Source organism: Melopsittacus undulatus, chromosome 2 (genome assembly GCF_012275295.1).
Source record: "Melopsittacus undulatus isolate bMelUnd1 chromosome 2, bMelUnd1.mat.Z, whole genome shotgun sequence".
In the NCBI taxonomy this organism is placed as follows: Eukaryota; Metazoa; Chordata; class Aves; order Psittaciformes; family Psittaculidae; genus Melopsittacus; species Melopsittacus undulatus.
This window is the reverse complement of record NC_047528.1, coordinates 46,413,949-46,486,037: the sequence shown is the minus strand read 5'-3', so window position 1 is coordinate 46,486,037 and position 72,089 is coordinate 46,413,949.

Here is a 72,089-nt window from a genome sequence, read left to right as displayed (position 1 = left end):
TACTCAGAGATGGCTTAGAAAAATTACTTGCCCCATGCTGCAGAGTAATATTTTACATGTGATATTCTGGATCTATTCTAGGAAGTAAGGTTTTGTTTGTGAAATTTAGTAATTCCTGCAGAACAGAAAGAACTATGCAAAAATAGACACCTAAAGGCCTGTAGTCAAAAGGACAGATCTGTGAACTGTAAAACACTGGGGTCTTTCTAGAGACCCACTATAAGCAGATGGTTGACTTACCCTCTTTGGAAACTGAGAAACAGAGAAAGTGTGGATAATAAATCCCATTAGTCTCATTCAACAGTCTTAAGGAAGCTGGAAAGCCACAAAGTACAAAGTAAATCTCTTTAGTTGGAGCTCTGCATCAGACATAGTTTTTAGGAAAGAGTCTGAGGTCCTGCAATCACCAGCTACAAGAGATGTGTTCCCAGCATATTCTGGAGGAACTTGAGCATCACACTAATGACTCAAGATGAAGATTCTGTAATGACAAAAAAAAAAAAATTGAGGAGAGGTTTAACTAATATGTCAATTGCACATCACAGTTCTGACTCCTTGGAACATGAGAAAAGACAAAAAGTACTCTTCTGGTTCCTAGTTAAAGGATGTTTAAAGCTGCAATGTATGAATCAGAGTCAATGACAACAGTAGTGTTTTCAGTAATGACTTATGGGAAATAAAAATGGGTACTCTGGATGGTAGTGGTAGGTTTTCACTCTCCTTTTTGGCAGGCCACTTGTAATAACTGATTATAAATCTTTGAGGAACGGAAGGAAAATAGACAGATATGAGCTAAAATGAAGTATAAAAAGATAGAGATAAATTTTTGTAAATAGGAAATGAGGGTGGGTTCATACTTCTAGCTGGGAAGTGTTGAGGTTTTTTAGCTGTAGTTGCCTCTGTGCTATGCAATGTAGTTGAAAGGTCAATGGTCTTAGGAAAAAACCAAATTACCATTTTCTGTCCCCTCTTTCTTTTGCCCCTTTACTGTGTTTGCAATTTTCCATGTTGTAAAGAGTCCTTTTCCTGAATACTGCTCAGAAAGAGGTCTGCTATTTTATCAAGATTATTTTTAACATGTTAAAATGAAGGTCCTGTTTTGCAGGACAGATTTTTTTTCCAAGTTTCACAATGGCAAGGAAATTAGAAATTTCCATATTCCTGTTGAAAAAAAAAAAAAAAAACCCAACAAAAGTCTGTGCATCTCCTGCATGTTCTCTGGTTGAAAGTAACAGATTTAAACTAATTTAAAATGTTATAAAATAGCCTAATTTTCTAAGTTATTTTTACTTATGAATGATTCCAAAATAAAAACATGAAGATATGAATCACAAATCGTAACTCCTAAATCACAAACTACTGCAGTAGTGGGTAGCAATGACAAGAGTCAGAAAGTAATAGGAGCAGAAGGTGGGGGGTGGGGGTGGAGTCCCAGCTTGCAGAGCCCTTACAGGAGGACTTTCTACTTAGCCATTCCCATGTTCTCCACTTCCTGTCAGTTAGCTAATGCAGTTCAATGAAAAAAAAATAAAGTGTAGAAACAATTAGCTCATTTCTGATATCATTATATCATTTGCAATTCCACTATATTTTATTTGAATGAAGTGGGATTACTCATCAGGAAAAACATTCCTTAGCTTGAATAGTGGCAAAGTTCAACCATAATTGAAAGACTTGAAAAACCCATAAATACAAAATATGAAATAAGGAGAAGACACATGTCTATAAAACTGAACACAGACAGCATGTTCATTATCTAAGAGTAGCACAGAGCTTTTATCTTCACTATGTGAAGAACTGATTACAGAACTGTTTCTTTTTTCTTTAAGAAATTCCCCACTCCAAACACAGTATCCCTCCTGTGGCTACAATCTCAGTAATTTTAAAGAACTAGAGTTTCTGTGGGTACTGAAACTAACAGCCTATGGAAATGCTCTCTTCAGGATTGAATGAACACAATATATGTTTCATGCCAGTGTTTAGCCTAGGCAATATTTTTTAGCTTTAATATCTTATATCAAGATACACCCATTCAGTTGATGGAGTATATATCAATACCAGTGCTCTGGCATGCAGCAGTTCATAGTATTTATGCCTACAGAGTCCTATTTGCTTCCTTTGTGAAAAGAAACACAGTTTAGCGTGTACCATGAGAAAAGCCTGTCCCATACAGCAAAAAGTGAGCAAGTAGAACAGTACTTAAATAATACTACATTGCAAAACACTACTGGAATAGCAAAGATAAGACATATTCTGACCTTTGAAAACAGAAAGATAAGAGCTGGAAATTAACAGTGGCCTAGAAGACTAAAAGGAGCTGAAATGTCTCTCATTTTTAATAATAAATTTGTATTTTGAAACAAAAAAATATTCAGTGTTAGAAATGACATAAATATTGTCACATTTTTCAGAGATGAGCAGTAGACTTTGACATCTGAGTTTTGAAATTATATTATGCAATCATTTGCTACTTTGCCACTGGCAATCATTTGCTACTTCGCCCTTGGCAATCACTTGCCACTTGGAAAATGCACACTGTAGCATTGATCTAGGCAGTTACATTTAAAGTTTACATCAGTGAGAACAGCAAGTTCTGTTCCTGAAGAATGCAGGAAATCTGAAACCTACCAAAATGTACATTTGAGATTTATTTACATTACACACTCCATGCAATCACAGAATTTTATTTAAGGTTAATGTACATGGCATGTGTTAACTCAAAGATTTTTCCCAGTTCTCACTAGAAGCTCTTCCCCTTTCTCCCTTGCACTCATGTAATCCAGTTAGCCACGTAGAATCATAGAATACTTAGGGTTGGAAAAGACCTTAAGATCATCTAGTTCCAACCCCTCTGCCATGGGCAGGGACACCTCAGTAATCTGGTCCAAGAGGAGAAGATGTGCACAATGAAAATTCATACTGAAGATATAGAATTCACATTATCCTAATTTTCTGCATTTCAATAATATTTTAGACTACCTCTGATCTGGTATAGTTATCTGCATGCTTATGAGGACCTGGTGTGCAATAGGTACATTGATAGATATCATCTGCTTTAATTTCTTATTAAAAGAATTCATGAGACTACTCTGCATTAATCAGTAAAGAGGGTAGAAGGAAATGTTATAAAAAGTTCTGTAATCAAGAAAGTTTCTGATATGAAATTTTCCATTATTTACCCACAAACATATAATAAGAAAAAAAATCAAACCCTCCTGACTTTATATCAATGTACTATGATTAGTTTGTTCTATTTTAAGACTCATGGAAGAGGTGTCAGAAGAATGATGTGACCTCCTTCCATCATTACTATGCAATATTAAATTCTTATTCTAGTTTTGCTCAATGGCTTCAAAATCATAGTGTACAGCATCTGTAATCACCAGAATTAATTTAGAAGATATTTCCACTGAGATTGCTAATTCACAGTCTAATAAGTTTTTTTAAGGCTTTTTTTATTTTTAGCTTAAAAATCCTTTACATTTCACATTTTTTTGCTAGCAAGGGAGTTTATAAGTAGCTAAGGGATGTGAACATTTAATTAAGGCCAATTGTTAAAATTTCTCTTGTTCTCTGAAGGATTTATTTCACTTGTGGACTTAGGTGATTAATCTAAAGAAAAACTGCACAGAAATTCAAAATTACAAATCTACAAGAAACAAAAAAATAGTTTCATATGAATTACGCTATGAATCAAAGAATGAAAGTGGTTCTTTGTTTTTCACAAATCATGATCTGACACATCTTCAGTTTGAGGATGTACTAAGAGGAGGTATGTATCTATAAAACTCCAGTGAATCTAGACCATCATTACAGGAACAGAAACAAAAAAGATTCAGCTAATATGCCATTCTGTAAGATATTTTTCTCTTTGGAATTTAGGAAATGTAGCATACAGCAGGGAAGACAATATATCCAGAACATCAGTATGTGTCCCACTGTTGCTAACTGAATCTTTCTCTAAATGTTACATAAACATGTTAAAACTGCAGCTTGGGCAGAAGCACAAGAGCAGTATCTGTATGATTTGTAGCATCAATATGTGAGGAGATAGGGTATGAGATTTTTTTTGTTGTTAATTGTGCTACCTTTGCCTTCTGTGTGTTTTGCTGCCTGATCTCCCAGGTGAGATGACAGAGCTAAATTTAAGATGCATCTGAGATACATATTGATCAATACAGTTTCACCTATGACATGGGACATAATTTTACATTAAACACTCTATAATGCTTCGAGTTCACATGAAAGTTATGCAGAATTTTTAAAGATCGTTGCACAATTCCCTAATTTAGTCACTACCTGAAACTGGTGGGATTTACAAAACCTTTTCAATAGGTGTTCACACTGTTTCTAAAAGCACTTAGAGTCACCAGACCCTTAGCAGATAAAATACCAACATAGAAGGACAAGTCACATAGTTTCAGCAGGGTCATGATAAAACACCTAGATAAATAGATTCCAGCAAGTTTACAATGCATTATACAACTATAATCTAATTTAAGAAAACCCAGTCCACTGTAAGAAAAACAAGGGAGGGTATTTTAAGTGTGTGTAACAAAAAGGTTGGTTATGGAAGTAAGACTTTCCAATAGTAACAATTGTAATAGTGACATGAAAATTCTGATTTAACCTAGAATGCTTATAGATTTCTCTGCTTTAATAGAAAATCAAGATCATTCTTTCACTCAGACAGAGGAACTCTGAACTGAGGTCTCAATGTTTTTACTCATTTTTACCTTCAAAAAAACACAACCCATCTGCACCCTGAATGCAAATAGGAATCTAAAGAGGAATTACAAACCTGGGTGAAGATATCAAACATGCTAACTTGGATACTAAAGAAGTGTTGAAGCCTTTATTTAAAAAAGAAAGGCAAAAGACTGGAGGAAGAAACTACATGAGAAGCTGTTACTACTTTTAAGTACTTGTTTGTGAAGTTTTGCAAATACTGAAATAGGAATGCTGCTCAGCCTGTGGGGTGCAAGGAAATTCTCAAGCCAGGCAGAAAGAACACAAAACCATAAACAATGACTAATTGCTTTAAATACTATGTTGGGTTTTTTTTTTTTTTTTTTTTCTCTCCCTCCTTTCTTTCTCACTTTCTGAATGTTCTTCTGGCTATATCAGGTCCACTACAGGATTATGGCTTTGACATACTGACAGTTCTTGCTTCTTTGAAAGTTTTGTCAGTGTATAGATACCAACTACATGTGCTTTTTTCATGTCACAATGGGAAGAAACTTTCATCTAAAAAAAAAAAATCCCATCAACTGGAGAACATGGTGATGCCTAGAAAGGTACAGATAATACAAACTCTGAACTGAATTTTCTCACACAGTTTCTATTGTGTAAGACATTAATTTGGGGGAGGGGGGAGTTGTTTGATTTGACCTGTTTTGTGGGGTTTTTTTTCTTCTTCTTATACAGTCATTCTTCTGCTTTAATGATGATTATCTGCAATCAAAGAGGTATATATAAACCTAGTAAAGTACAATCAGGAGACTTTTTAATGCATCACAAAGTATGATACCACTTAATAAAAGACAAAGCCACTTCCAAGCATGCCCAAATTTTTACAAGAGAAATATGATCTTTCTTCCTTCAGTCAGTAACATTTTAGATTGTGTAGTTGAAGTTAATTAAATAATACACACAGACACACACATCACAAGAAACTAAGTCGTGACAAATCTGGAACATGATACTTGTATTTGTCTGAGATTTCTACTTGCTAACTAACAGAATCCAGGCACTGAGACAGCCTAATTCAGATGCAGTGTTTCCTCCATTCTTTCACTGGCATTGCTTGTTTTCAGTGGAATTGGATAAACTGTCTGTGTATTTTTGTTATTACTTTTTGGTTCGTTAGTTTCATTCTTTACAGTCTGTATGTGTGGACTATCTGTAACTGTATTTAATTTTATGCAACAAAATTTAGAGAATTAACTCCTTTCAACATTCTCAGTAGGCTGCAGTGGTCTGCAAGAAAGAATTAAATCATAAAGAAAATGAATCTGGAAAGGAAACAAGGAAGCTACTGGAGAAGGCAATAGCATTATCACCAATTTTGTGGTGGCAAAGTGGTGGTAAATATGGTGGTAAAGTGGCCTTGTTACAAACACACAGATGCACTATAAGTAATGTATAGCTTTGGGGGGAGGGGTAAAGGGGAAGGGAGGGAGAAGTAAAAGCTTACGTTACCTTAAAATTTTGCTTCAATTGGAAAATATATTTTAAATATATTACCATAAACATATACTGCAACTAATTTTCCATTTAGTGTGCCATGTATCTCCAAAGCCATAATATGACTAAAGGGTTAGGAAGGTTGTTTGCCAACATAAGATTCCACTGTAAGAATTCATACTTCAAATTGGTCAAATTCAGACCTAGGAACCAAAACATATTATATTGTGTTGGCAGGAATATCCTTCATATCACACATAGCTTCACTTACATCAGTAACTCCCCATACCAAAGTCAAAATAGCATCATCACAGCACCAACAAAGGAGGACAACTATCACACACTCCACACCTTGCCTCTTCATCACAGCAAAACTTCCCCAGTTATTTGGCCATGGATACTTAAGAGCTAATATTTCTGCAGGCTATTAAATCCTTCTTACCAACCCCACATCTCAATGAATTGAAGTAATATTTAAAGCAGGATTTCCCACTCTTACTGACTCAGACTGTTTCACCATGCATGTGGCTATCTCTGTGGCTATGTTGACAGAAGTATTGATAAAGCTATCAGTTTATTAATACAATGACAGGTGTAAGTCTCACATACAGGCAAAGCAAAAGATGATAATTGCTTACCATCCAGTCTTTACAAGATGTTCTTTAACATCGTGCTCAATGCATTTATTCCCCTTTGATAATACATGTATTCATCCCTGTGGCCTGTAGCTATACAGTGCTACTTATCTGATCTACTGAGAGACACAATGTAACTGTTGTAATTTAAGGTGCTATGGCAATTTGGAAGTACCAAATTAATTTTCTTGAAAATCTGAGTAACTATCTCTGCAATAACAGGTTGTCAATCTCAAACTAATTGATTAAAAACATACCTGTTGCAGCCTGGGATTACAAGTTTTTAAAATTTAGTAGGAACATGCTTCTAGATACTGGTTGTCATCTGTAATTTCAATGGTCTAAGTGTGAAAGAAAATGTATCCATCACTCACAGTCTTTCTCTCAGTGGAAATTCTTTCCACACTCTTTAGAATCACAAATTTCCATGTTAATATCTTGCTTGTGCAAGTACCTGGAGTTCTGCCCTAAAACCAAGGTTCTCTATAACAGCCATCTGTCATTAGAAAACATCAAATATACAAACAAAGCAACCAGCAAAACCAGAAACATTTAATTTCCTTCCTGTATGCCAGCATGGTCCTTCTATCTGCTTCTCAATAAACACTGAACACTAAACACTACCTGGTTCTGCTTCAATTGCAAAATTGTCACCAAGACCTCTGTAGCTACTGTGCCTATAAAAGTGGGTTTTTTTTTACACACAGTAATTAGGGACAGATAAATGCAAACCACTGGCTGAATGTTATATGAAAAATACATGGTAGCATTATACGCACTTTTCTCAAGAAATTAGTTTTTCATCCTAAGACCCGGTCTCAAGAATGTAACAATTAATCTAATTGTTCACAACCAAGCTAGAAATGCAATTCTATGTTATTGAGCCAGAAGCAGGATGCAGCCACAAGGCTATCACCACTTCTTATGGGCCACAAAACCCGTACTTTGTAACACTAAAATCTTAAGATTGATAGGGGGGTTGCATATTGGCAAAAGAGTCTGAATAATATATACTGGGTATATCTTAATAATGTATATATACCACTGATAATTACTAACGCTTGGTCATGACAGCAATTTAGGAATTAATTGGTAATTGAAAAGCTCCAAAAGAAGACCAGGAGATTTTAAAGTCAGATCTGTAATAACTTTAGTGAACTTTATTTTCTAACGAAAATATTAGCTCTTCTTATTGTGTTAAACAAGGAGCTTAGTACCTGACAGCCCACTTTTTTGTATGCATGAAAGTACCATAACTGAGATCTAAATCTCTTGCAAACTGTATTTTAGCATCTGCATTGATTATAAGCACATCAATGAATTTTGAAAAGGAATATCAAGTGAAAGATAAATAAGCATTAAACCCTTAAAACATTTATTTTATCAGAGAGAATGAACTGAAAAATTGTCTCAGCACTAGGAACAGGAAATGGTGAAATACATTTGCAGAAGTGGACAAAGCATTTGCAGAAACCCAGGTAGGGAGAAAAAGTGGTCCAAAACTATGCTTCAGCTGGATGTTGCACGAGAATATGGAAATCCCACAACCAGACTGAATAACTCAGAAGCCATTTTGGGCCTTGTAAGACAATCACAGTTGTCATGTAACCCTTGAATAACAATATATTGGCATTCTGATACCATGAGAGGAAAATGAGTATCCAAAAAAAGAGAGTTTCACAAATGAGCAGTATAAAACCTGCAGAGACTGAACCTTTGAATAGTGCATTGTAAAGCCATCCGCAGTCATTACTGGAAAACATAATTAAAGCAAGATTTTTCTGTGACTTCCAAATATTGCCTCTCAGTCATAGGTTTAGGTTCTCTAGAAAAATCTGTTTGCCCCATGCATGGAAAACCAAAGTTTTCAGTTTCTCATATTTGATCTTATTCTGGATAGATTTAATTAAGGAACACTACAATTTTTTTTGTACTAGAACATTCCAGCATTTCCTCTGAATTACCATTTGGAGCTTTCATTTCCCCAGGTTTCTATAGAAAAATCTGAAACCGATCATTTAATTTTGTTTAAAACGAACACAAATGTGTTAGTTAAGATTTTAGTTCCTTTTGTCTGCCAGTGGGTAGGCATTCATGTGTGTTTCAGAGAACAACAAAAGATACCTGCTGTGTCACTCACAGTGGAAGCGGTGAAGAAAATCCAAGAACTGCTATAGCAAGAAAAGTTTCTATTGCACCTGTAGACTTTGAAGACAATTGTTATTTCTTGTAGGATTTTAAAAGTTAATGTCTGTGAACAGGAGGGAGCCTCCAAACAAATTGTAGTTTTAGATATCTCAGAATAGCTCTTTTCTCTCCTGTTCTTTAGTGCTAATGTTGCATCTATACCATAGTAGGTATGAATTTAGGTGTTGGAATAAAGGTGGAGATCTGGGTATTTAGTAATTTTTTTCTGTTTGCTGTAGGTCTATTACATATTTTTGGGACACTGGAATGCCTAGTCCACCAGAAAAGACAATTCAGGACTCACTATGGTCTCAGTCTGAAAGCTTATCAAGGCCTCTCCAGCAGCTGCTTTTTGATGAAATTCCGTTTCCAGGAGGAAGGTAATAGAGGGAAGGTTTTTACTTGCTCTAACTATAGTTGTGATATGACAAGATAATCAGGCAGAAAACAGGAAGAGGGATTGCTCTGAACCAGTAGCAAGTGTTGAGGGCTGTGGCCTGATCAGAAGGTCTGGCAGGGAAGGGCTGGTTTGAACAGCAAGCCCAGGCTTGTCATATTAGTAATGCATGGAGGTATAATTTTGCAGATGGGATTCTGCAGAAGGAAAGCAGGCTGGAGAACTTTTTGTCTTGATACACTCTTTTAGGAGCACAGAGCCTAAGTTGGTCCCTCTGACACAAAGGCAAGGCTTGTCAGAACAACACTACTCTGCAAAAGATGGCTGTTACTTTCACACAGTGACCTAAGCTTGTAAAAAGTACTCTTATGCAAACTAAATACTACAATCTTCCCCTTTAAGTACACAGCACAGTCTAAAGGCTTTTCAGCCTGTGACATAACTGCACAGCAATGTGAGTATTAAACACTCATGAACAAAGAAACTCTAAACAAATATTGTCAAAGACTCGTACCAAAACCATGAATTCTGCTCTTGCTTCCCCCTCACTACCAGGTAAGAAAACATGCAATGTATGACAGGTGTCAAGCATATTCGATGGATGTACTTACATACTCCAGTGATATGCATGTTGAAAGAATATATATTAGACTACAGTACCTAAATGACTAAGCCATGCAGCATAAAAAAATAAAACCATTAGCTGAACAGGATAGTCTGCCATAAGGAAAATGTAATTATAAATAAATAAGCATTTCCTGTCTTTCACAGGCTTTCAGCACTATACACACGGTGCAAGCAGTACCCTTATCATAGCAAGGCATAAATGACAGGAATGAAGTGGAGGATGGGGGAGGAGGGAAGGAAGAAATGCGAGCCCTTGTTGCTGTCAATCCTGTGACAGTAGCGTGGATATAACAAGCAAGCTGGAATCTCAGTGTGATTGTTCTAGGGAAATTATACTGCCACTGTATAGAACTGTAGTATTAGGTAGTCCATATTGAATCTGCATTTACCACCAGAAAAGCAATATGTAACACTGTAGAAAGGCTGGTTTACTCTGATGATGAAAAACTATACGTGAAATTATAACTACCAGACTACTTTCCTATTCACAGATCTATTCAAAATCATTTTTGTTCTGCATAAAAAATGTATGAACAAGGGAGAATATATATGTTACAACAAGATGAGTTCCAAAAGAATATATTCTGAATATGTATATAGTTCTTTATAGGTGAACCAAACAGTGTCTAAAATCACATGGTACCACAAAACAGTGGTGCTGAATGAGGTTTTCATTAGATCCTCAATATAATAACCCTCCTTAAAGAAATACAAAATACTGTGTCAAGAATTCTGTGCACAGATTTTTCCTGTACAAGGAAGTGATACTACCCAAAGAGTTTTCCCCAAAAAATAATAGCTGTCCTTACCCATAAAAGGCATATTTCAACAAATAATTTCCACTATACAGTAAGTTACATAAACACAAAGCAGAGGTAGTGTACTAGTAGATTTACACTCTGGTTGAAATTCTTCTGCATAAAGATGATGGGCTACCTCAGTGTCATCAGCACAGAGATTTCAGTATACCAGCATTTGGTACCAATTAACTGTAAGTCTGAAGAGATCTGAGTAGCAAAACCTGAAAGCATTTCTTTGCTATAAAGGAGTATTTCCTTACATGTGAATAAAAATTTTCGTCAAAACAACAACTTATCTACAGGAAACATTATTTCTGTGTGTGGAAAAAAAACCAAAAACAGACAAAAAATCAAACAAACAAAAAAACTTCCATCTAATTTTCATTTAGTAATTACTTTTATTTTCATTGAAATCTCATCTTAAATAATGTTTAGCAAGAACTGAAACATACTATTATATTGTTAAATTCAACACAAAGTTTTTTTAAAGTTAATTTAGTTAAAAACTTAATTATAGGCATAAAAATCAATTTTAAAATATTTTATAATTTGTATAAGTAAATGCTTATATAATTATAAATAACATTCACAAATACATAACATATAAAGCATTATAGATAAAAATATATAAAAATATTAATTAAACTTTATAATGTTTAGATTTTTCATTTGAAGTGAAACCAAATAAGTACTTTTTTGGTGGTACACATGTCCTGCAAGTTTAATATAAACCACAATACATATTTTAGAAATCTGAGAACTTTTTACCTGGTTATTTTCATTGTCTTTACTATACAGTTAAAAGTCATTAAGAGTGAATAGTTTATAGGATTGCAGTAAAGCATAAAGCTTCATATCGGTGTTTCTTTTTAGAGCAACATCTTTATTCAGATTTGTTGGCCTCTAGCCTCTGTGTTGTCATAATTGTGTAAATCAGAAAGCAGATTACATACTGTGGACTGTTTTTCCTAATACAAAATCGAGTCTTTTGTTTTTGTACATGCATAATTATCTGATTTATTAATTCCTGTATCTATTATTAAAAATCTTTATTTTCCCATGGTATTTTGATAATCACATTAACCATTAGCTAATTAAGATGCACAGATATTTCAAAATATTTATAGAGAATGATATTATCTTCATTTCAAATACATAATTTATATATATTAATTCAACATTGTCTACATTACCCTTAAAGCTTAACAAAATTTAATAATTTTACTTTTTAAATGTATTTTTAAAAATTGTTTCCATGCATATAAGAAGCTTAGTAATTCTACTTAAGATCAACTAATCAGAAAACAGTAACTTGCTTTTCCTACATAGCACAGTGGATAGGAATAAAAGATTGGTTTCTGTTTCCATGTAAAATCAGATCCAGTAGCTGATCATAGGCAATGAACCTTTTCTTCCTACCACACTGTGTGACAGTTTGATATGTCTGATACCTAATCTTCTCCTTTATTTTTTTTTTCCCCAGTAATGCATTACACTAATATTATCAGTGGGAATTCACCTCCCATCATTTGCACATAAATGGGGCTATATCAATTTAAAATCTCTGGGAGCTCTGGGCTTATTTTGGTGTGCAGATAGTTTTCAGACAGGTACTGTCTATTCATTCAACACAGCCTCAAAGCACAATGATTTATCCCTTGATATAGAGCTATGACATGAGAACACAGAAGGTGATTTATGCTGTGTGATTTAGTTCAGTGAACATGTACTGTCAAATAATAAAATGAAGTGTGTACATCATATAATGGGGGAATTGAAAAATAAATGTATAAACTGTCAGCTTATTGCAAAATTCTGTGCCATTTCTACTAAATTATTTAAAAGAGCCCTATTGGAAGTTGTTTCAGCAGCAACTGCAGTTGCTTAAGACATGCTGGGAAGAAGTGACAATGGCAGTGCTTAGCACATCATAACTTAGCATATCATTAATTCATGTCACCATTATGCTCCTCTATTTACACTGTGCTGGCATGCAATTTAACTGCTTACTTTCCTGGAAAATCCAAGGATTATTTTCATTAACTTTCTTTGCCAGGCTTTCTCAAATAAGATTGGAACCCCTGATAGCCTCCTATATGGGTATTTGAAGGCTCCTTTTTCTCCTTCTGAGAGTCCTGGAGCTATCCTTAGGAACTAATCATTGTTGAGTCATCTTAAGGAATCTCATTCAGGAGCAACAAGCATGCCGTTCACAGCATAGCCAGATTCCTTTTAAGCTTTCTGATCTCTTATCAGGACATAAGGTGGTATGAAATGTTATCTCATATGTCAGGCTGTTGTTGAGTTCATCCCATCATACTGATATTAGGCATAAAAAAAGATGCATCTTCTTCACCTGGGAGGAGAAATAGAACTTCAGCCCTTCTGAAGCCAATGATAAAGTGTTCCTTCACTAAACTGCTCAAGAATGATTGTGCTTGTCTTGTCTGGGATAGAGTTAATTTTCTTCAAAGTAGCTAGTATGGGGATATGTTTGGATTTGTGCTGAAAACAGTCCTGATAACACAGAGATATTTTTGTTACTGCTGAGTGGTGCTTACACAGATTCAAGGCCTTTTCTGCTTCTCACCCCATCCTAGCAGTAAGTAGGCTGGGGGTGCACAAGAATTTGTGGGGGGACGACACAAAGCTCGGAGAAGAAGGAAGGTGGACTTTTGAAGTGATGGTGATTGCCTTCCCAAGTAGCCATTACATATGATGGAGTCCTGCTTTCCTGAGAATAGCTGAACACCTGCCTGTTGATGAGAAGTGGTGGATTAATTCCTTGTTTTGTTTTGCTTGCGTGTGCAGCTTTTGCTTTACTTTATCTCAGCCCATGGGTTTTCTCACTTCCCATCACACTGGTAAGAGTAAGCAAGCAGTTGTGTGGTGCTGAGCTGCCAGCTGAGGTGTCATGGTTTAAGCCCAGTCTGTCACTCAGAAACCACACAGCTGTTCACTCACTTTCCCCCCTTCCTCCCCCAGCTCCCAGAGGGATGGTGAGGAAAATCGAAGGAATGTAACTCCCACAGCCTGAAATAAGAGCAGTTCAGTAACTAAAGTATAACACAAACCACTACTGCTACCACCGATAATAATAATGATAAGGCAAATAACAAGGGAAGAGAATACAATCGCTCACCACCCGCTGACCGATAGCCAGCCTGACCCGAGCAGTGATCTAGCTCTTCTGGGTAACTGCCCCCAGTTTATATAGTGGGTATGATGTGCTGTGGTATGGAATACCTCTTTGGTTAGTCTGGGTCAGGTGCCCTGTCTCTGCTTCCTACTGGCTTGCCCTCCTCTCTGGTAGAGCACGAGACTCAGAAAGTCCTTGGTCAGAGTAAACATTACTGAGCAGCCGCCAAAAACATCGGTGTTATCAGCTCTGTTTGCAGGCTGAAAGTCAAAACCACAGCACTGCACCAGCTACTAAGAAAGAGAAAAATGACTGCTACTGCTGAACCCAAGACAAACCACAACAGCCATTTTTGGTGCCCAGCATATGGCTCAAAAGTTTTGAGATAACAACAGATTTAATTAGAATGTGGTAGATCAGTCATAGCTGTTACTGCTGTTTAGCTATTAATTGACAGGCTTCAGTGCTTGCCATGCATCCTGCTTACCTTACTATGAATTAGTCTGGTGCTAGTTAGTGGCTGCTTGCTGCTTTTTGCTTTCTGCTTGCTGTATGGCTGTGCTGCTTATCATCTTACTCTGCTGTGCCTGGAAACATTTTGATAACAGCAATGGTGATGTGCCTGGGCTGTCAGATGGCCAGGGCATTGCTGCTGTTTCTTTGCTGCTGTATTGAACAGGCTTGAACTTCAGTGTGAACTTGAGTTGAAGGGACAGTGACCTCTATGATTTACGGAACAGAACTTCACAACTAACAGTTATAAAGCAGGTATGTTTATTGCAGCACGGGGTGCAAGGGAGATCATTCCACCTAATTTGCACACCGAGAGCTCAAAAAGCTAGATATTTATTACACACAAACATACATATTTATCAGATTTCACAAAGTTATTACAATTAGTTCCAAGAACATATTAATACCATTTCCCTCCCTTCTACGCCTGCGCACTGCCATCTGGTAATCCCGGGCAGGGGTCTTCCGGATGAAGTTAGAGGTCTTCCTCACTATGCACTTTTCATTAGCACAGTTTCCCCAGCTGGCAACCTTTTAGAAGTCTTTTAGAAACTAGTTGAAACAGGTTCCTGTCAGACATTCATCTTCTTGAGGGAAAACAGTTCCTGATTTCAAACAATGTGTTTTGGTTATCTATTCTATTCTGAGTTATAGTTTAACCACGAGACAAGTGGGAACAAGAACATACCCTTTTCCTATACTAAGTTAAGACAAACAAGACATAGCTTCAAAAAAGAAAACTCTTAACACTTTCCTTAGTCTGTTACTATTCCTCACATCATGTGGATGAATCCATGTAGGAGCAGGACACCCCAAAGTGTCTATGGCCACGGATAAATCAACATCAGAGCACATACATCTCAAAAAGTCTGTGGGTGTGGATAAAACCATGCTGTAGCAAGCGTACCTCGGAGTGTCAGTCTCTATTCATGAGATCACCCTGGAGCACCTGAAAGCATGTGGTCATGGATAGATCCACAACAGAGCAGGTACAACCTTGGAGGAACAGCAGGCGTGGCTAAGACTGTGTCAGAGCAAGTTTACTTCAGAAGGCATTGTGCCCATGGACAAGATCATGATGGAACAATTGCACCTTAAAACAGCTGTGGCTGTGGATAAATCTATGCCACAGCTGGTATACCCCTGAAGACACTGTGGCTCATAGACAAGGCTTCTCTTGGAGCAAGTACACTCCGAAGGGACTGCAATATGCAGATCAGTACAAGTTGGAAGAAGGTCAAGGGGAGGAGTTCATTGCACTGTTAAACCTGATGGACTGGCTCAAAAGGACCATAGATTAAAATTGTAATGGGAATACCTTTAAGTTGTTTTAACCTGGAATTTGAAATGTGTGTTATGGGAATTGTTATAGCAGGAACTCATTGTTGCTAGCCAGGTAATTCACTGCAATGTTAAACTTTATAATCTGGTCCAAAGGGACCAGGGGTGGAGATTGTAATGGATATACCTTTAAACTGTTGTAACCCATTATTTGGATTGCATGTAATGTAGTAGGAATTACTGTAGCAGCAGCCATCCAAATCAGTGAAGGACCAGTCTTGCAAGAAACAGTGAAAATGTAGCAGTAAGCTGACCTGAGCTGGCTTTGGTGCCCTATAACTCCATGAAACACACCACCTCTCCTGTCCTGAATGACCACCATAAAAGGTGGAACCCAAAGTCATGGACTAAGTAAACTCAATAGACATTTTGTGGCTATCTGGGAACATTTTATGATCATATTATGTACATTTTGCCCAGGGGGGTTGTGGAGTCTCCTATGTTGGAGATATTCAAGGCCCACCTGGACAAGTTTCTGTGTGATGTACTCTAGGTTACCCTGCTCCTGCAGGGGGGTTGGACTAGATGATCTTTCAAGGTCCCTTCCAACCCTTGGGATTCTGTGATTCTGTGATTCTGTGGTCCACGGAGATAGCTGAACGCCTGCCTGCTGATGGGAAGTGGTGAACATGCTCCTTATTTTGCTTTGTGGCTTTGACTTTACCTCTTAAACTTATCTCAGTTCACAAGTTTTCAGACTTTTACCCTTCTAATTCTCTTCCACCAAGGGGGTGTGAGTGAGCAGCTGTGTGATGTTTAGTTGCAGGCTGGGGTTAAACTGTGACAGTGATGCAAACTGTAAGAGACTGAAAAGGTCACCTTTCAATGCCTCCTGTTTATGTTGGCCCAGCGAGCAGTAAACCTGAGGCAAAGTACAGAGAAAATTCTTGTCTCTAAGAAACGGGGGAGTAATCCTATCAGAGAACCCATCAGACAACTTTCTTAATTTCTTCATCTAAATGTAATTTTATAACAGTTGTCATTATACCTTGTGATTAATGAAGGTACATTTTTTTCCACTTGCTTTATATGTTGTTAATATTTCAAAACAGGTGTGTTATTTTACAACAGCAGGCTAGCACAATAAAGAAATCAAAATAAGGTCAAGAACTATACTGAGACACTATGGCAGGCATAAGGATAAAATAAGGTGTGGATTTTTTCTTTTTGTTTGGTTGGGGGTTTTTTTTACATATATATATCATTTATTTATTAAGAAAGTTAATTTTTAGAATATTTGGATATCTAGTCATTGCTTTCCCTAAATCAAATATGAAAACATTTGTGATGTTGGAAATTTTGCCTTTCCCCCCCCCCCCCCTCCCCCCCCCAGAAATTTAGAATAAACCACTAATTTTCATGGAAATTTAAACTCTTGACACTTGGTAATTCCACTTCTTTTTACCATGGTCTGGGATTGGGGGGTGATGGGGATTGAAAGACTGGAAAAATAAATTTCTGACTGAAATTCTGAACTCCTGAGCTGAAAATTATTGATGTCATATATTCAGAAATACAGAGGACACTCCTCAAGGGCCAAGCATAGTATTATAAAATCAGAATGTGTAATGCTCTAGTACCAGGTCATATAAAAAAGTAATTTTGCAGAACACTTTTTCTGGAAGATAACCCCAGGTGTTTTACTTCAATGAAAAATTTGCAACACGGAATCCCTCTATAGTTATACTATTTTTATTCTTTTTTTAAAAAAAAACAACCACCCTCTCCCCCCCCCAAAAAAAAAATACAAAAAAAAAAACTTCCAAAACCAACACCAAGCTTAACTTGCTCTATTACTTGTTCTGTAATAGACTGCAATCACAGTGTTGCCTGAGGCAAAGAATGACATTGCTGCCATTAAGGAGAGGGACCTTATGGGGTTGCAGGTCTTCAGCCCAACTGAGTTGACACTAAATTCATCTGACTGGAAGGCAGAAAGCAATGTTTTCTGTATACATATTCCTTCTTTTAGGAATGCACAGAATATTCTATGGCTCTCTCCTGATCAAGTCGCTATATGTCCTTGAGAATTCCATATCATTCAACCATCCCCATCTATTCTGAAAAACTCCATTTGCTTTCTGAGATCTTGTTTTATTCTGCAATACAGATAAGCCATTGTGAGTTTGAGGCCAGAATTTTACCTAGATTTAGGCATGTTTTATTTGTAGACAATATTATTTATTGACTGTATGGACAGTCATGCAAAAAATGAAGAAGCAGTCAAGCGCATCCTAGTCCAGACACACCAGCTCCCACTTAAGCTAAAGTATTCTTATTAATGTACTTCTGTATGGAGGTTGTGGTATATAGTTATGATCATTGTGCAAAGCTTTTAAGACTATATTCACTGTTTCCTGTTCAAGGGCTGTTCAAGGGAAAGAATACTGTTCTTTCTCTTCTAGAAAAATACATTCATCTTTACAGCGAGTTGCTCCTGGAGGGAAGAACAGCCTGCTCTCCGCTATCCTGAGCACTTTCTGCATTTTAATATATGTTCTTTGCTGCACAGCTGGTGAAAGCAGCAATAAGCCTAGAACTGAGGGACAGAGGGAGACTTTTAAGTGCCATGCCAGGAATCAGATCAGAGTATCTGAAAACACAGAATTGAAGTGTGATTGAATTGAAGCAGATGAAGAAAGTCTGATTCTGCTTGAGTAGGCAGACTGTTACTTAACATCAGTAGATTCTTTTAATGAAACAAGTAATTTCACTTTTTCTCCAGTGTGTTATTTAGAATAATTTTAACAATTTCTTAGTACTGCATTTTACAGAATCTTTTCTCTAACTTTCTGCCAACTGCAGGCTGACTAAGATTCAGCTCTTGACAAGTTTTTATCAATGTAGACACATGGTAAGACTGAAGGTCCAGGTATGTTTGTGAAGTTCCACAAACATAAAATTTACATCTAAGGGTGTGATTGTACTGTTGAAGACTGCCTCATGTTCTCCAGTGGAAGGAATTGAGATAAATTCTTGATCTCTTATTCAGAGTGCATTTCACACTGCCTAACTTTTTAGTATCTATAATTTAAATACCCATAAATGCAGTAGTCCTTTCTGACCCCTGCTTTGGTCAGCTCAGGAATACTTTTGGCTTCTAAATTAAATGGCTGAATCATAGCATAGAAATCTCTTTATTTCTTCACTGCAAAGAGTCTGGATAATTACATCCAAATTCCATTCTCTAGCTTAACAGAAGAAAACCACTTGTGTTAAATGCAGACTAGCAAACAATATCTGTGTTTGTTAGTCAGAACTAGGTAACAAATTCAGAATTTGTATTCTAAGCAGACTAATAATAATAATAATAAAAGGAAAAGAAAATATCATAGGAGGACCACAACTCAAAAAAAAATTATTTAAAGGTTTAAAACCAGTTCTGCTAAAACTGTATAAAGGATCTGCCTCCAGCGAGGGACACCTTCAATAGACTTTAAGTGATTCACATGTCTGTAACATTGCTATCTCAGAATTAAGCATGAAAGATTCCACATAGTAAGATCTACAGATATCAAGTATTAAAATTTATTGCTTTTGTCTGCATAGTATCTCATATAGGGAAATATAAAACACTGGAACTCTGTAAAGTTTACTTGAGAGTTTAGGGAAGGCATTTAATTTCTGTATAATGTTTATTGTGATAGTGGCTGTACTAAATTAGTTACATGTTTCAGTCGCATGACTTTCAAATGTATTTTAAAAGTTAATTTTAAATAAATTTCTGTGAACAACTGGAGAATGTTTTGGAAGATTTATATTCATTTCTAGCAACTAAAATTTAACAATGTAACAACTGCATCAGTAAAATTGCATCATGAGAAAATATGTTGGGTGTTTACTGGCAAGCTCATTGGCTATGAGCCAAAAATGTGCCATTGTGGCAAAGAAGGCCAATGTAATCTGTGCTACATTAGAAGGAATCTCAGCAGCAGTTTAAGGGAGACAGCTCTTCCCCTCTGCCTAGCACTGGTGAGGCCATATCCAGTGTCCTGTGCTCTCTCTGAACATCAGAAAATCCTTTTTTTGCTATAAGGGTGAGTGAGCACTGTAACAGATTGCCCAAGTAGACTGTGAAGGTATTCAAAACCTGCCTGGACATGCTTCTGGGCAATTGGCTTTAGATGGTTCTGCTACACAGCGGATTTGGACCAGATGACCTCCAGAGGTCCTTTCCAATTTGAGCCATTCTGTAATTCTGTTAACTAAAATCCAGTGGTTTTCTATGCATTTACACTACTGCATTCCTTCTGAAATATCTGTGTGGTTTTATTATTTACATGTTGTCATGTAGCATAAATCCATACTGTTATATTGTCCTGAAAGAAAAGTTAATACCTAAAGAGGAATACAAAAAATGTACACCTAGATAAAGTATATTTAGGGATTCCAAGTTTCCTACCAAGAGCTGATCATGCACTTTGGGAAAGGATGTTAGCGAGATAAGATAAAGCTAGTAGAACAGTGCCACCACCCCATCTGACCCAGCTTGTAATGCAGGGGATTACTGTGCCTAAACAGAACAGCTGACAGGAGAAAATGTCAAGGGCATGAAGGGAGTGTGACTCATTTGAATCGTTACCCTGTATGCTTCTTGTAGCATCATGCTGGGAATGTGTTTGCAAATGCTAATAAGTTTGCATTCCTTTCACCCTTTGCAGGGGGAATGTGTCATACCTGTAAAAATGTCTGTTCTTCCTGATGAGGAGCTTGAAAAGGTCTAATAGTTTCTCCATCCCCATTAAACTTAATAAAATGTTAGAATCTGATTTCTGACTGACAGACACCTATATTTCTTTAATTTCTTTTGTTCTTCAGACATTAAATGCACCTGGTTGGATCCAATCAAAAACTCTGTATTTATAAATGTACATACTGTAGTTAAGTTTTCCTGGTTTTTGCTGCTGATCTAGCAATGATACTCATTTCCAGGTGAAAACTGGTTGTTTCTGCTATTCTCAGTTTTTTATTCATACACCTAAACCTTCACATATTTCTGAGACATTATAACAGACATCTTACTTCTACCATCAAGAACCTCATAAATTATTTTTCCCTGTAATTTGAGTACATATTCCATGGAGGGGGAAATAACAAGGCATGATATGCTTTGGTTTTGGTATATAGTCAAGTAAGGGATGAGAAGAAGGATTTATTTCAGATAATTTGGTAGTATGCACTCAAATGTAAATACAAATTCAGACATATATTACCAAATTCTAGAGTTTTTAGGAAGAAGATTTTATTCCTCTATACTCACTGATTGCAAAAGGAACTAAGTAACTTGTCAATTAACTTTGATGTCTTGGTCACATGTCTAAATGGAGTGAATCAAATAAGACTTCTCAGGTTACCTTTAGCAGATGTGCCAGACTCAGATGTAGATGGAAGATTCCAACAGGTAGCTTACAGCTTACAATACTGCAAAACACCCAAACTATGTCTGCATACATAGCTATTTAGGTACTGAGGCACTAGAAATTGCACATCTGCAGCTAACTAGAAAACCAGTCATTGTATTACATGACAAAAAGATGTGGGAAAGAAATTATAAGTAATCATATAACTAAAGACAAATATAATTAAGGGTGTATTGCAGCCTAATTAAGGTTACACAACTTACTGTAACTATGGAATCCCCTAGCTTTTCATTTTTTCAGATATGTTTGTTTTACAAAATAAAAATAAAAATATTGATATAAGCAACAGCGAAGGAGAAAATAATTTTAAACACCATCTTACAGAGCTAAACTCATTATACTCACAGGTGATGAAAAAGTACTTTTTTGCCTCAGGGAATAGAGCTTTAAAGGCTTGCTGTAAACACAACAGATGCTGGCTCTATCCCTCTGTCCTGCAAAATCAAGTTTGCACACATGCAAAGACCACTTCTAACATAAAAACATAACATAAAAATAAAAACCCTAGTAGGTTGTGAGGAAGGCCTATCTAAACTGTTATCCTACATGTTACAGTGACAAAGATAACAAAGAAAGAATTTAATAATGATTAAAAAAAAAACCCAGCAGTACTTGGCTTGAATACTTGCTTGCTTTTCAATAATTTGCAAGGCTGGTGACCTTGTAATGAGCACTCTTTCACACATTTCCTTCTCAGAAATTCATTCCTTAAACTTCTATTGTCCATGGTATTTGACAGTAAGTGTCTTAGTAACTTTAATAATGAAAAATATTAGAAAGACCTAATTATAAGAATTGCTTTTAGACTTCTATAGACAGGTAATTGTCACTAGTCAGAACCCCATTAAAAATAGGTTTAATGCCAATGAAATTACAATTTCTTACTGTAGACACAGCACAAAGAACATGTACAGAGGGAGAAAGGAGTGATCTGTAGGTTTATGACACCAAAACATACCTTGACAGTATTCAAGAGACAAAACTGCTGGACTACCGATTCAGCAACCTAATAACTTGTCTAATTCTCATTTCACTCCTATGCAATCATATTTAAATGTCAGTGACTTTTAAAAGTCAGTCTTTTTTCAAAAGTACTCCAAAGCACTGAATAAATTAAATAGAACAAGCATAGAAAATTTTAATATATTAAAACAAGATTTAGACATTTATGTGTATCACAACACCATGACTTTTCATGCATGGCGAACAGAGAAGCTCAGTACTAGGTGTCATTAAAGCATTTGCAAAACCACCAGTTCCAAAAGTCACACAAGACAGTAAACTGCACATTTTTTCTTTTCGCTTTGAGATATAGACTATGTGACCAGCATTTTCTGTAAAACCCTTTCTCAGTGGGTTTGGTTTTTTTTTTCACTTTAAAGGAAAATTGAGGGTATGAAGCATGGTTTATTACATCTATCTCCTCCATCCCTTTGAGCCTTAGTGAGAGACAGAGAAAGATCTGCTCCTTATATCATTTTCTCCTCTACTGTATTGTCATGCTATATTCTTTCCTTTCCTTCCTGCATGGCCACAGATGAGAGTGTGCTGGGGCTGCTGCGGAGGGAGCAGATGTAATAAATGAAGGCAGCTCAGAGGGAAATGAGGGGAAATGAGCTCATGGAGAATTGAGATAGGAATCATGGAGGAAAGGGTTGTCTGTGATATACATGGGGATCATCTGCCAAACGAGGAGGTGGAGCAAAAAAAGATAGTAGCTTTTTCTCATATCTCCAGGAAGGAAGAAAGAACATGGGAGAGTAAAAATTCATGAAGACTAAAGAAGAGGAGTAAGAGAGATTTCTGCTGTCAAGCTAAATCTGCTACAGCTCTCTGGAAGCTATTAGTCATTTCTAGATCTTTAGTTTCAGCTTCATTCCCTGGAAGCTCTTCTAGCTTTTTTAGACTCACTTTCTCGTCCATGACCTGCTAGAAAACAGCTCTAGGCCCTGGCAAATCTCTCTCTGCTGTCATTAACGTTCCAATACACTAACGGACCACAGTCGCTCCTTAAATTCATTTTGTTTTAACCCCAAAACCAAATTTTGCCTGCACTACTAAGAAGATATTTCTCAGTGTACCTAAGAACAAATCAGTTTGACAGTCAAGCAAGCAGTCAGATTTCCTTTCTTCTCCAACAGCCTGTAATGAAAAGATGCAAAAGAGGGAAATCAGTCATATTTTTTTTTGTTTAAACAGTTTCTGACAGCTCATTATAATTATTGAATGTCAATGGTGAGTTCAGCTTTATGCAAATGTATAGACAGAAATGCTTCCTGATCAAGATTCAAGTGGTTCAGAGACTTAATAAACAGTAAGATGGACATAGTTTAAGTAATTAACAAAAATACATATGCATGTGCAAGTATTGAAGACCACAGTCACCACCTTAAAATTACTTTGAAGAAAATAAATTTCAGTAATGTCTCTTAATGTCACTATGCATTCTGTTCTTCTAAATAAATGTACAATGCAGTACAATATCAGAGCAGATGATCAGTTTGTCTATGTGAATACCTAACCTCTTCAGAATCTGCCATTTTCAACAATTCTGCAAACAACTGAAGATTTGGTAAAGAAAGGATATTTAATACAGAGGAGCCTAATACAAAATAAAACGGCTTACTTGTCTTAGATATTTATATTTAGATCTGTCACAATGAAAGCCAAATTCCCTACAAGGAGGAAAATTCTTATTTTAACTATGTATTTACACATTATTCCATATTTTTCTGATACATTATCCAGTTTTACTTGGAACACATACACAATTTACATCAGTTTAATTTTAAATTTCTTTGCAGAAGGATTGTAGGTTTTGTCTCATTATTATTCTAAGCTGCTTTGTACAGTTCCAGTTTCATTTATCCCCTTTATTCAAGCAGTCTCTGTACCTATGCATAAAAATAGACTGTCCAAATATTTCCTAAAAACTTTAGCTTCAGCTGGATTTCTTCATGTAGAGAGTGAATTGAGGGAGGTGCCTAGAAATGAGGATGAGGATAACCATTGTATTAACTGCAAGGGTGGGTTAAGCATCTTCAAATCTGAAAGGCCTAAGAGGGCTCTGTGACTACCTGAAACTGCACATCCTGGGCTTTGACAGCATACTTGAGAAACTGGGATTGAAAGTATGAAACATCTCCCAGGTTTACATATACAGTTAATTCTCTTCTTGCTCCAAACCAGTCCTTTTTTCATTAATTATTTCTATATTGTAGACAAATGGTACAGTAAAACAAACTGCCTCTTTGCCCTGCAAATTACTGCAGTGTCCTGAATATTTCCCTTAATACAGAATATAAGGTGTAAAAAAACTTCCCTTGTTCCTCATTTTTTGGCACTGTTATTTTTTAATTAATAAGTTCACAGTAATGTGGCTTCAGCAATGGGAGGGGAGGCTGGTTTCACCAACTCTGTCTTGGTGGTGTTACTGTGATCAGGACAGCCTTCTGAGAGGATAGCGTAAGAAGGATTATACTAAGGAAAAAGATAGGCATGGATGAATTTTCTTTATCAGTGTCTTGCACTAATAGATTTGTCAGATATTTTAGCTTATTTGTACTTTTTGTAGTCAAAACAGCAAAGAAGCCATTTTTGACACAAACAGCTATATAGTTTTAGGCCCTTAGAAAGGATTTTTATCTATAATTTTACACACATGGAACTCTTCATACACTGAACAGGTCAGAGAAACTCTCTTGAATGAAAGCTGATAACTGTAACATGTACAAGACATGAACGTGTCATAAGAAATTTGTAGCAGAATCTTTTAAGGCATTTATACTTTTAAACCTACTCCAATGCTATGATCAAAAGGATCTTCTCAAGCTAGCTAACTATAAGGAGAGGAAAGTTACAATAGAAGCCTTATGTCCCTTTCTTACGGCAGCTCCAGGTAACCATACTGCAACAAGGCTGTTGCATCCATCCATGGATGGTATCTGCACAGTTTTTGATAGGCCATGGTAGAATACATCCCAGTTTTAGGTCAGTAAATTTTTTTAAATTTTAAAGTATCAAGCTATTTTTAGCTGCTCCATTTAGTAAACAAATCCAGAAATGTATTTCACAATTAGGCAACTGGAGTTATCTGTTGCAATTTCTTTTCACATAAGAATCTGATCCCACAGAGCCTGAGAAGGTACAGGGTCAAGGAATTGAGAGCAGTAACTGGAGGTAGCATATTTGGTTCAGTAACGATTTATTTTTTCCTTATCTGTTGGTGTTCAACAGTGTCTTCACCATATGTATTCCCTCCATAATTCAGTGTCTGCTCCCATCAGTGGTTTTCTTATCCCTACTGAAGGATAAATACACTGACAGGTTGTAATGATAACAGAACTGATCTGGTAATCTAAAATAAAAATAAGGCAGTGAATATTTTTCTTGCTATTTTTAAATGTAGACTGTTGGAGAAAAAAATCATTGCAAAAAGATGATCTTTTCTCTTATTTTCTTTTAATTCCCTTCACTTATAATAATGGAAACCATGATTATGTCACATATGCACTGTATTTTGGAATCAAATAATAACAAAGGGTCAGTCTACACAACAGATGTAAGAGAAATATATATAATTATGTATATATATATACACACCCATAAAGAATATATACTAATCTCTAGGTGCTTAGTTTAAGCTTTGTTATTTCATAGCCAAATGGTGCTTTACTTACATATTTAACCAATCACAGTATCATTAACCCATCTGATTTTGCTGACATCTGTTCTATTGCCTGCTGGGATGTGAATAGTAACTTCTACATGTCTTGCTTGTCTAAATGAAAAGGCCTTTAGCTGAATTCCCTGTTCTTTTGAAAAAAACAAGGTAAATCCCAGTTTTTTTAAAAAAAACTAAAATATTTAAATAGGTAACACGAACAACAGTAGTCTCACAGATTATTAGTGTAAAATTTTACACTAAAATTAGTGTAAAATTAAGGGATATTATTTTTAAAGTTTTTTGGAAAAGAGTTTTAACTGGAGCTATATTTCAGCTGTAATTATAGCTTAACTATTGCTGCTGCTATGAGACATGTGGAGTGAGGTCTTTCTGAGTAAGTACAAAAACATTTCTAGTACAAATACTGGGAAATGTGCTCATTTAGAATAGTTGTTCCTCTAAACAAAGTAACTGAAAATTTCTTAAAGGAGAACAAAAATAAATTAATTGAAGCTTAGACCAAGTGTTTGTAGAATTTTCTCTCTAATTATTTTCTCTATTTTATTTAACTTCGCAAACATTACTGAAGGTATAGGATGTTAAAAATTTAAATATGGTGAAATTGCTAACACTGAAATTTCAGTGCAGACAATTGTAAAAGTAACCATTATTATTATTTTTACACAGATAGTAAGAAATTATGCTTAAGTAAAACCCTGTATTGGAAGTCTTAAACAGAAAATACACTTATTGAGTCTCATTTTAGGTAAATGAAATACATACATTGGGATTTTGTGGCTCTTTTCACTTTGAAGGAATAAATTTGAAGTAAAAAAAATGGAATTTAAAAAAAAATATATATTGCAAGAGAAAGCTAATGTTTAATTCAGCTTTGGAGCACATATTTAAGTACTTTTTTGTCCAATAAAAAGCAGTACTTCATATGAAAAATATCTTGAGCAAATACATGCTTTCCTCCACTCTCAGGCTCTCACTATACTACCTTATAAATGCAAAATAAAAACTAGTGGAGAAGGTTTCTCAGTTTTCCTGGGCCTTGATGCTATTACCCCCTAAAGTTATTTTCAGCAGGTTAAAAGATTCTCAAGCACACCTCACAAATCCAGCACACTGTTTGCCTGCAACATTTTCTTTATTTGTACTAATTGCTTTTGAAGATACAATGAACTCTGACCATTGGCCACATCAAACTTCTATTGTTCTTCAAAAAACCTTAGTCACTTCTTTCAGTTTTGGCTGGGATTCCTTAGATTTCTCTCCTTCTTGCTCTTGTTTTCTAATTCCTCAACTTAATACTACATGAACAGAACAATACACTTTGCTCTTTCAGAATTGCATGTGTTTTCTCTAGATCACTTCACTTCTGTCCAAAATGAAATGCTAGTTGCTCTTGTGAGGTAAAATCCTACTGGATTTGTGTGGTGAGTTGTCCTTGGGTGGCTGCCAGGTGCCCACCAAATTGCTCTATCACTCTCCCTTCTCAACAGCACAGAGGAGAAAATACAATGGAAAGTTCCTGTGTTGAGGTAAAGACAGAGAGATCACTCACTGGTTACCACCATAGGCAAAACAGACTTGATCTGGGGAAATCAATTTAGTTTATTTCCAGTTAATCACAGATTAAGATAGGGAGAAGAACAAAACTAAAACCATTATATCCTACCTCCCTCTTCTTCCCAGGTTCAACTGAATTCCCATATATTCTACCTCTTCCACTCTCCCAAGAAGCACAGCAGGATGAAGGATGGTGGTTGTGGTGAGTTCATAAATCTTTGTTTCTGTCTCTCCTTCCTCCTCATCTCATCTTCTGTTCAACATGTGGTCCCTCCTATGGGATACAGTCCTTCATGAACTGCTCCTGTGTGGGTCCTTCCAACAGGACTTCGCTTCAAAAACTGTTCCAGCATAGGTCCTCTTAATGGACTGCAGTCCCTCAGGAGCAGACTACTCCAGCATGTGTCTCCCATAGGCCTCAGTTCTGGCTGAAAGCCTGCTTTAGCACAGGCTGTCCATGGGCTACTGTTTCCTTCGGGGCATATCCACTTGCTGTGGGGTGGGTTCCTTCTTGGGCAGCAGGGTAGCTATCTGCTCCACTGTGGTCTTCCACAGGCAGCATTGGCAAAACCTACTTCACCATGGTGTTCTCCACAGGCTGAAGGGGAATCTCTGCTCCAGCACTTGGAGCACCTCCCCCTTGGTGTCTGCAGGACTGTTTCTCACATTCTCAGTCTTCACTCTCAGAGAATCTTGTACTCTTTCTTATTCATGTTATTACACAGGTGCCATCAATATCACTGATTGGCTCAGCTTTGGCCAGCAATGGGTCTGTCTTGAAGCCACCTGATACTGGCTCTGTCTAATATGGGGGCATCTCCTGATGTCTTCTCACAAAAGCCACCCATGCAGCTTCACCTGCTATCAAAACCTAGCCATGTAATGCAATACAGTTTGAAATAACTTTCATCCTCAATAAATTATTGAGCAATATTCTGCCTGTAACTCTGTTTCAACCCCACCAAGTTCAGCACAGAAACGGTATAAGATGCTGCTGTGGATTTCTTATGTCATGTCTATGTCTTGTATGTGACAGGTGAGTGTGAGTGAGCTGTTGAACTGCCATTTACGTAGAATGTAGCAGCTGTGTGTGAGAAGCATTACCCACTGCAGGCATCTATTCAGCCAGGAGGAGAAAAGGCTGAGGGAAACCCTAGCAATATTTATAAATACCTGACAATGGGGTGGAAAGAAGACAGACACAGGCTGTTCTCAGAGATATCCAGTAACAGGACAAGCAGCTATGGGCACAAGCTGAATTACAGGAAATTCCAAGCATGTGTTCTCTGGAAAAAAAAAAAAAAAAATCAAAACATTTAAAAAAAAAAGAAATCAGAGTATTAGAGACTCCAAAGTATCCCATATGTTGTGCTTAGAAGTGTAAAACCCAGATTTCCCAAAGAAAACTAAAAATAGGTAGGCTCAATGATGCCTACCTAGAAGGTCACTGCTGGTGAAACTGAGTGATACAATTTCCCTATAATTACCCTTTTTCTGTCTATGTGACTATTGTCTTGCTGTGAAGTATTTAAAAAGAAATACTCTGGAGCAAGGGTGACCTCTTTGCTTTGACTTCATGCAGCACTGGGTCACTGGGTACTAAGGACACCCATTTCCCGATGACACATTTTCTGCAGAAATTCAGGCTTCAAAGGAACCATTACTATTTAAAATATAATGCTGCTTTTGTACTGGATTTCCAAAAAGCACAGAAAGTAAGAGTATAAATCCAGAAGTGGGTCAGAAATTAACAGGTATTAGAAAAAAAAGTGAGTAGAAAAAAAAAAAACATACAGAGATTGTAATTAAAGTTTAAGTTATTTACCAATGCACTTTATACATACATGTTAATTTTTGTGTATATTATAAATACGTGAAAATATATGATATATATAATAAACAATTATAAATACTGTCTCAAAGAAGAATACTAATATTTGAATAATGAAAACTTAATAGCAGTATAAACAAAGAACATTTATCCACGAGGAGCAATTTACCTGTCTGTGCAAGTTCCCATGTTATTTTCAGGTAACACTGTGCAGAAGCTGGAAGAAACAGTAGAAGTACATTTTTTTATTATCTATTAGATTAATCATATGTTTAGAAGTACATTTTTTTATTATCTAGTAGATTAATCATATGCTCACACAGAGGTGTGATTCTAGTGGGAAGGACCTCAGTAAAGCTTTAGTCTAACCTCCTTCTCCAGCTAGGGCCAAGTCTGAGGTAAAGAAAGGATGCCTAAGTCTGTGTCCAGTTGGGTCTTGAAAATGTATGAGGACCAAAACTAGTCTAACTGCTTCATTATTTGATTGTCCAGGCAAGAAAAAATCTGCTTCTGTCTGAACTTCCTTTGTTGAATTTATGTCCTCCAGGCACTCACTGCAGTAAAGAGCCTAGCTCTGTGTTTGCTGACTTCCCCACAGCTACAGGGGCTGCTGTTAGGTCCCCCAGAGCAACCTCTTTTCCAGGATGAAAAAGTCCTGGTGCCTCAGGGACAAAAGGACTTGCCAAAGGACAAGTGCTCCAGCCCTATACCATCCAGGTGGCTCCCCACGGGGTTCAGTCCAAGTGTAACAATGTCTCAAATATTTGATGTCCATAATAAAAAGGTTATCAAGTTCTTCCTATCAGCCAAAATGAAATACGTCATGAAGTAGAAAGCATTCTTAAATATGGAAGAAAAGGCCAAGCTCAATTTTATAACCGTAGAAAAAAATTGAAAACCAAGATGTCTGGAGTAATCCTTATATAATTAACATAAAAATCATGCCACATATTGGAGAGAAAATATTTCAGATATGGAATTATTGTTCTAAATGACATTAGTAAATACTACTATACTGATCATATAAGTGGAATATCATTTGGGACAGTGCAGAACAGCCGGGGAAGGATGACTTTTGACACAATAAATGTTTTTTGATGGACATGCTTAACACTGCTGATTTTCTTCAGAGTTCTGAAGATGAAACTACAGTATTTTACTGCTGATATTGAGCAAAACAATTGCTAAAAGAGACCGGGTCCTAGGAAAGTAGTACACAGGAAAATGATCACTGCACTTCAGAACAGTTCTTCATTCTTAGCTCTGCGTGTTCCTTTTCTGTTTCTAGCCTCTGTTTCTAAGGAGTTTGCTATTTTTAGAACAGTGACTCCTGTGCTGTTCCAGTTAAAATACCTGAATGGCTATGAAAAGACCTGGTTTCTGAAAGTTTAGTATCAAGCTTCCAGAGTATATTTAGTTCTATCTATCCATTATAAAGGAAGTCAAAACACAAAACTCAACATGCTTATTGGCTATATGAATTATTTAGTGTCAATGCAAGTTCACAGCACCTGTCTCTGTTCCCCTGCACATCCTCTACTCATTTGTCTCTTTCAGTAATTCATGCACTGGTCCAGAAAACTGCTTTAATTGGAAAAAAAAAATCTTATTTTTCCCTTTAAAAAAAAATCAATTTAATTTACAACACAGCGGAAGTTACTTAAACTGAAAAAATGGTTGGGAGTAAGGTGAAAATGATAACAAGAAACTTAAGCTGATTTTTGCATTTTGATGTGTCAAATAGCAGCCACTGAAAGTAACTTTAAACTATATTGTTAGCATAATTTAGCCTCTATTTGGGGAAAGAAATTAAAACACAAACAAAAAAACCCAAAAAAAACCCCAACAAAAATTATAAACAATGAACTCTAAAAATAACAGGGCAATACTTGCTGAAATTATTTTCAGTGTTAGTTGATAAGATTTATATACCAGCTTTTCTTTCCCTTTTTTGGGGATGGGGGGTTGTGAGAAGAAAGAATTTTAATATACCAGTTTAGAACATTTAATATAACCCTGGATATATATTTCTACAATATCAAAATAGCTGTCTTCATTATTAGTGTCACATTTTCATTTCATTTCCTTTTTTTATTGATTTCAGAACTCCTCAGAATATTATTTCTAGTTCCCTTCGAAACATGGTGAAAAGCAGTGTTTTATTGTTGTTGTTCTAGTATTTTAAATCTAAAATTATAAGGGACTTGTAAAAAATTACTTGCCACTGTCTTTTTAAGTCCTTTTTTATTGCTGCTATTCCTCTAGACAAAGAATGGTTTATTTTATGTAATGTATTTATTAAACGTTGTTACCACTTTTCCTACAAAGAAAGCAAGAGTTGAAACAACTCTGCAACATTATTTTGCAGAATAGTTTAGATCTGTGATTTATATCTCATATTTATATCTCAGTAAATTCAGTTGTTCATTTCAAAGAGGGACACTTGCATACTAGAAAGGGTTAAGCATTTACAAGAAGACTTATGACATACTCCAGATAAGGTTATAGAGGTCTGGAGTAAGGTTTAGGTGGAACAGACATAACTACGCTGACAGTGTGACCTAAATCTCTGATGCAGCTCCTACCCATTTCCTCAAGTTTTATTAATGTAATACTTTTCAAGCATTCCTGGAGTTCACAGAAGTGATGGTCTGAGTCTTGATGGTGCTAAGTGTATTGCCACTGACATCTTGACATAAACCTAAGTCAGTTCTGCAACCTTTTTGTCCTGACCAAGAAACCGACTGTTGTAACAATTATTCAACAGTCCTAGTATTTGCCCAAACATTTGGGTTCCACCAAAATATGGTGTGATTGGTTTCCTTCATACACAGCTGGGCTTAGTCTCCCTTATTATTACTGCCTAGTGGATGAAATATTCCTCAGGCAAATTACTGCTTCTTACAATCAAGGGGATTCAAATTTTCTAAATTCTAATTTCCAAAAAATGCTTTGGTACCTAAATCAGAGTTAAGCTTAATAATCTGTGCAAAGAAGGGGCTACCTACTCTTCTGAAGTTGGTTCACTGTGCAGTGACAAGTTCTTTTTTAAGCAATAAAGAATTCAAAGTTCTAGAGTAATAGAAAAGCTATGTGAGAGGAAGAGAGTTCCAGTAGCTACTAAACTGTGTAGAAAACACAATTTTTTGTTTACAAGTATACCCACACCAGGCTGGTGGGTGTGGGGGAGGAAGAGATTGTTTTGTGCTTTCTACCTTTGTATTTTACCCTCAAAAAATATTAAGCGAAATTGAAAACTGAGACTACTGAGCCACAGAAGTCAGAGAATAACATCCTTTCTTGTTGTCTGAACTCGTGAACGTGAAACAATTTGCTAGAGAGCATAAAGACTCCCAGAGCGGAACAACAAATAATTTTTCCTCTGCCTTGCAGCCAGAATAGCCTCTTAGTTAAGGTGCTCTACTGAAAGACATGAGAATTCTGTTTCTGTCTCCTGATATTTTCATTGCGAATTCAGCTTGGGTCTTTAACAGTTGAGAGGAGCAATGCAAAACACTGACCTCCTGTACAAAGGTATGTAGGTCATGTTTTTTTCCACAGTATTTTAACATTATTGTTGCTAAAGTTGCAGGAAGATGCCCAAGCCCTGCCCTGGGGTGTACATAACAGAAGAAATTATAAGAAATTACTGGGTGTGACATGAGAAAAAAAATAAGATTGCAAGAAGCTGGCAGAATTTACAAATAGTGCTGTGAGACATTGATGGATCACATAATTCAGGTGGTGGCATGCAAGAGATGGCTGATCCTCAAGGGGTGCACTGTGGCCTTTTCTGAAAAGGAAATCTCACTGGGCCAGCAATGCTTTGGTAACACTACTGATGATGTAAAGCTGGCATATAATGGGAAGCAGTAATGGTTTCACAAGGAATTATTGGGGAAAACTATAGATATTTGTTTATTAGGGAGGGAATAAAGGCAAAGGAAGCAAGGGCTCAAAGTGGGTCAGGGACAAATAAGCGTATTAAAATGCAGAGAAGAAGTCCAGTTTGCATGTAAACTGTTCATATGTGTTTGGTTTTGTCCATTTATCCATTGGGAGGACATGCTCAGCTGTGCTACTGGCTGGACCCAAGGACAGAGAAAAGCAGTAACCTGCTTCTAAAGAGCCAGGAGGGAACAATCAACTGGGTCTTTCAGTCTACCAGATTCAGTTGTCCTTAATCTCCTGTGATATTAGTCCATTTCTTAGGTAAATGAGAAAATGAGGCTCTTGTGTTATGTTTTTCAAGAGGATATTCAGCAGTCATTAAACCCCAGTATCTTAAGTCATCATCAAAAGCATTCTCAACTGAAGCTTTTTTTCGTTCTAAGCATTTTTAAAAAGCTCAGTTTGCAGGGTCCAAATTTCTTTAAAAAATTTATAATTAACCCAGAACCTTAATTTAGAATTCTTTAGTCAATCTGGGTTTAGAACTATGTCTTCATGTGCTCTAGATTTTTTAAGTTTGACCATAATCTCACACACCTGCATATTATACATTTCCCAGTGCCAGAAGTATTCTTGTGCGTTTTGCAGACGTCTGTTTCTCAGCAATACAAAAATAAATAGCTAAACAGGTATCCTATTTTGTTACATTTTAAGTAATACTTTTTAGTATTTTTGTTAGTTAGGCTCTTAAATGTTTCTTTTTCTCTTTTACTACATTTTTTTTCTGAATATTTTTGCCTTTCTCTTCCTCTTATTTTAAGATTTTTTTTGTCAGATTTTTTTTACTGTTTATGAAAGTAAATAGTAGACACTTAAGTAGATAAAACATCTGGTTTGTACTAGATAGTTGAATTTTACTTCCTGACAGCCTCAGGCTTACTAGCCTGTATAGCTTAGAAATGCTATATTGGTACATTCTTCATTCAGCTTGGACATGGCAGATCACAGACGGAGAATAACTGAAAATTACAACTTCTTAATCTTCAACTATTTCACCTCAGTACAAAATAAGGACACTAGAAACAAGCTCTAACCCATTCCTTTGGAGAACTTAACACTTCAATTTTCTATTCTTCATTCCTTTGTGCTTTCTTTTAAGATGTTCATGTCTCATGTTTCTCTGAAAGTCACCCTACTGTCCTGTATTGCTTGAGCACATGAGGACAAAGAAAGAGATGAGAGAGTGGATACTGCCCATTTTTTTTTAGTAAATGTTCTTTATATCAGTAAACAGTTCCTTTCAGAAGAAAGGCATCACAAATAGTAAACCATAGAAGTTATTTTAAGTACATCTGGTTTTTGTCAGTGTATTTGACAGCTGTGTATGAGTAAACACAGAAACAGCAGATTGCGATTTTCTGCAAAAAGGAATTTCTTTCTGAATTAAGGTGGTCTGGAAAGTGAAAATATAACAAAAATATTTGAAAGGCAGCATTCGACTGAAAACCAGATAACTAAATAAAGTATGGAAAAAGAATAATTAATGATATAGAGGAGATTTGTTTTCTGCTCTCAAATGTCATGAAAAATTGCTGTTTAACATTCAAAACTTTTAGATATAAAAAGAAAATAATAGCTATGAGGTATAATTAGCCTACTGATAGTATGTCACAGGATAATATCTAACCAAATGTATATATATCTTTACTATATCTGTCTCTATAAACATAATAAAGAAAATTGGATACTGGTATGCCACTCTTACAAAGCAACCTACCAGAGTCTGTCCCTTAATTCCTTTCCCAGACTTTTACATTCCTTAATTACATAAATTTTCCAAATAGCTGTATCTTTTTAAGTCCCTGCATAATTAATTAGGCTTCTTTGTTGTTTTAGAAACAATCACCTCTCTCTCCTGCTTCAGTGTGTTTTTAGGAGGGAGTTTTAGTTGCCCTAAGCTTCTGTGAATTGATCCCAGATGTCTTTTCTCTTTGGAGTTGAACATTCTGAACTAAATGTGTCCCTTGTGCAATAGTTGAGTGGAAGAAAATGTTTTATTTCTATGTTGATACCTTTCAGAGCTCTTTATATGCATGTTGCAAAGGCAGCTTCATTTAGATACAAAAATGTTTTTCCATAATAAAAAGGAAAAACAAAACCAAAAAAGATAAAATCAGAACCCTCCAAGCCATAAATATATCAAGATAAGTACTTAAAATATTCTGTGGTTTGGGGCATTTCAAACTCAGACGACTAAAGTAGACATAACTTAAAAAACACTCATCAATGCTATGACACATGCTGTCAAGCAACCAAAGCCTGGAAGCAGCCATCTTGCTACACTCAGCTATACAGCATATAGAAGATCGGACTTCAAGACTGAGTAACAGTGTGCACTGATACCTAACTATGAAGCATATTTATTTGTTGCTTTTGGCTTTTGACAGGATGATGGTCTGCTTCACATCTTTTGTGTACCCCACCCATTCCTCCTGTTTACAAAACACCTACATTCTTCAGACTGACATTTTTGTTGCCCTAACCTTACTTTTGGCCATCACTACAGATCTCACCCTGTGGAAAAACATGTATGGAGCTGGTTTAGGCTTTTTCATCCTGTCCCTCAACACAGTGGCAGACTTCCTATGTCCATTTATCTGTCCCTGAATAGGTCTGAGTGTTTGGAAGTTCAGTTGTAATCTCAGAAGGATCATAATTGCTAAAACTTTGATGCACTCACTCATTACTCGTTCCATTTTAGTTTTCATAAGTTTCATGGTCAGAGGAAGATAAAAGTTCCCTTTAATTTACAAATTCTTAAGAATTTCAGTATGAAAGTTTAGGCCCATTTCTATGATGCATTCTAACTGATAAGAACTTTAATATCTGTGTAACCTCTTGATTTTTTTCCTTGTTTCTCTCTCCTATCATTTGAAAGAGGGGGTTATACTGCTGTATTTCAGAAAATTCACCACTTTAGAAAAAAAGGAAGCAAACAACAACACAAAACAAACAACAACAAAAACAAACAAACAAAAAAACCCCTACAAAACAAAAAGCAATAAAGTCAGAACTATCAAAAGGCCTCTTTTTGCAGATGATTTTCTGGTAAGAAGTGGACTATAATCACACAGATAATGCATTTAATTTAGCTCTCATTTAAGCTAACAGAATCTGACAGCCTTTTGCACAGTCTCTTGTTCTTAATTGTGCTAGTTATGACTTTTGTTTAATTATATTAGACATGATACTGATATATTTTAAATGGCCTATTAATTACAGTAGTGCCTTTAGGCTACTGCTAATTTCAACTTCAGCTTTTACATCACTTGAGCATTTGTGTACATGTGAAAAAGAAAATAAATGGAGGGTTCAACAGTTTGTCAATATAAAACAGTTTCAAAATAATAATGAATAAAAGAAACCTTAGAGTTACTTAATATCTCCAAGCTGTGAATAATCAAACACTATTCACTCATTACTGTTTCTCAATAGGTAAGTCAAAACAGATCAACTTAGCTATTCAATGTGCTTATATGCTTGCTTTTTTCAGGGCAAGAATAATAAAGTATTAATGGGATAGAAATGATGTAATAATTTTCTGGATAGCAAAGTGGATTCTGGTAGCACACAAGCTACTTCTGCTGCTTGACATCATATATGCTACAGAAAAATGAAAAAAAAAATCAATTTGTATTCTTAGCTGAAGAAACCTCAAAGGTTTTTCTTTTTAAAGAAGCAAAAACAAAAAAAGAAAAAACTCCAAGTCCAAACCCTAAAAAATTAGTTTGGCCATGATAAATATATGAGGACAAAATTAACTTTCCTTTCCTCTTCTTCGTATATTAAAGTGTACAGTACTTGTTTGTTAAAGTATTCACAAGTTTTCAAAGGCTTTTTTATATTTAGAATTTTTAAAAAAGTAAAAAAAACTAAAAAAAAGTTAGTTTCCTAGCTTTTTAGACACAGCTGGTGGTTGCAAAACTAAGTGAGCAATCATGAAAATGTGTATTTGCACCAGTGTTGTTTGTTTAGTTTTCTGAAAGCTTGAAAAGCTTTTCATGCTCATTTCCCTTTCACTGTCATGTTAAATGCTTCACAACAGAGCAAAAGAGATGTGACCAAGAAGGGGGATGTATACACAGTTTCTTTGTTTTCCCTGTCTTTTTAAACACATGGTGTGGTTTTGATTTACGAGTCTGCCCTACAACATTATTTTCTTTAAATGATATAGAAAATAGACTTTCTGGATTGCTTATATTCTGGATTGCTTATATCTTCTGGATTTCATATATATGATCTAGATATGGATCTGTTTGCTGACTTATGATTAAAGTATAGAGTTCCTCTGACATTTGTGGGTGAATCCTGTCCTTGTATGTGTTAAAGGTGCTACAACTTTATAAATATGTAACTAGATATGTAATAAGCATCTGAGGAAAGAAAAAAAAAAAGCTCTGAACTTGCTGTATCCACAAGCACCTTAATATCTTTTATAGCAGCTTTTTAATCATCAGCAATCTGAGGGTTAGTGTGAAGAAATTTTGGGGGTGGGGCTGAGAGGGGAATAACATCCATTTATTTTAACAGAGACTAGTAAGTTGCTACTATAATTTCCTTCAGGTAGCAATGTAATTGAAGTAAAAATTGGCAAGCAAAAACCAAACATTATGCCTATTGGTTTTCCGCTCATAATTAATTGAGAGTATTTTTACTGAGGTATAAATATAAAAACTTGAGTACAGGTAAACGTCTTTCAAATCTTATCTGTTGTGTCACTGAAATAAAAAGAGGTGTTTTTATAAGGCTAATGCCAAAGGAAGACAGATACTATGGGTCAGCTATGATTAGTGGAGATGTGAAGGTAAGCAGGCTATCATTTGCTTCTTTTGAACCAAAAAGAATAATTTCCTCTTTGTCAAAGACAGAAATAGGCTATAGTTTAAAGACTTGGTATGCCTTACTTACAGTTTGATTTATTTCTGTCACAGACACTGCAGTTACTGAGGACTCCTGTTAATGCCATCTTCGGTCTTCTGCATTGAGCTGCACTCCAGAACATGAATAATGTATGTGTGTGCATGTACACACACCCAGAGTGTCCTAAAGGTCATAGCAGGAGAAGATGTGTTCTTAAAAACATGACTTCCCATGCAATTAGGAACATATTAGATGACTATTAACTAATATAAGCTTATAAAAAGATTACTTTTAGGATGTTGATTGCCCTAAAACCTGGTGATAAGCGATAAGCCTCTGCCATTTAAATTACCATTAAGAAAAAATAGGTAAAAATTCAGGAGACAAACCATATAATTTTATGATACTACTTTTCAGATGCCATTTGACAGTCTGTGTAGCATAGGTTTTTATATTTTTGCGCCCTCTTAACAGCTCAAAATCTTTTTGTTCATACTTACTACCATTTCTGTTAGAAATAAATATCTCCCTGTTTCACAGCCAGAGGGTATTAATGATGCACATTATTTTTCACTTAAAAAGGAAGAAAAGAAAGAAAGAAGAAAAATATACAAACAACTAAATACATCTCCAAGAATAAAAAAAAAAGTTTATAATTCCTCATGTATGTCTGTTGTTTTGATATCACTAATTTGTGCCAGCTGTACCTGATTGCAGATCTGCATTTAAAGCTATAGCAGGTATATACTGTATGAAGACAGGCTGAGAAAGTTGGGGCTGTTTAGCCTGGAGAAGAGAAAGCTGTGTGGAGACCCCATAGCAGCCTTCTGGTATCTGAAGGGGGCATATAAGGGTGCTGGGGAGGGACTCTTCTTTAGGGACTGTAGTGATAGGACAAAGGGTAATGAGTTAAAACTCAGAGGGAGTTTAGATTGGATATAAGGAAGAAATTCTTTACTGTAAGGGTGGTGAGGCACTGGAATGGGTTGCTCAGGGAAGATGTAAACGCTCCACTCCTGGTGGTGTTCAAGGCCAAGTTTAGTTTGAGTTCCCTGCCCATGGCAGGGGTGTTGGAACTTGATGATCCTAAGGTTCTTTCCAACCCTAACTATTCTATGATTCTATGTATGGAATAAAATATTAAACAATAACATACTTCATTGGTCTTTCTAAAACGTTATTTTACCAGACTGAGTTATAGAAATGGCAATGGCTATAAATATAAAGTTCTGTTAGGTACAGGCTTTTAAAGAGCACGTTATTTAGTCTCCTTTTCACTGTCGGATTCTGATTCCTTTGACTGCACAAATGTACCTTCTCCTCTGATATATTTATTCTTTTTAGTATTTCCCAAAGACACTAGAAACCTAATTTTGTTTCCCACAAATTATTTGAATTGTTTAAGTGCATACAGAAAAAAAATGGCTGTGATAATAAACAGAGGCATAAATCACAAGAACTGAAAGCAATAATTTGATTTTATCATAAAAAACATCTTGCCTTTGACTATTAGAAATGTAACCTTTGACTAAAATATATTCCCATTTTCTTTCTCTACAAAAAGGAATTATCAAATCATAGTATGGTTTGTATTGAAAGGGTCCTTAAACATTATGTAGTGCCAACTCCTCCACCATGGTCAAGGACACCTTCCGCTAAATCATGTTTCTCAAAACCCCATTCAACCTGACCTTGGACACTGCCAGGGGTGGGGCAGCCATAGCTTCTTTTGGCAACCATTTCAAGTGCCTCACCAGCCTCACAGTGAAGAAGCTCAGGAAGCTATGGGCAGTGTAAATAAATTAGTTACAGGGAAAACATATGGTAAGACTTCATCCCATGCATACGTGTGCTTAAATTTACACAGCTGCTGGGTCTATGACAGTTTCCTGAAAAAAACAGGGCAAGGTGAGGCAAAAACCTGGCTGAGTGTTCATTTTTAACAAAAAAAAAAAAAAAATTAGACATTCTTGTTCTCACATGAAACATATCACAGTGTAAGTAAGACAGTACTGTTGCCTAGGCATCAAAACTGAGAATCCACTGGAATAGTAAAATTACTTGTTTTGGTCAGTTTGTGCTGAAGAATAGATCTTTTTGTTACCTGTACAAACTGACCTAAGTTACCTGACCTAAAACTTTCTTACAAAGTTGTGTATTTTTAAAGTTCAAGTACCAGTAGTAGTCTTTCCCCTTGAATTACCTGTTAAATCAAACTACCTAGATAGGCAGGAATGAAGACCAAAGCATTTCTGGCATAGTATCTCTGTAATTCAAATTTGAGAATGGGATAGAAAATATGCTAAAGAGTCCCTATCATCAGCTACTTAGAGCTGCAAGAAGAAACTACTTAGGAGGCATGCTTATTTCGTAGGAATGCAGAAACCTCAGCTTCTAAAACTGAAGATGTTCAACCAGAATAAATTTGGTATGAAAACTCCTTTCCAAAAGGTCTTCCAACATTATACCAGCGGGTAAAGGTCCTGGAAAAGAACAGGTACACTTACAGAATAGATATAATTTGGGGTGGGAGATAGTGGGGGCACATCAGTATTCTTTGATATGTAGAGCTCATGTGTGATGCATATGTACAGTGTTGTCTAGTCATCTGGCAGGTGTAGGTTTAAAGCTGCATGGTCTTTGTGCAAATATGCAGGATGCTATGTAGGCTACTAACAAAGAAATGTGGATACTACTGTAACATTCAGTTAATAATTTTAAACCTCGTTAGTCCATAATATAATGCTCAAAACTATTTTTGAAGGCATGTGATTTTTTTTTACTTTGTTCTTCTCTTTGTTCTCCCCTCTAAGTTTGTTTTTTTTTTTTTTAACCTTCATCCACTTAGAAATTTACAGTCCAAGCTTCATGGCCTAAATGCTACTGGGCAGATTTACCAGAGTAATATTTCAACTTCTCAGTTATCCATCACATTTACCAACATCAGGACAAAAAATGTTGAAAAGCACAACTGTATTCTACTTTAATTCATTGCCTCAACTGAGATGAGACTACATTAATAGAGGGAACATTTATGCTAGTATTAATATAAGGACACAGCAGCCTTAGGCTGATATTTATATTTCATATAAGGAATCAGTAACAGTAACATCATTTCCAGATATGGCTACATTTTCCTGTGGCATAGCCCCCTTTCTGTTTTGGAATTATTATATTAAAGTGTCCATACATCACTGACAATAAATTTGGCCTTTAGAGTAACAGTCAGAAACAAACAGAAGGGTGAATTGAAGCACTTATGATATTCACTATATAGTCTTAATTTGTTTGGAAACAGACATATTTGTCTGCTTGAGGCTCTGTGAATTACAGTGTCTGAGCATTATGAGAACACATGGCACTATTTTGCATATGTTCACAGTAAAACTTGAAATATGGTTATTGTTACATCCCAAAGGAGTTTTATTTTGGTGGGAATTTTCATTCTGCCAGAAGTGGAGCATTTAGCTAGCAATTTTATAGGATTCTTGGACTTGTTTAAACCAAAAGTTCTGCATCTCATGATACTGTATTTTGGGGGGATCATTTATTCAATTTTGTTTTTTTTCCCCAGAAGTCTTAGAGAAACACTTCCTTGGGAAGTCTCAAACTTCCATATGAGTTTAAATGAACAGTAGATAAACTGTCTAGAGCTGTCCCAGCTGGAAGATCATTAGCAAAGTAGTAAATGCTACTGTGAACAAGAAGCTACTTTAACAAGTCAGAGTTATGAATTTCAGTATTTTAATTCTTCAGAATTTTTTCTCTATTTTTAATTTTTTCATTCTACAGCTACAGTTCTTGATCTGGAGTCAAAAGCAAGTATGATACAATTTCCCTAGCCCTACGCATAAAATCTCATTAACAACATTGTGTCTCTACCATGGAATAGAGTATGTGTGTGTGTCTGTGTATGGATGTAAGTTGACCCCCAAAAAAAAAGATCAAACATGAAAAGTGTTATTGCAGTTATACATATGTATATGACTGTCTGTCAAAATGTGATCTTTTTGAGCTTTTAATTAAATATTAATACAAAGGGGAAGAAAAGTATCCCACTTAGTTTTTTTCCTCAAGTGCTAAATACACAGCATGAAAGTGTATGCACAAATTATATTATTTTCAACAAATAAAGCTTCATAATATGAATATTTTTTTAAGTGTACATCTTAAATGTGAGCAAACGGAAACAGATGTAGTGGCAATTCTACATCTCATTAGTCTGCATAGTGTCTTGAAGGTTATAAACTTAATTTCAGGCATCCAGTACTCTTATCCTCCTCAATACGCACATTCAATTAAAATCTCTTCCTTTCCAAGAGCAGCTTTCACAAAAGAATGGATTCAACATGTTATCCTGTGAGTGCCTGAATCAGAGCTGTAAAAGTGCTAAGGAGCACATGACATGCACTGATATTGCCGGATGTAAGTCTGCTTCAGTGCCTTTCCAGTTCAGAGATGGTCTGCTGAGTACATACATACTGCTGAAATTCTCAATTTATGGTATGAAAACATTTAAGCTGTAATTTTCAATTAACTTTGTCAAAGAATCTTTAAAGCATAAATAAGTTAAATATTTAGGTATATTAAAAAAAATAAACAGAAATTTTTCACTATTTTGTGATTTTCTTTGCTTAAATAAATTGATAAAATCAGAGCCTTATTGCCACTATCCAATGTAAATCAGCAACAAATACTAACTCAAGTCAAAAGGAAGCTACAAATACTACCTCAAGACAAATGCAAAGATGGAGAAAATACACACAGATTGATTCCTATGTTACATAAATTCAGAACTGACTTTGACAAGCTTCCAGCTTATCCTTGTTGGCCACAGAGCAGTCTTAATGCTGCAAATAATCATGAGTGCAAGGCATCTCCCTGAAGTCAGCAGAACTCCTCATGTGAGTGCATGAAGTCATTTGCATCAAGCATTTGTAGAAGGCAGCTCCTCTTTCAGATGTTGCATATGATAAAAGACATGTTGGCCCCATCTAAAAAACCCATTCGTATGGTGGGGCCTCTGCAGATTTGTTATGTTCTGTGTAGTGTTTGACAAGCGGCTAAATGACCTAGCAATATTTACCTCATACTTGGAGACTTTCAAACTTTCAGTGAACTCCTGGTTAAAAGAAAACCAAACAAAGAAGAAAAAAAAAGTGGGGATAGGAGGGTTGCCAGGGGGGTGGTAGGGCAGGGGGGAAAGGGAGACAGTGTATTCAGTAGCACAGCATCCAGGAGACCTAGATTTCAATTCTCACTTTCTCTCACCCCCTATACTAGAAAAGCTGTTGAGGCAGCTGTTCAGTGTTTCCTGCCATTTGGTTGCCATTCAGTAATGACCTCTACATGAATTGGTGGTGGTGCTGATGAGAACCAAACAGCAAATCTCCTCTGAGTTCTCAACAGTAATAAAAATGCAAGGAGGATCGCTGGCAGTCTGAGATGCTAGGAATCCTATCTCAGAGTCCAAACAGTATGTTTATGTCAGCATTTCTAGCTTTACTATTTTATCATGAGTCTTGGTATGTGCATATCCTTTAACATCCCTATCTTGGAATGGTGTGATTACTTTTCAGCTTCAACTTTCGATTACAGAGGTGTCTTTTCTGGTTGTACAGAAAAGGTAAAAGCAAGTTCAAATATGGAAGTGAAAATATGGAAGTTTGATGTTTCAACATTTTTTTTACCTAATATATATGAAAACAACTGAAGATGTAAACAACCATCCATCCATGTTGTTCAAAGCTGCCCTTTGTGCTTAAAGTATGTACTTAAATATAATTTCTAACCTGTTAATCAACTTAAAAAAGCATTATTAACCCATTTTTAAGTAAAGAGTAAAAAAGATAATTGCATGTCTCCCTGTCATTCCTTCTTTCTCTGCACTTTAAGGATAGAGATAGCTGCAAGTATTTTCATAGTCTGTGCGATTTCTTGAGCATTTTTTTAGGAAATGAGCTAATCACTCATCGGAAACATTAATCTCAAAAATGTTTCCAATAGTCCAGTGTAAGATTGCAAGCATTTCAAAATATTTAAATAAGTTTTGATATCATGCTAGTTGTCAATAGACATTACATTTGAGGAGACTTTTTGCTGGTTTTTGAGAGGTTTTTAACAGTCCAATAATGTCTTATGCCTCTTCTGATGCGCAGTACTGTAGCAGTACCTATGCAAAATTTATGAACATGACCTGTTTCATTTGATTATATAGAAATACCTAGAAGAAAACCTTGCTTTTGGGGGCAATTGCATTACCTGTAGGTGGCTGACAGAATGGTAAAATTTCGGCTAAAAAATCCCTAAATTTTTAATAAGAGAAATTTATAATAAAAAGTCCTTTCAATAAATCAAATAACCTTATTTTTATTAGGAGAAAAAAGAGACCCCTTTGTTTGGGCTTCCTTCAAAAATAGGTACATTTTTTTTGTGCTGTAAAGTTGAGAAAAATGGAAAATAAAAATTCTAAGAAACCAATTTTCTAAAGTAGCTACCTTCTGAGAGAGGTTATGAGATTATTTATGTTTAAAAATATTTGGAAATAAATGCCATAAATAGAGGGATGATCATTAATATTTATTCATGATTAAGGGCTGCTGAGAAGATATAAAAGATGAATAAGAGTGTTTTGCACCTTACAGTCCTCTAATAGTTCTAACAATGTAGTAACCTCAAAAAACAGTAGGAGTTAGAATAAAATTAGAAGGAAAGTCATTGTAATTTTCTTAAACTTTTTAACCTATTTTTAAATAATATTTCTATTCTTAACAGAACTATATAAGCAAAGATATTATTATGTAAAATCATTCTGGCATGTTAACTTAAACACTGCTTTACTAAAATAACTCAGTAAAATTTCTACAGGAAGTGTTGAAAAGGAATAAGATAGTAATCATAACTATCTATTTAAACTCAAAATAGAATCATAGAATAGTTAGAGCTGGAAAGGACCATCTAAGATCATCTAGTTCCAACTCGCCGCCATGGACAGGGACACCTCACACTAAACCATGTCACCCAAGGCTCTGTCCAACCTGGCCTTGAACACCACCAAGGACGGAGCACTCACAGCTTCCTTGGGCAAGTGCCTTCCATTCCAGTGCCTCACCACTCTTACAGTAAAGGAACTTCTTCCTTATATCCAATTTAAACTTCCCCTGTTTAAGTTTTAACCTATTATCCCTTGCCCTATAACTGCAGACCCTAATGAAGGGTCCTTCCCCAACATCCTTATAGTTTCTATTTTCTAATAAGAATCACAAATATACTAGGCAAAGTACAAACAGACAGAAAAACATAGACACAGAGACTTTCCAGTCCTTGGACTTACCAAGTTGCTGTGCCCTTCAGTCTGTTTTCTATAAAACCAGACTCAAGAAATAATGAACTAATGAAAAAAAAATAATGAGGATTCTTCTTATTATAGAGTTTCTGCACAATAAAAAATAACTTTTCCAAGATGAAAGTGTAATATGGAGGGTATATGAAACTTTTTTACTTTAACTTCTATTAAATTACATTATTTTCCAGATCCAGATATAGTTCAATCACCCTCATTTACACAATAAGTTGACTCAGCTCCTTTTTCATCCAAATTTTCTTCTTCTTTTTAAGGATTCAATGGTTTAATAAATGCAAATAAAATTATTTCTTGCAGTGTTCAGAATTCCTGAGCTGACTTTAAAACCCAAAGGATTCAGTTTCCAAAGTTATCCCTAAATTGTTCCTTTTTCTGAAATGCAGACATAAGCATCCTTGTGGAAAAAAAAACCCCAAAAATACAATCCCCTGTCCCCCCCCCCAAAAAAAAAAAAAAACACAAAACCAGCAACAACAAACAAATAAAGCTGAATATGATTTCTATGTCTGAAATGTATTATTGCAGACTGAAATAATAAGTAAATTTTGTTTTAAAATAATTCTTTGGCTATGAGTGGAAATGCATGTCCTTGTATTCCAAAGACATTAATCAAACACATACTGCTATCTGCATCCATCTCATTTGCTAAGTTTGTGTAATTCTTCTTGAAATGCACCTGTTGTATCCTGAGGCCCTTCTTCCCCTAATCATTCAAACACCCAGAAGCAGTCCATGGCTTCCTGCCAGCTCAGATGGACCACCTTTTTATTTTCTAATAGAAATTAGAGCTCAGAGGAATTGCTTCATGCTTAAGTTTCAGTCTGGTTGAAAGTCACTGAGCCATAATGAATCTTGTCATTAAACTGGAAAGCACTTCAGGCTATTCTGGTCCAGGCATGACCATTAACATGTGAAAAGTGCATGCTTCAGATATTTATTTTGCAAGCTATTTGCACAAAAGGATAGGTCTAGACATGCATCCTTAGAAATATGCAACATAAGCGTTTTGAGGCCTTAATCTGCAGCAACACCACATGAAGAAGTTACCATTCCCTGCTTGGCTGTCATACATGTGAAGAAAGCATCAAATGAGACCACAGAAATAGAGAAGTTTGCACCCAGAGCCTTGTGAGCCCGAAAGATGAGCTCAGGCACTGAGCTATAATGAAATGACTTTATGGACATTTCTTTGTGCACATACAGTTTCTATTTAGGTACAAAATTAGAAGTATTCTGTTGTATCCTAAATATTCTGGGGTTTTTCCCCCCCCTGACAATTAAGCAAAACACATAGGTAGTTTATATATTTGAAAGCCCTAAAAAGTGGTCAATACATTACTTATGAAATTACAGTGGACAGTTAGAATAGTCGGTGTCTTCAGCTCAAGTAGTCAACTTTGGTGAGCTGGGTTAAATTAGAACATACAGGTATTAATGATAGTACTTTTGCACAGAAATCTACTACTTTCGGATATTGCGCAGGAAATATTAATAGTTACCAATAAGAGTTGCTTAGCCCAAGGCAGAGTTTGATTCAGCTGTGTTCTCCTGCAGCTGGCTAGAGGTCCATGATCCTTCTCTTTAATTAATTATGTAACAGTTTTTTAATGAAAACAAATTTTACTTAGGGAACAGGCTCTCCAGTCTTTTGTTCCTGGCTGAGTGATTTCATCACTGGGCAATAATTAGGCTTTCAATGTCCTCACAACAATCTAATACAGGAGCAGTATCCTATTACTGTATACTACTGTAATGAAACTGGGTGGAATGAAAATGAATCAGCTTGTTTAATATCACAGAATACATCTGTAGCAAAACTTAGTGTTTGATCATACCTATCCTAACTCTTGACATATTAACAGCATTATCGTTCTTCTTCTTAGGTTATCTGAAAACACATTAAAGACCATTCAGTACAACTGGACACTAAACTGATAGCATGCTTTAAAAAACTAATGATCGCCATTTAAAAAGAAATATGCCACTGTTTTCTGGAGTGCACATTTTTCCAGCTGATGGGAAGACCCTATAAGAGGTCATCATGTGAAATTTGTTCTAATGAGGTGACGTGGTTTAAGTTCAGTCAGTAACTCAGAACCACACAGCTGCTCTCTCACTCCCTCTTTCCTCCCCCTGGCTTCCAGAGGGATGGGGAGGAAAATTGAAAGAATGTAACTCCCACAATTTGAGATAAGAACAGTCCAGTAACTAAGGTACAACACAAACCACTACTGCTACCACCAATAATAATAATGATAAGGGAAATAACAAGGTGTTCTGGGTTCAGCAGTAGCAGTCATTTTTTAATCCTTCTTGGTAGCTGGTGCAGCGCTGTGTTTTTGACTTTCAGGATGGGAACGGTGCTGATAACACATATGTTTTGAGTTACTGCTCAGATGTTTGGTTTGTCCAAGGACTTTCTGAGTCTCATGCTCTGCCAGGGAAGGAGGGGAGGCTGGGAGGAAGCAGAGACAGGACACCTGATCAAAGCTGGCCAAGGAGGTATTCCATACCACAGCACGTCATGCCCAAGGAGGTAACGGGGAGCTGGCCGGAAGGGCTTGGGCTAGCTCTCTTCCAGGTTGGGCTCGTTTCGGCGGGTAGTATCATATTCTCTCCTCTTGTTTATTTCCTCTATCACTGTTTTTATTGGTGGTAGCAATAGTGATTTGTGTTATACCTTAGTTACTGGACTGCTCTTATCTCAGTCTGTGGGAGTTGCATTCCTTCGGTTCTCCTCCCCATCCCACCAAGAGCAGGGAGGGGGGAGGGGTGTGGTGAGAGGGAGACTGAGATTGGGTTTTAAACCACGACACAAGGGAAGAGAATACAATTGCTCACCACCTGCTGACCGATACCCAGCCTGACCTGAGCAGTGATCTAGCCTTTCCGGGCTCCAGTTTATATACTGGGCATGACATGCTGTGGTATGGAATACCTCTTTGGCTAGTTTGGGTCAGATGAACTGTCTCTACTTCCTCCTGGCTTCCCCTCCTCCCTGGCAGAGCACGAGACTCAGAAAGTCCTTGGTCAGAGTAAACATTACTGAACAGCAGGTAAAAACATCGGTGTTATCAGCACTGTTCCCAGGCCAAAAGTCAAAGCCACAGCACTGCACCAGCTACTAAGAAAGAGAAAAATGACTGCTACTGCTGAACCCAGGACATGAGGAATCATGACCTGAATTTCAAACCTGGTTTGTTTAAAAAATAAATTATCCAATTAACATTCATGGTTCTGGAAGAAATTATATCAGCTTTAACCTCTCTAGCAATTCAAAGATGATGTTTTCTGGGCAATTGTTACTCATATGTTCCAATTATGTTGTGGCAGTTAAACAGGTAGAAAAAATGCCAACACCTCTGCTTCTTTCATAGAATCACAGGATCATAGAGCAGTTAGGGTTGGAAAGGACTAAAGATCATCTATTTCCAACCCCCCTGCCACAGGAAGGGATGTCTCGCACTAGACCATGCTACCCAGGCCTCTGTCCAACCTGGCTTTGAACACGGCCAGGGATGGAGCATTCTTTGGACATCCTGTTCCAGTGCCTCACACCCTCACAGTGAAGAACGTCTTCCTGATATCTAACTTGAACTTCCCCTGCTGAAGTTTAAACCCATTATCCCTTGTCCCGTCACTACAGTCCCTGATGAAGAAAAGAGCCCGCGTTTGGTATCCCTGTATGTCCCCTTCAGATATTAGAAGGCTGCTACCAGTATATGCATCAAAACAAGAGAAACATTAAAACAAGCAACAAAACTGGTTAGGGAAAAGTAGAATTGTGAAGAGAAGGCAAGTCTAAATATCTAAGGTGGTTTCCGCACCAAAACAAAGCCTTTATTTTAGCAAAAAGATGTTAAGGTTAACACTATCCCTAAAGGGGATAAAGCAAGACATGTCCTCAATCTAAAACATTAAATCTCACCCATCAAAATGCAGTATTTCAAAAAATCTATGTAGTTAAATTATTTGTCATTTTTTTCAGGACTGTCAGCCTGATGAAAGCAGTTTGTTGTTTTTCAGACAATTCTCAGACAGCATTTCCCAAGTTCTTCAAGATGCAAGTAGTGTTTGAAGCTTAAATGACCAAGACTTATTAAAAAAAAATGTTTAGGGTTATCTACCTATCTCAATATATTAATCTTCTCATTACTATGGGCTTTTAGAAGTGGGAGAAAAAGCAGGCAAATATATGATCTTAAAGTAATGTTTAATTCCTAAAGTAAGTTTTTTATTACTGCCTTTTTCAATTCCCTTCTGAAGCCCAAATTAATCCTATACAGAATGTCAGGTCTCCAGCTTCTTTCCTAATGGTATGTCAGTGAATATTACCATAGAGAACAATAATTTCTTTCATATACCTGCTTTTCCCCTTGAATAAGTGCATAGATTTTATTTGTATGTTAATCAACAGAATAAAAATAAATGAAGAAAGAAAAGGTACATGATTCACAATATCCTTCCAGCTAAAAAAAAAAATGTGCAGTGTTTCCTTCTGTTGGCTAAAGCCTTTTCAGAATGAACTATATGTCAAGCCCAAAATCTAGTACTCTGTTCCGAAAAGGAAATTGAACTGCATTGTTCTAGAAGTGATATGTGAGGGAATAGCTAAACCTCACGTAAGATAATGTAATCCCAGAAACAAAAATAATGGACTCAGTTTAAGAAAGAATCTAAGTTTTATTTTCTATTTTTTTATGCACTTCAATAAATCCAAGTATTGCTAGAATACCTTTGGTATTAGCCAATTTAATAATGTAATGACACTTGTGTATACCATTTATCCTCCCTTAGGGCTCATCTCTGCTTTAATCCAAATAATTTTTTATGTCTGTGAATGAAAATGGCAGATCTTTTGTCAGCACCATTTTCAACCAAATGAAAATGTGAATCTTTGTCAAATGGGTGCATGATGAAAATAAGTCATTAATTCCTTAAAGTATAGGTTTTAACAGCTTTTACAGAGAGAAGAGAGAAAGATGAAAAGCAAGAGGGAGACAGAAAGAGAGACTGATTTTTACTATGCTTCAGCAGGCTGCTCAAGTTTCTTTTCATCCCTAGTGTAATAAACTGCTATTTTATATTATTATATTGAAGAACAGGCCACAGCACCGAGAAGAAAATAGGCAATGTACCTCTTACCTTGACTTTTTAAGGAGAAGGCACTGGTAGATGGTAGATCCCTTAGTAACAACACAACAGCTTGATCTCAATTGTAGTCATGCTGGAAGATGCCGCTAATCATTTTATTACATAGAAGATATTACATAAACCAGAGATGAACTGCAATGAACTGCAAGTTTAGCTGCATAATAGCCTAAATCACAGAATCTCAGAATCACAGAATAGTTGAGGTTAAAAGTGACTTCTGGATGTCATCTGGTCAATCCCCCTCTCCTACTCAAGCAGGTCAACCTAAAGCCACTTGCCCAGGACTGTATCCAGATAGATTTTGAATATCTTTAAGGATGGAGACTCCAAAACCTCTCTGGGCTAATAGTGACAGTACTCAGTCGCTCTCACAGTAAAAAAGTGTTTCTTTATGCTCAGACGCACCCTCCTGTGTTTCAGTTTGTGCCCATTGCCTCTGGTCCTGTCAATGCACACTACTGAAAATAAAAAGCTTGTCTCCTTCTTCTTAACACCCTCCCTTCAGGTATTTATATACACTGACCCTTCTCTTCTCTAGACTAAACAATCCCAGCTCTTTTAATTTCTCCTTGGATGACAGGTGCTCCAGTCCCTTAATCACCTCAGTGGCCCTTTGCTGGATTCTCTCCAGTATGTCCATCTTTCTCTTCTACTGAGGAGTCCAGAACTGAACACAGGACTTCGAACCTTACGTGTGCTGAGTAGAGGGGAAGGATCACCTCCCTTGACCAATACTTGTCTAATGCATACCAGGACACCATTAGTCTTTGAAATGAGGGTACATTGATGGTATCCATCAGGACCCCCAGGCTCTTTTCTGTCAGATACTTTCCAGCTAGACAGCCCCTAACATTGTTAGTATATGTTTTTTGGGTTTTTTTTTCCCAGGTTCAGGGCATTCAGTGTCTCCTTGTTGAACCCCATGAAGTACCTGTTAGTCCATTTCTCCAGCCTGTCAAGGTCCCTCTAGATGACAGCATGACCCTCTGGCATATTCCCACAATTTGGTGCCATCTGCAGACTTGCTGAGGGTACACTCTGCCTCATCATCCAGATCATTAATGAAGATAGTAAACAGGACTGGGCCCAGTATTGACACTTGGGGTGCACCACTAGTTACCAGCCTCCAACTAGACTTTAAGCCATTCATCACCATGCTCTGTTCCAGTTTTCAACCCACCTCACTGCTCAACCATCTCTCGTGGTTTAAAACCAAACTGCACACAGTTCGCTCACACACTCCCTCCCCTTTCTCCCCCAACTCCCGGAGAGTTAGGAAGGAGAATCCAAAGAATGTAGCTCCCGTGGGTTGGGATAAGAAGAGTTTAATAACTAAGGTATAACACAAATCACTACTGCCATTACTACTGCAAATAATAATGATACAGCCAATAACAAGTGAAGAGAATACAACACCTCACCAGCCACCGACCCATAACTCACCCCACCCTACCCGACCGAGTACCGACCGATACCTCCTCCATCCCCCCAGAGCTCCAGTCCTTCCGGGTCTCTCCCGGTTACATCCTGGGTATCATGTGCTATGGTATGGAATACCTCTTTGGCTAGCCTGGGTCAGGTGTCCTGTCTCTCCTTCCTCCTGGCTTCCCCTCCTCCCTGGCAGAGCATGAGCTCAGAAAAGGCCTTGGACAAACCAAACATTTGAGCAGTAACTCAAAACATACTTGCTATCAGCAACTTTTCTCAGCCCGAAAGTCAAAACACAGCACTGCACCAGCTACCAAGAAGGAGAAAAATGACTGCTACTGCTCAAACCAGGACACCATCCCATGCATCAACATCTTGTCTGCAGATTGCCTCTTCCAAGCTCAAGGTAAGTCTACCCCAGTGGACTGATACCAATGGAGATATTATGGGAAATAGTGTCAAAGGCCTTACTGAAGTGGAGGTAGATAATACCCAGTTCTGTCCCCTCTATTAGGCCAGTCATTTCATCACAAAAGTTTTATCAGGTTGGTCAATCACAGCTTCCCCTTGGTGAAGCCATGCTGACTGCATCTGATGATCATGTTGTCCATGTACCTCAGAACGGTTTCTAGGATCAGACTCTCCATCACCTTCCCAGGGCATGAGGTGAAACTCACTGGCCTGCAGTCCGCTGGATTCTCCTACTCTCCTGTCTTGAAGATAGGAGTGACATTTGCTTTCCTCCAATCTTTGGGCCACTCTCCCAGTCTCCATGATTCATTAAATATTGCTGAGAGTTGATTGGCCTTGCAATGAACCTTCTAGGCCTTTCAAACTTGTAGGTACATCCCACCAGGGCCCATGAACTTACATATGTCGAGGATGCTGAAGTATTTCTCACCTAATCCTCTTACACCAGGGGTACATCTTTCTTGCTCCAGCCTTTCTCCTTGGTCTCTCCAAACTGGGATTCCAGGAGCAGATCTTTGAAGAAGCCAAAGTCCATTCTTCTGAAGTGCATGTTCCTAAGCTTGCTTTTCACCCTACTCCTTGCCTTCAGAACTAGGGGCTCCACCATCTCATGGGCCCTGCACCTAAGTTTGACTCTGACCCTACTGACTGGTAACTACAAGGTTTGGCAGAACACTTCTCCTTGGCTCCTCTTACCACTCAAAAGAGGAAGTTATCACTAATGCACTCAAGGAACCTCCTGGATTGTTTATGACTTGCTGTGTTGTCCCTTCAGCAGATATCTGTGTGACTGAACTGCAAGGAGTCAGAATCCAGCCAAATTATTTTGCCTAATCTCAGTGAGATTAAAACATGATTAAAGTTTGTATAATGGAGCTGGAGTGTTAAATTATAAAATAAAACATTCTCTTACAAATAAACAGAATTTTGTATGGTAGATACAAGAACATTTTGGACAACAGCAGTGTTGTCCAAACAATGTCTGGCCCAATGTAGGAAAGGATCTGGTTAGAGATCTTCTTGAAAACCTGAACATACACAAGTCCAAGGGACCTGATGAAGTTCATCTGCGGGTCCTGAAGGAGCTGGCAAATGAAGTTGCTAAGCCACTGGCCATCATATTTGAAAAATCATGGCAGTCAAGTGAAGTTCCTGATGACTGGAAAAAGGGAAATATAACGCCTATTTTCAAGAAGGGGAAAATTGATGACCCAGGGAATTACAGACCAGTCAGTCTCACCTCTGTGCCTGGCAAAATCTGGGAGCAGATTCTCTTGGAAGGCATGCTAGGGCACATAAAAAAGAGCAAGATGCTTGGTGACAGCCAGCATGGCTTTACTAGGGGAAAATCCTGCCTGACCAATTTGGTGGCCTTCTATGATGGGGATACAGAACTGATGGAGAGGGGTAGAACAGTTGGTGTCATCTACCTGGACTTGTGCAAAGTGCTCAACGCTGTCCCACAAAACATCCTTGTCTCTAAATTGAAGAGACATCAATTTGATAGGTGGAACACATGGTGGGTAAAGAACTGGACGGCCACATGCAAAGAGTTGTGGTCAATGGCTCAATGTCCATCTGGAGACCACTAACGAGTGGTGTCCTCAGGGATCAGTGTTGGGAACGGTATTGTTTAACATCTTTGTCAGTGACATGGACAGTGGGATTGAGTGTGCCCTCAGCAAGTTTGCTGATGACACCAAGCTGTGTGGTTCCGTTGATATGCTGGAGGGAAGGAATGCTATCCAGAGAGACCTTGACACGCCTGTGAGGTAGGCTGATGTCAACCTCATGAAATTTAACCATGCCAAGTGCAAGGTCCTACACCTGGGTGGGAGCAATCCCAGGCACAGCTACAGGTTGGGCAGAGAAGAGATTCAGAGCAGTCCTGTGGAGAAGGACTTGGTGTTGGTTGATGCTAAATGAACATGAGCCAGCAGTGTGCACTTGCAGCCCAGGAAGCCAACCATATTCTGGGCTGCATCAAAAGGAACATGACCAGCAGGTCAAATGAGGTGATCCTGCCCTTCTACTCTGCTCCCATGAGACCTCACTTGGAGTATTGTGTGCAGGTCTGGTGTCCTTATCATAAAAAGGACATGGAAGTGTTAGAACAAGTCCAGAGGAGGGCCACGAGGATGATCAGGGGCCTGGAGCACCTCCCATATGAGGACAGGCTGAGAAAGTGTGGCTGTTCAACCTGGAGAAGAGCGGGCTGCATGGAGACCTCCTTGCAGCCTTCCAGTATCTGAAGGGGGGCTATAAGGATGCTGGGGAGGGACTCTTCATTAGGGACTGTAGTGATAGGACAAGGGGTAATGGGTTAAAAATTAGACAGGGGAGGTTTAGACTGGATATAAGAAAGAAATTCTTTACTGTTAGGGTGATGAGGCACTGGAATGGGTTGCCCAGGGAGGTTGTGAATGCTCCATTCCTGGCAGTGTTCAAGACCAGGTTGGAATAAGCCTTGGGTGGCACGGTTTAGTGTGAGGTGTCCCTGCCCATGGCAGAGGGGTTGGAACTAGATGATCTTAAGGTCCTTTCCAACCCTAACTATTCTATGACTCTACTGTAAATCCTCAAAATAAGAAATTTTGTTCAGCTGAAGCTTGTATATAAAACCTCTTACATCCTCCTATTTCTGTATTTCTCAGGATCAATTTTTTACATTATGACATGCCTCCATTACATGCTGCTGAAACTGGAACGGAGACAGTATCTTTTACTAGTTCCACTGATACACTTGGGAAAGAAAGGAAGCAGGCATGTCTTCTCAAATGTTCTTGAAGCCTGAAAAGGAAGAACAAAATGATACTATATAAATACTGGGAACAGTTACCATGAAATTCAGTTCATTACCTTAACTGGTCTGTTTGACAGAGAAGGGTAACTTGCATTTGGAGTCAACTGACAGGTTATCAAGGAGAGAAATAAAAGATAAAGTGAGGGGATAAAAGGTGTAATTCCATGATGCTCATTTTTTTTTCAGGAAAGGCAGTTTTTGAGTTCCCCATCTTGTCCCTGTTTTTGCTCCTCTGCAAATGTACTTGAGTGAAACTGGAGGGTTCATAATGGTGTCTTATTCCCAGTGCACGTAATTTCAGTGAGCCATTTTACAGCTGCTGCTCAAGCTGTTGTGAAGGTGAGCTATGATCAAAGGGAGCAAATGGCACTGCTTCTCCGAACTGGCATTGAAATAAAAGGCATTGTCTTATGAAACTCCACACTGCAGGAAGAGAGAGAGATGTAACTGATTCTTGTGGAATAATGAGGGTTAGCAGAAGGTGAGGGAGAAAAAAGTTGCACTGGACCGTAAAATAATGCCACTTAGAAGTGGCATTATTATCCTCCACTAACTGAGGAAGTCAGATTTGAAAGTATTTTGTTTTTTTCTTTTCCAGTGGAAGCCATCCCAATATTTTTCTTCCTAGATGATTGCAGCTAAAAAAAGCATAATTGCCAAAATCTCATTTGAAGTTGAATTTCTCATAAATATAGTTGCCTTTAAAAAATAACAAACCAAAAAACAATCATATAACATATTTGTTCTCATGTCTGTTGCTGCACAGTTTTCAGGTTTTGGAGAGAAAGCAGTGAAATGTTATAGAACAGTCTTTATATACTCTACTATTCATTTACATTGCCTGACTACTTCATTCTAGTTCCACTGAAAGTATAATACAAACATCTACAATGTGCTGTTAGAATTCATTGCATTTGTTTAAATTTCCTTAGTTTTCCCAAGCTCCAACAAATAGACATCACTGAGCAGGATTTGATGTTTAAGTTAAATTCTTGGTTTGTATGGGTATGGATATGATTGATGAAACTGTGCATTAACATTCTTTCAGATAGTTTGCAAAGTGTTCTGCAACATGGGCACAGCATTTTCAGTTACTTAATGTAATATGTTTCTGACACATGCATCTCACTCTGTATCTGCAATGCAATTTTAATAATTTTATTGTGCTTTAAAACATTAAGTAAAATTATTTTTGATGCTCTGTGAAATTTTGGATAAGAGATTAAACATCTTACCTCCCTATATTTGCTTCATTTGCTTTTATTATAATGCAAATTTAGAAGAAAATAAAATTTAAATAACTAAAGGAAGAAGGTAAAAAATAATACAAGTTTAAGCTTCTTTTTTTTTCCCCCTAAATGAGTACTACTACAAAAATATAAAATTTCGCAAGTGCATTCAAAACTTGTGGAGAAGTATCCCATCACAGGCTTCGGTTACATTGTCCCACCTTTTCTGTTTTGGTTTGGTTTTTTTTTTTTTTTTTTTGACAGGTACCTCTCTGGGGTTGTATAATATGAGGACAGTCTTGGACTGTAATTGGAAATGGCATAATTCATAATTATCACTTGCTCTTTTAGAGTCTTTTTCTCTCCAGAATCTGTGCCTCTCAGTAGCTGGAGTGAACCATTTAAGAAAAAAAAATACGTACTTCTTTTGGTGTAAGTTGCAGTTTACGTTAATAATAAAAAAATCACCTAAATTAGTGCAAATAATAAAAACATTAAATGTGAAAATACATGTATTGTCTGCCTTTAATAGAATCATACTTTTATTAGGGAGAATGATTCTTCTGTTAATTTGATTATGTGTCGTAGAGTTAGTTCTCTCAGTAATCCAAGATGTGTGTGTGATACCAATGTGTGTGCAAAATGACAACATGTGGCAATATCAGAATGAAAAAAAGACTGGGGTAATCAACATCAAGGTTGCCTAAAAGCATGAAAAAAAACTGTTCAAACACTATAACATTACATGAAATGCCATTCCTGTATCCCAAAAAGTTCCCAAACACACAATATTTAGTATACAAGTATACATGTAACCTCAGGAGTTTTGCTTTTTGATTTTTGTTCAGTTTTCAGAATAAATGAGATTTCAGTCTGTATTCTAGCTGCTAAAAGATAGATAGTTTTAACACATTCTGATGAACAATGTTTGATATTTTCACATTTTCCCTGCTTCAGATTTTAAAAGAACTTAAATTAGTAATTAGCCATACTGCTAGCCTGCACTGCTTCTTCCCATTACAATAATACAAATGGTTGCTTTTTTTTCATTATGGATGGTACCTGTATGCTTTGATGAACTGACCTTTTTCAGTCTGAAAACTAAACAGTCTGAATGTAATGAAAAGAACATATGCAAAGAATAAATATTTATTCATGGAGAATGTAATGTTTAAATTAGAATGAAAAGGTCTCCTAGAACTAAACATTATTCAATTATAAAAGGGAAAAATAAATACCTTAATTAGTCTCAGACTTAGCAGGCTTTCCATGTCAAACTGGAAGGTTTCAACTTAAAACAGAGCAATAGTCCAGAGAGGCTAAAATGTTTCTTGTTTGTTCCTGCGTGACTAGATTCTCCATATGCTTTCTTCAGTTTACATCAAAGCTAGTGGGTTTACATCATTAATACTCGAGAAATTGTTTATTTCCTACACCAATAACATCCTGTTGAAGGAATTTCCCAAGCAGAAGACTGGTGCCTGGAAACGAAAATATTTTTCTGTCTTTCTCTTGCACAGTTACTTTGAAAGTAAGGCTATGTGATGCAAAGCAGTTGTGCTAATGTATTAAGAAATCTACTGTGAAGCTGTAAGTGACAGTGAAGAAATTTTGAGTCAACATCTATTATAAAAAAACGTAAATTATCCTAAAACACCTACATCAAGCAGCAGACTAGGCATAAACAATAAGATGCAAGGACACAGTAGCTTAATCTTAGCTCTACCCTAGTACCTCCATAAATTCTCTCTTGCTGGGAAAGAAAGCAATGTTTGTCCATATTAGCATGACTTCAGTTAGCTAATTTGTATAATCAAATTAAAACACTAGATTATTTTTTTTTTCATCAGGTCTATCTATTTTTCAGTTTTCTGTGTCAGTTTTGCCCAGATTGAAGTCCATAATGCACCCTACTTTCCAGAGCTTCTTATATAACCTGTCATAAAAGTGTAAAGCTGAAGGATGAATTTTTCAAATATTGTGAAAAAAAAGAAAATCATAAATAAGGTATCTGGGAGATAGAAGCAAGGATATGCTTTCTGACCATGATGTATTTCTTAATTTTATTTTACCAGCTGAACAATCGTTTTGTCAGGCTACACCATGTGTTCTTTTACCGCAGAGGTCAGTTATTGGTACTCTATCATTGCTCCCAGACAATGGAGGGGTTTAGCTTATTCAAACATGACATTTGTTTGAATTAATGTGAGAGATGTATAAAATATTTTATGTTTTTTCCCTGAGCAAAATCATATAGCAAGCATTTTTTTAAATAAACCATTTCATAAAGAGACTTTTGGTCTGCCTATTTCAGTTTATTCTGTAGCCCACACAGAATTTCAAGCCTACCAGATAAAACTAAATTCTAACTCATTTGTTTATTTGTTTATCTGTTTGTTTGTTTGGGTTGTTTTGTTATTTATTGCTATTCTAGCATTGTCATCTGCCTACCAGCTCTATAGCATTTGAGAAAATTAGCCTTCTCTTCCTAGCATAATTTCTAAACCAACAGACTTTTCCAAATTAAGTAAATTAGGGCCACAAAAGGAAAAAAAAGGAGGAAATGAAGATACATCTTTTTTCATCTCCATGTATCTCATAAACACACAGAACTCTTTTATGCAAGATTCTTATATATAAGACTTACAATGCTATTAACTACTCTTTCCTTTACTCGCTGAAAAGGCGAGATGGCATGCATACTTTGTACAAAATCCAAAATCCTGCTTAGAATATGGTACTTTCTCCAGGGCTCTTTTGCAGGATGTGTTCTGTACAGCTGTTTCTAAGGAACATGTTTTCTATCAATCAGCAGCCATTGTGCTTCTTAGTCTGGGCTGACAAGAGATTAAAAAATGTTGATTACTTCTCCTGGAGCTAAAGCTGGGTGCTGCTACACTTCCCTGTGAAAAAAATACAGTGTCATGCATAGCATTACAAATTAGCTAATTGGTTGCAAAATAATTTTGCTTATTTTGTACATAAACAGCAGCTGTTTACATGTATGTCACTCATTGTTGTCATGTTTGGAGATTAGCTTTCAGTGGCCTTTTGATGTAGGAGTAATATATAGGGATGTCAAGTACATACTTGCTCAAAGTCCAGTTTGTCTCAGTTCAATTGCATGCCTTCAGTCTCAATTAGTTCCATCACAGTACAGAATTCCTGCCAGAGACATCAGCAGTAATTTCTAATTTCAGTGATCTGTTAGACACCTAGTTCCTTTGAAAAGGTGAACATATGTTGCATTTGCAAAGACCCACCAGAAAGAAGCAGCAGACTTAGAAGCACACAAAGTCATTGTGGTGTTTTTATGACTTTGTTTTTCCTGTTCAGAGGAGACTGTTTACTTAGCTGAAGGGCAGCCCACAGCTATTGGCTTGTTAGTCTTGAAGTAATACATATTACACTTCCTAGCATTAATTGTAGGTATGTAAAATTATTTAATATTATTTGTTATCCCTCCAGTATACATACAAATGCCATGCAAAAAAAAAAAAAATCAGCAACATGGTGTACCTTCTGTAAACATATATTTGCCTTTGCACATACCCTAATCTTTTGGGATCATGAAGGTCTGCATTTGGCAACAGTTTTTTTTTTTCCTGTCACTAGGCAGCTGGACATTATGCAAACTTAATTTAAGAGAACAAACTAGAAAACAAGTAATTTCCTTCCTTGTTAGTAAACAAAGCACTGTCCAGACTTTGCATAAATAGTGAACACAGCAATGGAAAAGATTCTGAAAAAAATGTGGAAGCATAAAATGCTTTTTGTTTTAAATAATTGTATAAAGAAATAGCCCTGGGTTCAGGGAGGACTGAAACGCACATAGTGATACACATGTATGAGCCTTCCTATTAAAATCAGAAGTTTCAAAGAACTAATTTTACATATAGGAATAGAGTTATTGCACATTGTGCTGCATGATATTTTAAAATGATCTTTGCTGGGAAACTTCCAGCCTTTTCAAATTGTGTTCCAGCTATTCATGTATATATATTCAATTAACTACAACTACATTTTTAAACTTTACTTTCACATCTGAAGTTCATTTTCAGTGGTTCTATTTTGTACTTTAGTTTCTGGTTTTAGAGTTGGAAGGGGTTATTTTGTTGTAGTTGTTATGAGGGAATTTTTTAAATTTGGGTGAATTTCATGAGTTTTAGGAAGGTTTTTTTAGAGTCACATCACCTGTTGAGTGATTGCTTATTTAACTAATTATCAGTTATATCTGTTATCAAGGGCACAATGCTAATCAATATATAGGACCTTATCTGATAATCTGAACAGTACTTACACATGCAATCTAAAATCAGGCTAGCATAAAACAGCAGTCAACATAAGTAAAGATTGTAACAGAATCCCTGATATTAATTTATAAGAAACAGTACTCATTTCTGTGTACTACTTATTTCTTCCAGGTGCTTTATTTTGATTGGTGCATGTGAAGCAATCAATTCAGCTTATCTTTAGTGCACTAATTCCTTTTACACTGTATCAGGAGAGCTTGTGAACTTGTGTAAACATGTAAGACACATCCAAAAAACAAGTGAATGAGTATTTAAAAGAAAATCTCATTAAATCACATCGGTGGAAAATAAAGATCAAAGAGAAGGAAACAGACTATTTTTACAATTTATCTCTCCTCTTCTCAAAATCATGTCCAAATTCCTAATGACTTGGATAATCCAGTGTTTAAGATGATGGTTAATAGAGGCTATTAAATTTTGCTCATAAATACCATAGCTCTTTCAGCTTTACAAGCTTGGGAAATAGGATTTTCCTTTGTGGAGAGTTCTGGCTGTGTTACTGGGTAAAAATTAATCTGCTGTAACTTCACTACTTCTAAAGAGAATTAAACAGTCTACATAACAGAAAACACTGAGGTCTTGAAATTAACTATATTATTGTTATTTAAGTCACTAAACCCAGAAGAATCTCTTAACTGAAACATCTGGGGTCAGGGTCCCTATTTTGGGCTCAAGCAAGCAGGCCTACAGCTGAGTCCCTATGAGAGAGCTCTGCAATCACAAGGTTCACACTTCCCAACTCATTAGACTCCAAGTCCCCCATACTTTAACTTTAAACCAGTCTTTAAGGATGACTATTCCTAGAAAATTCTGCATAAACTTCCTACTCCTAGGGGCAGCAATTTCTTTACAGCCAAGAGATAGATGCAAGCAGTGGCAGGTTGTCATGGTTTTATCCCAGCCAGCAGTTAAGTACTGTGCAGAAGCTAACTGACTCCACACACCCCTCCTCAGTAGGATGGGGAGGAGAAGTCAGAATGTAAATAAATACATGCGGGGTGAGATAAGATCAGTTTAATAATTGAAATAAAAGTAAACCATATGTTGTTAATTATTTTATACTATTAATAATATTCTAATCATTATGCTCAATAATTATTATTCTTTCATTAAATTGTATTAATAATTAATATTATGATTTTATTATTATAGTAATTTATTGGTCTTAATATTAATATGAATAATAATAATTATAGCAATAACAGTAGTAATAATAATGGGGAGAGAGAGGAAGGAATAAATCCTATCCCTTAAAGAAAAAAAAAAACAAAAAAAAACCCCAAACCCAACAACAAATAAACAAATCATTCATGACATAATTACTCACCATCTGCTGACTGATGACCAGCCTGTCCTGAGCAGTGATCAGCCCCTTTGGGCCAACTTCCCGCAGTTTATATACTGGGCATGGTGTGCTGTGGTATGGAATACCCCTTTGGCTAGTTTGGGACAAGTGTCTTGTTTCTGCTTTTTCCAGGCTTCTTGTGCCCCTCCTCACTGGCAGAGCATGAGAAACTGAAAAGTCTTAATCACGGTAAGTGCTACTTAGCAACAACTAAAACATTGGTGAATTATCAATATTGTTCTCAGACTAAAGCTGAAAACACAGCACTGCACCAGCTACTAGGAAGGGGGGAAAAAAAAACCCAAAAATAAAAAACTATCTCTGTCCCAACTGAATCCAGGACACAGGTCAAGGGAGAGCAAGCTCTGTCTCTTGTCTCCAGGTGTGAAGTCTCTCCAAAGAGATCTGATATGGCAGCTGTTAACACCAGAGCACAAAGCTCAGTGCCTTTTCTCCTTGTCAAACTGCCTCTAAAGGAAGGACAGAATTAAAATCATCCAGACTGCTTTACCGAGTCAGACATTTCTAATTAACATAGTTCTGGTTGAAGGCTGCACAATGCACCCAAAGCTGATCCATTTATTTCTAGTTCCTGTCCAAACAGCCACTAGAGAATTGTATGCAGATGATAGGCTGCTTTATGACAATGATGGCTGCACAAAGAAAGTTGTGGTCAACAGCTGTGTTCATGTGGAGACCAGTGACAAGTGCTGTCCTCAGGGATCAGTCTTGGGACCAGTCCTACCCAACATCTTTGTCGGTGACATGGACAGTGGGATTGAGTGCACAGTGAATACCTCAGCAAGTTTGCCAATGACACTATATTATGTTGTCCCGTTGATAGGCTGGAGGGAAGAGACACCAAGCTGTGTGATTTGGTTGATACACTGAAGGGAAGGAATGCCATCCAGAGGGACCTTGACAGTTTTGGGAGGTAGGCCAATGCCGACCTCATGACGTTCAACCAAGGCAAGCACAAGGTCCTACATCTGGGTTGGGGCAATCCCAGGCACAGCTGCAGGTTGGGCAGAGAAGAGATTCAGAGCAACCCTGCGGAGAAGGGCTTGGGGGTGTTGGTCGATGAGAAAATTAACATGAGCCAGCTTCAGTGTGTGCTCACAGCCCAGTAAGCCAACTTTATGTATCAGAAGAAACTTGACCAGCAGGTCAAAGAAGGTGATCCTGCCCCTCTACTCTTCTCTCGTGAGACCTCACTTGGAGTATTTTGTGCAGTTCTGGTGTCCTCAACATAAAAAGGGCATGGAACTGTTGGAACAAGTCCAGAGGAGGGCCACGAGGATGATCAGGGGACTGGAGCACCTCCCGTATGAGGACAGGCTGAGAAAGTTGTGTCTGTTCAGCCTAGGGAAGAGAAGGCTGAGTGGAGACCTCCTAGCAGTCTTCCAGTATCTGAAGGGGACGTACAGGGACTGTAGTGATAGGACAAGGGGTACTGGGTTCAATCTTAAACATGGGAGATTTAGATTAGATATAAGGAAGAAATTCTTTACTGTTAGGGTGGTGAGGCACTGGAACAGGTTGCCCAGGAAGCTGTGAATCCCTGGCAGTGTTTAAGACCAGGTTGGACAGGGCTTTGAGCAACCTGGTCTAATCTGAGGGGTGTCTGCTCATGGCAGGGGGTTTGGAACCTGGTGATCTTAAGATCCTTTCCAACCCTAACTAGGTTGGGCAAAAAGGAAATTCAGTGCAGCCCTGTGGAGAAGGACTTTGGGGTGTTGGTCAATGAAAAAATGAAAATGAGCCAGCAGTGTGCACTCACAGCCCAGAAAGCCAACTGTATCCTGGGCTGCATCAAAAGAAGTGTGACGAGCAGGTCGAAGGAGGTGATCCTGCCCCTCTACTCTGCTCTTGTGAGACCTCACTTGGAATATTGTGTGCAGTTCTGGTGTCCTCAACATAAAAAGGACATGGAACTGTTAGAACAAGTCCAGAGGAGGGCCACGAGGATGATCAGGGGACTGGAGCAGCTCCTGTATGAAGACAGGCTGAGAAAGTTTGGGCTGTTCAGCCTGGAGAAGGCTGCTTGGAGACATCATAGCAGCCTTCCAGTATCTGAAGGGGGCGCTATAGGGATGCTGGGGAGGGACTATTCATTAGGGACTGTAGTGATAGGACAAGGGGTAATGGGTTAAAACTTAGACAGGGGAGGTTTAGACTGGATATAAGGAAGAAATACTTTACTGTTAGGGTGGTGGAATGGGTTGCCCAGGGAGGTTGTGAACGCTCCATCCCTGGCAGTGTTCAATGCCAGGTTGGATGAAGCCTTGGGTGATATGGTTTAGTGTGATGTGTCCCTGCCCATGGCAGGGGGGTTGGAACTAGATGATCTTCAGGTCCTTTCCAACCCTAACTATTCTATGATTCTCTGAATGATTCTATCAAAAAAAGTTTTTACATGTTTCTTATGGTGTTCCACACTTCCATGCGTAGTTTTGGTTAATTTATCAGAATTTAAAATAGAAAACGAAGGTTAGAAAACCTGATACACCTAGCACTTTTATTATTGTGTAAGTTGCACAAATATGTGTTTCTTCTTTGTTCATCTAAAAAAATTAGAAATAATCAAATGGAAAAATAAAGATATATGAGTACATAATATAAATAGAAAACAGTTCTGTTTAACTGAAAATTCATTAAAACAAAGAAAATTTTGAAATCAATTTTAAAAATGCCTATTTGCAGAGGAACCAATTGAAAATGTTGCAGATCAAGACTTACTGGAGTTTCGTAAACTGAGATTTAACTAGAATAGAAATATAATATGCAGTTACCCTTTTGAAGACAGGGCTGGAGGTGACTTGCACCTTAAAATGTTGTTCTTAAGAAAAGAGTGACAGAAAAGTAAGATCAGTGAGAGCATATTTTTACTGTTTCTCTTCCAAATATGCATTTTTTTACCTTTTGCTAAAATGTTTGCCGTACAGAGCTGGGTTTAGAAATTCAGAACTCTTATCTGTTTTCAAAGTCACATTTGATGCAATTTTACTCCTGCTTGTAAAATTGCAGATGGTTTAGAAGAACCTGTGATCTACTACTATTCATGAGATTTAAGTCACATTTCTTTTATAGCTTTTTGCCTAACATCATTACATTTGAATCACAAATAAATATGTTCATCCTGAAAAGTTTCATAGAATTCTTTGGAGAAAGATAGCATTAGAGGATCAAATTTCAAACTTACTGATACAATAATTTCTTTAGCAACCAGTATCAGTGGTTAAATTGATAGCTGTAATACGTGTTGCCAAACATAAAATTTGTCGGGATGAATCTGAATTGCTTAACATTGACATGAGGACTCCATATAATAAGTAGTTTTCCTTTTCTGCTAGAAAGCTACTGTGGGTCATAGAGGAAGAATTTGGATGTGTAAGGCAAAACTCTCACATGTAAACAGACCTGTGGTTTCAATTTCGTAAATCAGAGAAGTGTTAGTTCTTCTGCTAGATTCAGGTACGGATTTTGTCTGATGCCCTTTCCTGGTCATTTGATGATATTGTAAATGACCAGGCAAAGGGTCAAATGTGTCCAATGGCTGTAATATGAGGATCATGTGTACATTTTGTTTTCATTTGTGTAGGAAAAGCCAAAGAGCTTTTCTTTGATTTCATGTAATTAACCTTGCCAGACAGACCATGAAGAGTAAATACACAATCTGTGTGAACCCTTGTTCACACAGTCAAGCATGCAGTCACCCTTCTATAGGGTCATATGTTGAATTTATGAAAGAACAATTACTTATCCCTCAGTAAGTCTTGTTCAAGATATTGTAGTCAGAAGAAAGATGCAGAAGAAATACATGTAATAGATGTATGAGGACTTTGATTAAAGTGTTGGGAGCGCAATAATATGCCCTAATATTTTTTCTTTACTCTCTGGTAAGCATGTGAAAGATGAATTTATTATCTGTATCCTTCAGTTTTAATACTATCTAGGGAATATAATCTCTCAAAAGCAAAAAAAAGTCTGAGGGGACATCATTATCATTATCTGAGATCTTATATTAAAGGACACCTCAGACAGTATTTAAAAGGGCCCGGGACATATATACTGGTTTAGAAGCCAACAACTATCTGCCTCATGCCAGGGAGGTGGGGGTAGGAGTCGTGAATGTGCAGAGGAGCTACACTGCACGTATGAGAAACAGGGTACTTCAATATATTTTGGGGAGTAAAGCTAGTGAATCTGTAGCAAGGAACTGTTGATGCTAAAACCTTATTTGACATAATGCAAAACTTTCAAGTCTCATACAATATTTTCCCTTTATTTATTTATTAAATAAAAAACTTCATACAGGTTAGTCTGATGCCCATTCGTAACAGGTGTTCATTAAAGGCACTCTTGGGAAAAACTTCCAGCTTGCTTTCATCCAAATGCAATTCTGTTCTTCTTTTCTGAGACCCTTCAACATTACATTATGATACAAAAATCATAATATGAAGGTGAACCATAATACCTGCAGAGATCTAAACTCTAAAATCATGCTGCAGCTTAATATCCAAAATAGGGGAGTTACATGCTAGACTGGCTTCATCTGGCCTGAATTCCATCCGCGGCCTGGTGGTTGATGCTATATAGTTTCTAGGTAAGACTATTTCTGGTAGCAATTATGATAGGAATCATAGGAATGTAGGCTGGAATGGACCTTTGAACTTTGCATTGTGAGTCATGTCTTCCTAGATCACTGTGGTAGCAGTAGTCATGGTGCGAAACACTTTATATATGTGTTCTGCGCTTTACAGAACAAATAGCTTTAGGCATTCAATTCTAATAAAAGAGGAAAACTCTTCAAGTTAGTCTTTAAGTAGGAAGAGAAGATTCAAGTTAAGCCTGAATCCTTTTCACTGCCTCAAGTAGTGCAATTATATAAAGGAAGAACTGTTCCCGCTCAAGGTCCTGTATACTTTAAAGCTGTTTCAGGATATAGACAGGATAATTGCAATATACTATGTACATGTAACTTAATTCTTATGTAATTATTCCAGACAGACTTACTTTTTAATCAGAGTAGAAAATCAGTAGTTCTTATGATTCATACATTTAATGGGAAACCAGACATGACAAAATGTTCAGTCAAAATTTTGTATCCAAGGTAGTGACTAGTTGGATACAAGCAACTCTCCACTTAGTTTTATTGACAGTAGTTGTCTGAAGTAGAGAATGAAATTGTGCCAAAGTCAGTGGAAAACATTCACTTGGCCATGCAGATACCCGGTGAGCCTTATACTCTTCCTGGATGTTTGACTGGCCTGAAGAAAGCATTCCAGAGCTCTCAATCCTGATTCACGTTGTGTCCTGTAGCTTCTATTTGGTGTGCACAGCGAAATAAATTCCCTGGCAGTGCCTGGGCCCTGTCCTTGTACAGCTGGTGGGCTGTCTGAATGAGTCCCCGGGGTTGCTGGCTCAACCCTCCAGCAGACAGCCGCACCTGCACCCAGCCAAGCCCAGACAGACCATTTGGTGAACTAAAGCCCCTTTTCAGCCAACTCAGCTCAGCACTGGTCAGAGCTACTTCATCCTTCCTTTTTCACACAGGCAGCCTCACCCCACGTATCAAACTTTTGATGTGACCTGCAGTGCGTGATTTTCTGGGGAGGAGATAGCAGAGACTGGCAATTCTTGTAGCATCAGCATATTTCCCAGCATACACACATGGAAGCAACAGTAGCACTTGCCCCATAAGAGAACTTTCTTCTGTTCATGTGATGTATACTGTCAAGTGCTTACTAGACTGTCATTGCTAAGTTCACAAAAAACTTCTAGATCAGTCATGTTTCACCCTTCTGCAGCTCTCATGTCTGTCTGTTGAATAGCCATTCATAGAGAGGAATTCTTCAACAAAAAGAATGAAAGAAGGAGAGAAAAAATGACTGCACATGCACATTTAGAACTAACGTGCACGTTATTAAATTAAGGCACAAAATCAAGAAGAGAAAATATTTAGTTTCTTATACACCATTGTCTTTAGGTTTATGAGAATAAACATACTACCAGTGTTACTCAAATAACACAGAAAGATTAATGTGGCTCAAATATTAATAAAAAATATAAACTATTAGCAAGATGAAGTGAAGAAGGAAAAATAGTTATATAAGAAATACACTACCTTTTTTTCTGAGTCACTGACAGCTGAAAAATCATGTTGATTGTTTATAGATTAGCAACCTAAGAAAAAGTGTCAAGGGTACTTCACAAGCCACAAAACCATGCAAGAGAACATGTAAAAAAACCTTAGTTTTGGAGAACTTTCACTCTCATGGTATTGACACTTAGAGATTTAAGGTATAGGTAGGTGCAAAATAGTGCTTTAAATCAAAAGAATGCATTCAGAACCAGAAAAAACTGTATCTTGAGGAGCATCACAAGAAATGAAGCACTGTTCCAGGGAGATAGGATAAACATTATAAAACAGAATTAAAAAAGATGCTGGGGAGTGTCTGTGTTTAAGCCCGTCTTAGCTACCACTATGACCATTTTGAAGAACTGATTAGGTTCAAATGCACATTACATACATATACACTCACAAATGCATATAGAAAATTAAACAAACAAACAAAAAAGAAATTCATCAGTATATTTATCCACATATATAAAATATGAATATCCTATTAGCTGCTTAGGGGCAAAAAGACAGGTGACCATATCACATGACAAAAATGTTCCCACTTCATCAAAATTAAGAGGGCAATAAAGGACATATTAATAAAGGGCATATTAATGTCAGAATTTTAATGATGTCATGTATAGATAATGTGCTTTAGAGAATTTTAAAAAAGCTAGCTGCTGATAGCTTTAATAAAGGTCAGTTTTCACTAAGTGCCTGGAACTGATGAAATTGCCGTTGCCTGGGAAAAAAACAGTACGGTACCAATATCTAAAACCATGAAAAGGGTGAGTTAGGTCATTAAAAACTCATAAATGAGGGTAGTTAGGCCATTTCAATCCTAACATTAATCCTAAAATAATGGCAGAGGTGATACAAGACTTGCTTTTGTCTATCTTCAGTATTTGTTTTTACTGAGACTTGATTTTATTTGGTAGAAGTAAATGAATGGTATATTTATCGAAATATTTGGGAGCAGAAGTTTAAGAGAATTATTTATATTAGTGCTCTGATACTAGATAAATAAGTTTATCACAGAACATAGTATGCAAGATGCATTATGTATCAGCCTTTATACAGATGTAAATTGTTATATTATTGTCTTTCAGTAAGTGATGTCGTGTAATCTGCAGTTCTTAGTCTGCCTCCAAAGTTTAACCTTTTTATTATTTATTCATAACAAAACTAATCACTGGTGAAACACTCAGTTAACTGTTGCAAAAGTTATATTCAAGAAATAGGTTAGTGAGATTAAAAACTATGTTTTTCACAGCAAAATATGCACAATCAAAAGACTAATTTTACTGTGGCCTGAAGTCAAGCTATACAGCTAAGAGGGAAGAATGCAGATAATATTAGCTGGAAAAAGTATATCTCAGAAAGTAATCCTACTTAAGATACAAAATATTGGAGAATTAATGACACAAGGAATGTTGTCTATACTTTAGGTTTAGACATAAAAAACATTGGATACCTTTAAATTGATAAATGGGTAGACTATTAAAAAATATTATTGCAGTCACTGCCTCATTTTTCATATGTAAGATGGTTTTAGAAGAAAGGCAGTATATTTACACTGCATTTTCTTCCTGTAGCTTCACGTACAAATGTAGACTGCTCCATGTTATTGCATGTTACATCTCTTTTGATATTAGCAGGTCATATCATTGGTCAGAATCTTTCATCCACCATTGAGGTGTAAATATTTTCATTAAACTAGCATTCTTTTCTGATTTACCATTCAGTACCAGTGCTATTGGCTAGAAGCTAAAGCTCGGTTTTAATAGTGTGCAAATAGTATAAAAATCAATAACTAGAGAAGCCTCTGACTTCGTGAAGTCAGTTATCTCAGACTTTTTGAGATAACTCATATAGAGTCTGCTAAAGCAGAGGGTGGTACCTGAGAATTTACTGCAAGGTCATATACCAAAGTGTCAGGGAATTTAAAGACCTGCCTAGGGCACCTGCAGAACACTGACCTTTAAAGCTTCTCCCTGTTTAAACTATTTACTGCCTGTAGTGTGAAAGGAGGCAGAGAGGGGAGAAAATGCAAGTGTGGGGCAAAGATTGTAGCTCTGGCAACTTCTAGTATATGGTTTTGTTATGCCAATATATAAGAAAAAGAAATTAAGTGGATAGGGCAGAAATAGTTTGTTGCAAAATAGGAGATTTCAGATGTTGCAGGTATATGCTACATTGACCAAAAAAGCAATTCTAAGATACCATATCTACCAATGAGGCGCAAACAATATGTTACACAAATAGCATGGTTCTAAGGGAGCCAAACTATTTCCAGTATGAACTATAAAACAACTATACCACTTTGAAATATTACTGAAAATAATAATAATAATGTAATTAAATCCACTAAGTATGCTCCCTATTACATGTTTTCCCATTCAACTTTTAATTTTTTTAGTATAGTAACAGTTAAGTCTATGCAGCTAAATGGAACATTTCTGACTGCGATTACAGTACATGTTCTTTCCTTCAGCCATATTCTTTCAGTGTTAGTTACTCCTTAGAATGTCTTTTACCACAAAAGAGACATAAAATGTTAGCAGTATTTTTGTGACAGGAAAGCACATGAAGTTTTTGGATTCTATTCACATGAGAAGTTCATCGTAATGGAGGAAAGATACAGCCTTTATTACAAATCTCTAATGTGATCACATTTGAAATATTAAATTGTGTTACCTCATAATCAGAAAACTGTAACATCTGGACCTTAATTCTAAAAAGATTTGGGATGAGCCAGGAAATTATAAAAATGGAAAAATTGGTGGAAAATAGCAAAAAAAGAAAATAAGTGAAGTAATTTAGCAAATGGAAAACATCAATAAAAAAGTACAATAATATATAGAAATTCAGAAATATGTGAGACATTGCATCTTATAAGCAAGTACTATTTAGAATACATGAGGCACAGTCAAATGGAACAAAATTAGCTGAACAGGCATGCACTGGTAAGGCACCTTGGCACCAGTCCCTGTTGAACTATGATCCATAGGAATTGTCTTTAATAGACTTGTGGAACTACTTACAATTAAGAAATAATTGAACTTTGACAAAAGGATTCTCCTTCTCTGTTCAGTCCAGTCATTAAAAAGATCTATAGGTTCAAGCAGCTTTGCCAATTTATGCTAGATGAGAATCCAGTCTTACTACCTGTATCATGCAACATAAGACATAAAAAGAAAGATGATACAGAACATGGAAGGCATTTGTGTGGTGCAAAGATCAGTTTAATTTTCAGATAGGAGGAGATAAACAGCACTGGAACATTACTATTCCACTGTTACACTGCAATACTACTGTTCCACTTCATTATTCTGTATTATTTGAGAAGAGATCTTTGGTTTAACACAGAAATTAGTTCTTCCATAAATTCATATAGTATTTTTGATACCATATCATGATTTCCCCCTACTCATCATGCAAATTTAAATCACATTTTTGAGTCTGCTTGTCTAATTCATAATCTGCATTAAACTGTACTCTAGTTTAACATTTACATTGTAGCTTCCAAACATACAATGTTATTATAGATAAGTGCTCCTGTTCTTAAACTGAAGCAAAGACAGTCAGATATATCACACAAAAAATCTTTTTTGTTTTCCTACAAACAGACTATGTCCAGAATCTTGGCTGAAAGGTTGCTATCTGAAAATCCTCATTAAAAATAGTTACAAGATTTATGAGTTTTATGAGATTTATCAGTTTTATATGAC